At 40.1% G+C, this 72,089-nt stretch overlaps 1 protein-coding gene across 1 annotated transcript; it reads right to left on the bottom strand.

Moving 5' to 3' along the window:
* Window positions 1-58,435: 58,435 nt before the first annotated feature.
* Window positions 58,436-68,655, bottom strand: LOC139379225 (homeobox protein HMX1-like). Its single transcript, XM_071122030.1, has 3 exons — window positions 68,591-68,655; window positions 66,392-66,495; window positions 58,436-59,288 (listed from the first exon to the last, which is right to left on the bottom strand). Exons 1-3 carry the CDS (start codon window positions 68,653-68,655, stop codon window positions 58,678-58,680), a joined length of 780 nt encoding a protein of 259 aa, XP_070978131.1. The 3' UTR covers window positions 58,436-58,677.
* Between the last annotated feature and the right edge of the window lie 3,434 nt (window positions 68,656-72,089).

Below are 72,089 nucleotides of genomic sequence, written 5' to 3'. Positions count from 1 at the left end.
TGTGGACCAAGGTGCAGCGTGGTACGTGTTCATGATTTTTTATTAACTGAACACTGAAATAACGAACGAAACAGTTCTGTCTGGTGCAGACACAAAAACAGAAAACAACTCCCCACAAAACACAGGTGGGAAAAGGCTACCTAAGTATGGTTCTCAATCAGAGACAACGATAGACAGCTGCCTCTGATTGAGAACCACACCCGGCCAAACACACAGAAATAGAAAACATAGAACACAAAACATAGAATGCCCACCCCAACTCACGCCCTGACCAAACCAAAATAGAGACATAAAAATGATCTCTAAGGTCAGGGCGTGACACTCATCAATTTAGCCAGGGGTGTCTGGGGGTGATTACGGTCATCTATTGTATTTCATGAACATGTGTACACTTAGCAAGATGTAGCTGGGGGGTGGTTATATATATATATATATTTAAAAAAAAATAATAATATTTCACATGACTCATCTGGATAAGAATCATCTAATAATATTTATACAATATTTATCTGGACACTTTTTATTTTTGATATTGCTACTATGCAAATATGCAAGTAACCATTTTACTGTAGCGTTCACACCTTCAGTATCCTGTGCATGTGACAAATAAACTTTGATTTTATTTGATATAGTGTCTGTTTACCAGAGACAGTCATGTGAAGAACACGACGTGCACCAAAGTCAGACTAGGTTTCTTCCTAGGTTTTGGCCCTTCTAGGGAGTTTTTCCTAGCCAACGTGCTTCAACACCTGCATTGCTTGCCATTTGGGGTTTTAGGCTGGGTTTCTGTACAGCACTTTGAGATATCAGCTGATGTACGAAGGGCTATATAAATAAATTTGATGTAGATTAGGATATACACTATGTTTTCAAAAGTCTGTGGATACCCATTCAAATTAGTGTATTCTGCTATTTCAGCCATAAAATCGAGCACACAGCCATGCAATCAAATGTATTTATTTATTTTTTTGCGAATTGGATTTATCCCCTCTACCACATGGAACCCCACTAATCCTACCGACAGAAACGCACGAGGTGGCTAAAAACAGACCTCCATCCTATGCTAGCTTGCTACCGATGGCCCGGCTAGCGATCTGAATCGCCGTGACCCCAACCAACCTCACTACTCACTGGACCCTTATGATCACTCGACTAAACATGCCTCTCCTTAATGTCAATATGCCTTGTCCATTGCTGTTCTGGTTAGTGTTTATTGGCTTATTTCACTGTAGAGCATCTAGTCCTGCTCACTATACCTTATCCAACCTCTTAGTTCCACCACCCACACATGCGATGACATCTCCTGGTTTCAATGATGTTTCTAGAGACAATATCTCTTTCATCATCACTCAATACCTAGGTTTACCTCCACTGTATTCACATCCTACCATACCTTCGTCTGTACATTATACCTTGAAGCTATTTCATCGCCCCCAGAAACCTCCTTTTACTCTCTGTTCCAGACGTTCTAGACGACCAATTCTCATTGCTTTTAGCAGTACCCTTATCCTACTCCTCCTATTTTCCTTTGGTGATGTAGAGGTGAATCCAGGCCCTGCAATGCCTAGCTCCACTCCTATTCCCCAGACTATTCCACAGACATGTCATCTATAAGACCCTGCTAGGTAAAGTCCCCCCTTATCTCAGCTCGCTGGTCACCATAGCATCACCCACCTGTAGCACGCGCTCCAGCAGGTATATCTCTCTGGTCACCCCTAAAACCAATTATTTCTTTGGCCGCCTCTCCTTCCAGTTCTCTGCTGCCAATGACTGGAATGAACTACAAAAATCTCTGAAACTGGAAACACATCTCCCTCACTAGCTTTAAGCACCAGCTGTCAGAGCAGCTCACAGATTACTGCACCTGTACATACAGTGCCTTGCGAAAGTATTCGGCCCCCTTGAACTTTGCGACCTTTTGCCACATTTCAGGCTTCAAACATAAAGATATAAAACTGTATTTTTTTGTGAAGAATCAACAACAAGTGGGACACAATCATGAAGTGGAACGACATTTATTGGATATTTCAAACTTTTTTAACAAATCAAAAACTGAAAAATTGGGCGTGCAAAATTATTCAGCCCCTTTACTTTCAGTGCAGCAAACTCTCTCCAGAAGTTCAGTGAGGATCTCTGAATGATCCAATGTTGACCTAAATGACTAATGATGATAAATACAATCCACCTGTGTGTAATCAAGTCTCCGTATAAATGCACCTGCACTGTGATAGTCTCAGAGGTCCGTTAAAAGCGCAGAGAGCATCATGAAGAACAAGGAACACACCAGGCAGGTCCGAGATACTGTTGTGAAGAAGTTTAAAGCCGGATTTGGATACAAAAAGATTTCCCAAGCTTTAAACATCCCAAGGAGCACTGTGCAAGCGATAATATTGAAATGGAAGGAGTATCAGACCACTGCAAATCTACCAAGACCTGGCCGTCCCTCTAAACTTTCAGCTCATACAAGGAGAAGACTGATCAGAGATGCAGCCAAGAGGCCCATGATCACTCTGGATGAACTGCAGAGATCTACAGCTGAGGTGGGAGACTCTGTCCATAGGACAACAATCAGTCGTATATTGCACAAATCTGGCCTTTATGGAAGAGTGGCAAGAAGAAAGCCATTTCTTAAAGATATCCATAAAAAGTGTTGTTTAAAGTTTGCCACAAGCCACCTGGGAGACACACCAAACATGTGGAAGAATGTGCTCTGGTCAGATGAAACCAAAATTGAACTTTTTGGCAACAATGCAAAACCTTATGTTTGGCGTAAAAGCAACACAGCTGAACACACCATCCCCACTGTCAAACATGGTGGTGGCAGCATCATGGTTTGGGCCTGCTTTTCTTCAGCAGGGACAGGGAAGATGGTTAAAATTGATGGGAAGATGGATGGAGCCAAATACAGGACCATTCTGGAAGAAAACCTGATGTAGTCTGCAAAAGACCTGAGACTGGGACGGAGATTTGTCTTCCAACAAGACAATGATCCAAAACATAAAGCAAAATCTACAATGGAATGGTTCAAAAATAAACATATCCAGGTGTTAGAATGGCCAAGTCAAAGTCCAGACCTGAATCCAATCGAGAATCTGTGGAAAGAACTGAAAACAGCTGTTCACAAATGCTCTCCATCCAACCTCACTGAGCTCGAGCTGTTTTGCAAGGAGGAATGGGAAAAAATTTCAGTCTCTCGATGTGCAAAACTGATAGAGACATACCCCAAGCGACTTACAGCTGTAATCGCAGCAAAAGGTGGCGCTACAAAGTATTAACTTAAGGGGGCTGAATAATTTTGCACGCCCAATTTTTCAGTTTTTGATTTGTTAAAAAAGTTTGAAATATCCAATAAATGTCGTTCCACTTCATGATTGTGTCCCACTTGTTGTTGATTCTTCACAAAAAAAATACAGTTTTATATCTTTATGTTTGAAGCCTGAAATGTGGCAAAAGGTCGCAAAGTTCAAGGGGGCCGAATACTTTCGCAAGGCACTGTAGCCCATCTATAATTTAGCTCAAACAACTACTTCTTTCCCTACTGTATTTATTTGATTTATTTTGCTCCTTTGCACCCCATTATTTGTATTTCTACTTTGCACATTCTTCCACTGCAAATCTACCATTCCAGTGTTTTACTTGCTATATTGTATTTACTTTGCCACCATGGCCTTTTTTTGCCTTTACCTCCCTTTCCTCCCTTGTTTACTCCATTACCTTACTCTGTCCAGCACATGGCCTCACATGTGAATCCTTAAAGCGATGGGTGTGGATAAGGCTTCAGAGGGTATGAACGATGCTGAATGGGTGTAGACAAAGAAGAGCTCTCCAGTAGGTGTACCAAATATTCAAGAGCCATTTTCTCAAAAGTGGGGTTACAAGGGTATCAACTTTCAAAGCAGAATTACTTTCCCTATGTTCCTCAACTACAGTGTATGATATACAATTTTCTAGCTCAGAGTCTCTACTTTTAACCAATATATCGAAGAATTTAAAATTCATCATAGGAGCGGAAATGAGTGCTGACTGAATCTGTTTATCATGGAATAGTCCATTGGCCAGAAGTGCTGCTCGTGGATCAGATTCCTCTACCCATATTCAACCTTACCTGATTTACTTAACAAAAAAGGCACATCTCAATAGGTGGTCCAGGTGTCCTCTGATGTGGCACAAGTGGGGAGGGGCCTTTCCTGTTTTGTCCTTAATTGCTCCTTTATTGTTCCCGCAAACAAGGGAGGAGGCCAATGATATCAGAGTGTACCATCAGATCAGACCAACTCCCTGATTTGCCAACAGATTTTGGCAATGAGGCGCTTTATCTACTTCCCAAAAGAGTAAGATGAACTTGTCGATACCATTTTTGTCTTTTTGTCCAGTATGAAAGAAGTTAGACGTAGTTTCGCGAGCCAATCCTAACTAGCATTAGCTCAGTGACTAGAAGTCTACTGCTATTTGCTAGCAGCTAATGCTAGTTAGCAACTTCCTTCAAACTGCACACAGAGAAATAAAAAAAGGGTATCAACGAGTTCATCTGGCTCTGGCAAAGTAGATAAAGGGCCTCTGCCAAAATCCCAAACTATCCATTTAAGTGTGTGTATATTACGTAATGAATACTTTGGATATAGTTTTTCAAAATGAATAGTAAAAAAATAAAAATTGCTGGATACATCTTTAATATTAGGAACTGGACCAGCTCTTAGAGACAAAATACCTATGCCGATATTAAGGCAATAACTTTGAATATGCACCAATTGCAAAGCCTGGCATAAACTTCAATGTATTTGTCTAAGCATCAGTTTCTTTCAGATACACTCTTACTTCCTGTTTTCTGAAGTTTAAAACATTAACAAGATAATGATATTGATGAGGATATTTAGGTTGTGATGAGAGAAAAAAGTAGTACTAAGTCCTATTCCTTAAAAAACATTGACATGGTTGATGCAGTGTTAAGGACGGCACCTTTAAACCATTCCAAACACGATTCACTTTGACACATAATGGCTGTACATGTCCAAGTATCTCATCTTAACTGTTGCCCATGTTGCCCATGCCACCCTGTAGTTGTTATAAAGGCATAACATAACACACAAGCACTGAACCCAAACAATTTGTCATATAAATATTGTAAAAGTAAAAGAGCTGATGCTCGTCGTAGCGTGAACAAGCTAACAAGTTAATTAAGCGTAATCCTCTGCACATGAACTTTAAGCTCGTATTATTAGTCAAACGCAATCTGCCGTTAGGTGCAGTGAACTAATTATGTGATGATAAATCTTCTACGGCGTGAGGTCATTTCTCAATGCACTTTAAAGATAGCAGAGGATATGGCAGATAACTGCTTGAAGCCTTTGCGAGTCAGGCTGTGGCTAGGCTAAATGTGTCAGCCAGTGTCAGGCCAAATCAATATACGCTTCCCAGGGTTCCTTTGGTGCTGTAATCCAGGCCTTGGTGGGCACTGACCCCAGGGGATTCCTGAGCGCTTGTTTTCTTGACCCTTTTTTTCCAAGAGCAACTACACTTATGAATATGACTACAATGAGCAGAAGATAATTACTTTTAAAAAGCAGTTTGTCTGTGCGCTAAATCACTTAACTCATATCTGAGACACTATTAGGCCAAAGAGCCTAATTTGATGAAAATACACTTCAGTCAAGGAATTTGAAGGACTTAACAGAGCACATGAGGATAGTTATGGGAACATGGAGCCCCTCAATTGCATGCTATGTACTGCATTCACTTGTTGCTACTGAAGCAATTTTGTGTGTAAAATACCCCCTTCGGACATACATTACTGGTTAACCGCCTGCTCCCAACTCTTTGTACCAATGTCAGTGTGTAACAAGAGGGTTCGCCGTAGTCTTAATTTGAGCTATATAGATTTGAACTGCACGTTGCAAAGGCTTACCATCCCGGGCACATATTTATTTGAGAGAGCAACCCATTATCTTCCATCTGATTTCACAGATCCCATTAAGTTATAATCTTGTATTATCTGCCTTAAAATAACAATAGATGCATCATTTTGGTATAAACCCTATGAAACAAGAACACGCTTATAACAAATAGCCTATGGAAAAAAATGCATCCAGCAAACAGAAGTCAAACCTTAGCCAATTACACTCATTTAAATGTTGTATGCTAGAAAAAAATGTTTATTCTAAAAGTTGAAGTGCAAGTGTGAACAGATTATTCAAATCTGTCATTGCAACTGGAGTTCATCTGAATTTGTCCTCAACGGACAGCCAGAGTTTCATCCTTTATTTACCTAAATAAATAATTGGTCACACACTTTATTTGGGTAGATTCTCTACAGATCATACTATCAACAAACTCTCTGTTGATAAGCAACTGCTTGCTCTGGTTACGGTTAGGGTAAGGTTTAGAATAAGGGTTAGACTAAGGTTAGGGCTAGGGTTAAAGCAGGGTTTAGTGTTAGTAGATAGTTAGTTGCAGTGTTATTGATAGTCTGTAGAGCATCTACAGATGGACTATCCAAATAAAGTGTTACCAAATAAATGAATCCATCAGGAGGGATTGGAGGCAGGGAGAAAGAGTTTCCTAGAATGTTACAACCTCCCTTGTAAGTGCTACTCACCCACTTAAGCCATCAGCTGCGTCATAAAAAAATGTCAAATTAACGTTTTTAAAGTGGAACATGATTCTGTTCCGTGCTCTGGGGGCACTGAAGCGCATGCTTGCATACAGAATGCATTTGGTCATCTCCCTGGCAACAGGGAAGGAAAGGTGCACTAAGTGAAACAGGAGAAGATTGTTTTTATTCTTTATTTAGAGAGTTATTTTAGCCAGTGAGTCATACTGATGCCCTGCTGATGTAAATCTACCTTGCTCAATTGAGGCTTTTGTGGAGTGAATGTCTGAGGCATACAGCAAGGCTCTGTGGGAGAGTAGACCTCTTCATTCAGGGCTGCCCGTTTGTTTTCAGACAGGTTTGTATTATGGTGAGGATACTACAAAGCTACACTAATCACCATGACCATGCAGCTCTGGAAGTGTGATGATGTTATAATGAGGTTATAATCTCATAGGTTATGATTACCAGTGGCGTGTAAGGGAGTGCGTAACTGGCGGCAGGGAAGTCAGACGCAGGAGAGCAAAACTGGGTAATCAACGGAGCAGTTTTATTCATAAAACCACCAGAAACCAGAACAACAAACAAATGGGTACAAAACCCGTCGCGCACCAGAGAAAACGTGCACATGCACATGCACTTACAATAAACAATTCCGCACAAAGACATGAAGGGGAACAGAGGGTTAAATACACAACATGTAATGAGGGAATTGAGACCAGGTGTGTGGGAAGACAAGACAAAACAAAAGGAAAATGAAAGTGGATCGATGATGGCTAGAAGACCGGCGACGCCGACCGCTGCCCGAACAAGGAGAGGAACCGACTTCGGCGGAAGTCGTGACATGGCGACCTGTCATTCAGGGCAGGTGGGGCAGAACCCCACATTTTTTGGGGGCTTGCCTGTTTTGCATGTTATTTTGACATTAATACATTTCACATATCAGTTTGCAAACAATGTAAAAAAAATATATATATATCATTGAGTTAATAAAGCCGCGTACAAACATGGTCTCTTTTTTGTTTTCTTGAGTAATATAGCTCCAAAATGCAGGTGTTTCAGCCTAGCTCAGTGCTTTTTGTGGAGGTGGGACAAGCCAGCAGAAAATACGGAGCTTTGCGCCATGATTGGCTCAGTGTTTTGTCACTTATAGGGACATCATCGCCAAGTCTAAGGGTAGAGCTCTACAATTCTAGCCCCTTGAGTGCTGCCATAGAGTTACATTAGAAGTGCCCATCCAAGAAGGCTCAAGGTCATTGGCCACAGATAAAATTTACGTCAAATCACGTTATATCTACAGTAGCTTTGATTGGATTGATTATGTCAACATCATACTTTCAAACTCTTACCTAGCAGTCATCAATATGAATCAAGTCGACAATCTACTGGCAAATCCTATTTAATCATTGTCATATGAAGAGAAATAATGAAGAGAAGTTATAGATTAAACATACGGAGCTCATCGGCCATTGGACAGAAACATTGCACAACAATTTGGAAATTGCAAATTTAACAATGAGTGGTTTGGAAGGAATCAGTGGCTAACTGCAAGCATTGCAAATCATTCATTAGATTGCTATTCAGTGGAGTGGCTGTGTGGTCACAAGTCTAAGATTAAGGTTCTCTTTTCCTATTTTAAAATGATAAACATTTAACATTGGCCATGCTGTCAATGAAGCATGCGCTCAAAACAACTGTTAACACGGAACTGCAAAATCTGACTTTAGTGAGTTCAAGACAACTGGGAACTTGGGAAAATAAGTTTTGAACTTTCCTCCAACTTGGGCAACTCGGGTAAATAGGGCATCCCGGCCTCTTTCTAGAGCTATGGCCTAAAGATCACTGATGTCATCATGATTCAACCTTTTTTTCCCTGAGTTCCCAGTTGCCTTGAAAGCACCATAAATCCAGAGAATGCCAGACATTGATGACAAGGTTTGATGACAAAATGGTGGTGCACATGGTGGTGGTGCACATGTAGCCTATAACCTGTTTTTGAGAAATGTAATAATGTAATATTGTAAGAGCTTTCATTGTCTGCATATATGACCCCTTTATTTATCCTATGGTTCTGACTTGATGTACAAGGAGAACACTGTAAGAACGGCCCTGTCGCTGTACATTTCAAAAGTGCTGAACAAATAGTTATATTGACTACGTCCGTCCTAGTTTGCTCATTAATGTCTTAATCGAAATGACGGATTGCCTCTTATCCGCTTGTCTTCCCTTATGCCATAGTTTGTACATCTCAATTGTCAGTAGAAACCACAATTGTTTAAGCAAGTCAGCCATATCAGCTATCGGAATAAAAACAAGACTACAGCATCCATAAAGACTACAACATCCATAAAGTGACCATTAGACTTGTCACCTTTCAGAAAGAATTAGTTTGTAGGGGTAACAGTTTTGATTAAATATATAATTTATCGCTCTCACATGCTCATTCTGTCCGACGATGTGCTTCCTTTTGTACCATTCCTGACAACACTGACATATAGGTACAGTCGTGGCCAGAAATATTGGCACCCTTGCACTTTTTACAAAGAATGCACCAGAAAACGGTTGAAATGAAAACATATTTTGGTATCCACATCGATGTGCAGTTGAAAAAAACAAAAAACATTCTGAATAATTGACTAAATCTTAGCTAATTCCATAAAATAAATCCTAAAATGGCCCAGACGATATTATTGGCACCTTCTAGAAGTAGTTATAAATAATTAGATTTCAAGCAGGTGATTCTCATTTACTTTGGAATTGAACTCAGCTGTGGTGAGTTGAAGGTTCCTGCAGTATAACAATCATGCATTCAACCAGTTTGAATAGAGAAAAGGACTCATTCTATTTTGTGTCACTGTGTGTACTGCAATGAGCATGGACAAAAGAAAGAAACCCAGAGAACTATCTGAGGAGGCCAGACACAAGATTGTAGCCAAGCATGGACAATCTCAAGGCTACAAGTTCATCTCCAGAGACCTTGATGTTCCTGTTTCCACCGTACATAATGTTATCAAGAAGTTTAAGGCCCATGCTGTAGTCAACTTCACTGGACGTGACCACAAGAGAAAACTTGATGGAAGATTGCAGCGAAGGATTGTTCGAATGGTGAAGAAAGCACCTCGGTCAACTACCACAGATTCATGCTGACCTTCAGACACAAGGTATGACAGTTTCAACTCCACCATCCATCGCCAACTCAATGAAAGGGGGTTATACGGTAGGAGATCCAGGAGGACCCCACTGCTGAGTCAGAGACAAAAGAAAAGCCGACTGCAATTTGCCAAAACACACCTGAGCATGCCAAAATCCTTCTGGGAGAATGTCCTGTGGACAGATGAGACCAAATTATAGCTTTTTGGTAAAGCACACCATTTCTATGTTTACAGAAAACAAAATGAAACCTTCAACGAAAAGGACACCTTCCCTACAGTCAAACATGGAGGGTTTAGTTTTGGGGTTGCTTTGCTGCCTCTGGCACCGTGTGCATTGCATCATGAAATCAGGTGAATACCAAGGTATTTTGGAGCACAATGTCGGACCCAGTGTCAGAAATCTGGGTCTCCGTTGAAGATCATGGGTCTGGTTCAAGACAAAACACTGGACTGTTCTGAAGTAGCCATCAATGAGTCCAGATCTAAATCCCATTGAAAACTTGTGTTGAAATCTGAAAACGACTGTAGGTAGCTAGCTAACAGCCATGGAAGAGGGTGAAAGGATTAGCTAGCACTTCCAGCTGTCAGATAAGGAAAAGTAGGCTACTCTGGATTGGGCAGGTACCTTTCTGGATAAGGCCTTTGTGAGAGGACATTATGAAACTATTCCCCAGTTCCAATCCCTAGTGAGAAAAACTGAGGACAGAGAGATATAGAAACATAATATTCAGGGCTGTCTAACTAGAGTATAATGCAGCCTGCTTCTTTGTGATGTTTTTTCTGTCCTCATTTACAAAGAAACAAGGTCTGCAGATGAAGAGGTCCCAAAGAATGTCCCAAGATAGTAAATTAACATTGTTGTATGCCGTGGATTATATGTGTACCCATGTTAGCAAATTTTGTGAACAAAAAGACAATTTCAAATCAAATCAAATCTTATTTGTCACATACACATGGCTGGCAGATGTTAATGCGGGTGTAGCGAAATGCTTGTGCTTCTAGTTCCGACCATGCAGTAATATCTAACAAGTATCTAACAAGTAAAAGTCACACAATGTATAAACCGATTACAACTGGAGCATGCCAACCCCGCTGAGTGTGTACGCTTCTGTTCCAGCCCAGTACTAACACATCTGATTCAATGTATCAAAACAAATTAGTTAATAATCAAGTGTGCTATTGCTGGGCTGCAACAGAAGTCTGCTCACCAGTAGATCAGTGATCAGTGGAGCGAGATTGGACACCTCTGGTATTTTTTATTTTTTGTTCACGTGAAATTATGTTTTTATTAATAATAGCCTACTGTTGATTCTTTGAAGTTAAGTGTTTAAACTTTTTTATTGTTAACTTAACTATTATTCAAGATTAACTAGTGTTGATGTTTATTAATCACAGATCACAATCCTGCAATAAAGAGGGTAAGGGAATCTGTGTCTAATTTGTCTGTGTTGTATTCTCAAATGAACATTACCTTTTTGTTCATTCATAAGCTCTCCAATTAGTTTTATTTGATTGTCACTATTTTTATAGGATATCAGCCATGTAAACCCATTTTGCAGCTGATAATGGCATGCAACGCCAATGTAGCCATAGACCTACAGCAGTGGTTCCCAACTCCAGTACTCCAGTACCCCCAACAGCCCAACTCCAGTCCTCCAGTACCCCCAACAGCACACTTTTGTTGTAGCCCAGACAAACATACCTGATTCAAGTCATGGAGGGCCTCATGATTAGTTGACCATGTGAATCAGGTGTGTTTGTCCGGGGCTACAGTACAATTGTACTGTTGGGGGAACTCGAGGAACGAAATTGGGAATCACTGGCCTACATACAGTATGATGGCATCAGCCATAGAAGACCAGCGATGCCGAAAGTCTGAGCTGGACAGGTGGGGGAGCCAAAGCGAAGGCTGGTGTGACAGTGTTTAAATTGTAAAGAAAGAAAATAGTTGGCCATTTTTATTCAATGGGGCAAGGCAAAGCAGAGATGACAACATACTTTTCATTTCACCCATAAAACATTATAGCCTATTATTAAAGTACAGTATGCTTACAATATCATAAACAATACTCTTTAACACGTTCCAAATGACATTTTATATATTCATATGGTTTAAGGGGGCACTTTCTTCATGACGACTAGCTGAAGGTGCTCTACTCAAATGGCACAACATAATCATTCATAATACAGTGCATTCTGAAAGTATTCAGATCCCTTGACTTTTTTTTATGTTACAGCCTTATTCTAAAATGGATTAAATAGATTTTAAAAACTCAATCACACAATACCCCATAATGACAAAGCGAAAACAGGTTTTTAGAAAGTTTTGCAAATGTATAAAAAATTTAAAATACCTTATTTACGTAAGTATTTAGACCTTTTGCTATGAGACTCGAAATTGTGCTCAGGTGCATCCTTGAGATGTTTCTACAACTTGATTGGAGTCCACCTATGGTAAATTAAATTAGTTGGACATGATTTGGAAAGGCACACACCAGCATGTCAGAACAAAACTCAAGCCATGAGGTTGAAGGAATTGTCCTTAGCGCTCCAAAACAGGATTGTGTCAAGGCACAGATCTGAGGAAGGGTACCGAAACATTTCTGCAGCACTGAAGGTCCCCAAGAACACAGTGGCCTCCATCGTTCTTCAATTGAAGAAGTTTGGAACCATCAAGACTCTTTCTAGAGCTGGCCTTCCAGACAACCGGAGAAATCGGGGGAGAAGAACCGTGGTCAGGGAGGTGACCAATAACCTGATGGTCATTCTGACAGAGCTCCAGAGTTCTAATATGGAGATGGGAGAAACTTCCAGAAGAACAACGTTCTCTGCAGCACTCCCCCAACCAGGCCTTTATGGTAGAGTGGCCAGACGGAAGCCACTCCTCAGTAAAAGGCACATGACAGCCCGCTTGGAGTTTACCAAAAGGCACCAAAAGGATTCTCTGGTCTGATGAAACCAAGTTTGAACTCTTTGGCCTGAATGCTGAGCGTGAAGGGGAAAAGGTGAAGGGTTCTGAATACCTTCTGAATGCACTGTAAATATATAATTTGAATAGCAGGACACTGTAAAGTCCATCATTCCACTCAAGAGTATGAATAAGGCTGTTTGAGAATGTTTTAATCTTAAGCAACCTGTATACACATTGTTTGAAGTGCAATAGACCAACATAGTTACTCTAGTAAGTCAAAGCTGTGTGCTGGAATCTCTTGGTAGAGCATGGGTGGAGTAGGCATTGTGGTGCTCATGTGAATTTCCTTTCTTTTTCTGGCTTCAGACCAATGCCTACTTCTCACTTAAAACATTGTTTTTAATTGATATGGTTTTTACACAGTGAGGTGAATATGCAACATTATTATGCAACATAACACAGCAATATTTCAAAGTAAATGTACACAATAATGCAACAGTAATAATGTAGTTATTAGTATTTATTTCATGTTATAGCTGATTTCCAGAGGGAAGCGAAAAACCAGAAACCCATTTAAGCCAGTATGGCGTAAACTGGAAAATACTTCCCCGATTTATTTTAACAAGGCAATCGAGCAAGCTCCTGTAAAAAACACAAATCTTCAACATATACCCATTAACTATTTACGTGAAAATGTACTTTAAAGTTAACTGAAGAAAGGCATAGTACTAAATTAACTCTAAACAAAAGTGAATTAATACAACATATAACATCTACAACCAAACGTACATTCTTCAGACAGCACATTCTGTACCAAATATTCAGGGATGGCCACAATTTCTCTTGAAGAGCTACAGGGTTATGCAGTTTTTTTTGTTCATGCCCAGTTCTACCACACCTGATTCTACTACTCAAGATCTCGATGAACAGATGAGGTTTTGCTTAACAGCTGAGTAGTAGAATCAGATGGGGTATTGCTGGGCTTAAACAAAAACAAAACCTGCATAACTCCTGATAACAAATGCCAAATGCCTGTAACAAATGCCAAACTGCTGAGAAACATCTGTAAAATACAAAGTCATTAGACAAGTACAAAACCCTTTAAAAAAAATGATAAACATATTTACAAATCTGAAATTGGATAGGTGCTCTAAATCCCTGAAAACAAAACTTCAGCTACAAATGTCCTAAGTAATGCTGTACACAGCTGTCTAACTCCAGTAAAATAGCACACGTCCTCATTTACAAATGGCAGTATAAATATGAAAAAGGTGGGAGTACTGACAGATTTGGAAAACAACATACATTTTCAGTATTGATAGTGTGCAACGTACCATGTGTACTGCGTGCATTTTAAATCGGCATAAGCTGTTTGTTAGCTCCACATGGGCCAGCCTGACAAATTTCCTAGCTTCTCAAATGCTGGAAAGTGGTGCCAGAAAATAAGAAACGTGAAACTGATATGGAGAAACATTTGCAGCATGGTTTGCTGCAATCTAAGAGTCTGATTTTGTCCATTTAAAGTAAAACGGATCAAACATAATTTCTGACTGGATGACAGCTAACGTTGCCGTGATGTGTTAATAGCATAGACTAATGCTTTTGCTCATTATCAGTCGCTCACCACTGGTCTGTTTGCGTATTAGTTGGCTGTCTGGGCGGGTGAAACTGACATACTAGCCTACTACGGACTGTATTTAACTTACCTGTGAAAGGCTCAGCTAGGTCGTTGTATCTTCTTCAATAAGATGATTCTGGCCTGTAAAAAAATGTATCAGATAGACGTACTAGGCCTACATATACACCTAGACAGGTTAGCTGCTAGCTAGTAGCCTACGCCAAATCAATTTAGATCTACTAATTATTTCAACTGAACTATATCTGAGTAATCTGAAAATACAATGTTAAAAAAGTGTAAATATAACCAGAATTTTCTTGTATGGTGGAAATGAGAGATAAGAAGGGAGAGAGTGAAAGTCTGACAGGAGATCCTCTCAGAGCAAAGATAACACCGCACAACCAAGCACATGGAAATACAACAGGTAGAACAGATTAGACTTGGTTCTTCAATGGGAATGTTGTCTAGATTTTTTTTTTAAACATACAGAAACTTGTTTATTGTCCTTGCAAAAGTCTAAATTGTACATTTAATGCTGCCCTGGAACAGGAGGAAGAAAGTAATCTGTGTATGATATTTTTCAATTGGAATGCAGTTCTATTTATTCCACATCTATACTAACGTCAGCATGAAAACTGTGTGGCTTTTGGGGAATTCGTGGATCCAATGGTTGGAGAAGCATGCCAGGGCGGTCGGAAAGCATCACAACCTCTCCCTTGACTACTGTCACATTAGGTGGCTTGGAGAGCGAGGAATGAAGTGGGGCAAACTGCTCCATGTTCTGCGCCAGCAGAGTGCCTGTGCTGCTACTCCCCCTGACATCATAGTCCTCCACCTCGGTGAAAACGACTTGGCACACACAAAGGGGACAGCCCTGGTGAGTCAGATGCACACTGATTTGGAGGTAGTCATCCAAATGTTCCCCGGGACAACGGTGGTCTACTCTGACATTGTGCAGCAGAGGAGTTGGATGTTCCAGTGGGATGAGAACATCAACAAGCGCATAGAGATACCAGCTGGTTGACAGAGCGCCAGGCTGTTTGCATTTCTCCTTGACAGGCGCATGCCCACAATCCGCCACCATGCAGTGTGTCCCTGGGCAGTACCGTACAGATGGCGTGCATCTCACGGATGAGTGAAATGACCTCTTCCTTGAGTCTGAGAGCTGGTCTCTCCACCATCCTAGCAAGACGCAAGCAGTAGTACACAACACCACACTCACTGTCACTTGCCTGCCTCTCCACAAACCCAAAGGCTGTTCTAATAAATGTAAATAAATGTGTGTGTGACGGGAGGGAGGGGGCTGTCAAAACTATGAATTAAAGAATGGTCCAAATGTCTCCAATACATTATGAAACCTGTTCTTAACACATTGACTCCGACAGACCATTTAAATGGACAGTCTGGAAGCGTTCGTTCCAAAATGATTTTCAAAAATTCACTCAGTACTGATTACACATTTATTCCTCTTGCTTGGTAAAAATACAATTGTCTAAAACACTTGATTTGTTGAGAACAGACTAATTTCATCATGTAGCTAACCAAGTTAGCAAGCATTAAAAAAATGTGATTGCACATAGCAGGTCAAGCCAGCAATAAATGATTATAATATTGTAAAATACTTGAAAGTACTACTTAAATACTTTTTGGGGGTATCTGTACTTTACTTTACCATTTATATTTTAGATAGCTATTACTTATACATTCCTAAAGAAAATGATGTACTTTTTACTCAATACATTTCCCTGACACCCAAAACTAGTCATTACACTTTGAATGCTTAGCAGGACAGGAAAATGGTCTAATTCACAAATTTATCATGGGAACATCCCTGGTCATCCCTACTGCCTGTGATCTGGCGGCCTCACTAAACACATGCTTCGTTTGTAAATTATGTCTGAGTGTTTAAGCGTGCCCCTGGCTATCCGTTAAAAAAAAGAAAAGGAATTTGAAATTATAAATACTTTTACTTTCGATACTTAAGTATATTTTAGCAATTACATTTACTTTTGATATTTAAGTATATTTAAAACTAAATACTTTCAGACATTTACTATAGTAGGATTTACTGGGTAACTCACTTTTACTTGAGTAATTTTCTATTAAGGTATCTTTTACTCAAGTATGACAATTGGGTACTTTTTCCACAATTGGTTTTACATGGATGCACCATGTGCAGCATCTGCACCCCCTGACTACTTTTTATGTGTGGATGGCGACTTCAGATTTTCTGAAACACACTGAAAAGTAACTCGACACTGTGTTGATCAGTCAGCACAAATGTGGATTAAAATAACGACAAGGCAAGAGAGGGAGCCGGAAATTAATTTAAACATTTTTGAAAATGCGAAGCTGTCAGTCGAGTCTGGTAAATTGTCTGATGTTAGCATGCAACAACTGATGTTCTGTTTACATGTGTGTTTGGAGTTCAACCATTGACTATATGCAGTTCAACATAGCTAGTTTATGGTTTCTTAACAAAGTAATTTGTTTTCCCGGCTATAGTTTGTCTTGGGGCCTTGCTTGTTCTTAGTCGAGGAAATGTAGCATAGCTAACTGCTGTGTTTGTCCTGCCGGAAATATGTCTACCTCGTCTTACTTTAGCTTGGTCTGCAATACAAATGAATGTGAACAGTGTGGCAGTTTCCCAACGTTTAGTAATTTTAAACTTAGCGTAAATAACATTAGCACGCTGTGTTTTGTGTAAAAAAAAGTATGATAAATTGTGGTGCATGAACTGGCCATACGCGTTAGCTAACGTAAGTCTTACGCTGGCTAATGTCATCTAGCTAGCTAACGTTAACTGGCTATCATAGCAGCCAAGGAGGTTCGCTAGCTTATTCATGCATATTTGTTTGTTCTCTGATTACATGCAAGTGTCTATGTCAGCAGTTTAAACATGATCACCTGTCAAAATAGAGCTAGCAAGCTTTCCTCGCTTGTTGGTTAGCTAACTAGTCAACGTTAGCACTCATCTGACTGATATAACCTTATATTAGCTAGCTAGCTACCTAGCTAATCAAAACAAAACCACATTCATTGGCTAGCTACCTATATTTGCTTGTTCGTTAGCTAGCTTACCTTCAGCTTACTGGTCAAAGCTAGCTACAGAGGCTAGCTGCTGATCTTTGGACAAGAAAGCTAATGTTACCTAGGTAACGTTAGCTAGCTACCTAGCTAATCAAAATATATGTTTTTATTAATTGATTAACCTTAGCTTGAATACTACCATATAAAGGGCTTGCAGTTGATGTACGATGCCTTCTGGTGGCTATGTTGGAAGACCACCGCATTCATTCTTCCGACAACAACAGCCAAGTAGCTACCGCTACCCCAAACTGCATGATAACAGTGCCTAAAACGATTAGATTCCCCGCCAAGGTCATCTTCTGTCGAGTATTTGGCTGCTCTAACAAGACAGGAAAGACAACTGGAAAAAATATGTGCTTGCAGATTCCCTGCAATCATGAAACACCATTTGTGACACCAATGAGATGACTCAAGAACTGTCAGGAAAGCGAAGTAACCTTTTTGCCCGTTAAGACCTGAACCCAGAAAGCTGTCAGTAACGGGTCTGCTATGATCATTTCATCACTGGTAAGTCAAGTCGGTTCGATTTTGAGTTTAGCTGTTATGCTAACCAGGTGTTAAAAACAACACTAAGTTAGCCTAAATTAGCTAGCTAGATACTAGAGGTGGGACCAAGTCATTGTTTTCACAAGTCACAAGTAAGTCTCAAGTCTTAGCTCTCAAGTCAAGTCTCAAGTCCTAAACTTTGAGATTCGAGTCCTAAACAAGTCATAATGTGATCTTCACCAAATGTAATACCATTTCATATTTTTAACAAGAGTAATAGTATTACTCAAATCATGAATGCTTTTAAAAATATCTATATATTTATTACTTTCCAAATAAACGTTATATTTCCTGGGTAGCCCCCCCCCCCAGACAGGCCAGTACATCAGGAGACGTGGAGGAGGCCGTAGGAGGGCAACAACCCAGCAGCAGGACCGCTACCTCCGCCTTTGTGCAAGGAGGAGCACTGCCGGAGCCCTGCAAAATGACGTCCAGCAGGCCACAAATGTGCATGTGTCTGCTCAAACGGTCAGAAACCGACTCCATGAGGGTGGTATGAGGGCCCGACATCCACAGGTGGGGGTTGTGCTTACAGCCCAACACCGTGCAGGACGTTTAGCATTTGCCAGAGAACACCAAGAGAGGAAGGCATTAATGCTATGGACTGGCCTGCCCTTTCCCCAGACCTGAATCAAATTGAGCACATCTGGGACATCATGTCTCGCTCCATCCACCAACGCCACGTTGCACCACAGACTGTCCAGGAGTTGGCGGATGCTTTAGTCCAGGTCTGGGAGGAGATCCCTCAGGAGACCATCCGCCACATCATCAGGAGCATGCCCAGGCGTTGTAGGGATGTCATACAGGCACGTGGAGGCCACACACACTACTGAGCCTCATTTTGACTTGTTTTAAGGACATTACATCAAAGTTGGATCGGCCTGTTGTGTGGTTTTTCACTTTAATTTTGAGTGTGACTCCAAATCCAGACCTCCATGGGTTGATAAATTTGATTTCCATTGATCATTTTTGTGTGATTTTGTTGTCAGCACATTCAACTATGTAAAGAATAAAGTATTTAATAAGAATATTTCATTCATTCAGATCTAGGATGTGTTATTTTAGTGTTCCCTTTATTTTTTTGAGCAGTGTATATAGCTGTCGGCTATATTAGCCACAACTTACCGTTCTTTGCAGCTTCAAATGTCGAACAAAGTTGGAAATTGTTGCGCCTCCGTCTGTAATTTTCATCCCACATGTTTTGCAAGTTGCATTCCGTTTTTTGTTGATACAGTGTCGCCTTTGTAGCCGTAAATAATAATTTGGGGTGTAATCTTTCCAAGTGCTCCATCTGAATTCACCCGCCTATGTTCATCTGCACTGCCACGCACAACTTTTAATCAGCTGGCACAATTTGATTGGCTGCTCCCCGATTCAAACTGTAATCCGTTAAATGAAGAGTTGATGCGCTGCACACTTTTTAATAGCATAATTTTTAATTTTGGGGGGGGGGGGGTGTATCAAAGCAGGTCGAGTCACAAGGCTCAAGTCAAGTCACGAGTCATTGGTGTTAAAGTCAAAGGTGAGTTGCAAGTCATCATATTTGTGACTCGAGTCCAAGTCATGTGACTTGAGTCCACACCTCTGCTAGATACTTTTGTATATATAGTGTATGTGGAAGGAGGTTTTCACTCAAAATCTCACGATACATGGCCCCATTCATTCTTTCCTTTACACGGATCAGTCATCCTGGTCCCTTTGCAGAAAAACAGCCCCAAAGCATGATGTCTCCACCCCCATGCTTCACAGTACTCAGCATTCTTTGTCCTCCAAACACGACGAGTTGAGTTTTTACCAAAAAGTTTTGGTTTCATCTGACCATATGACATTCTCCCAATCTTCTTCTGGATCATCCAAATGCTCTCTAGCAAACTTCAGACGGGCCTGGACATGTACTGGCTTAAGCAGGGGGACACGTCTGGCACTGCAGGATTTGAGTCCCTGGCGGCGTAGTGTGTTACTGATGGTAGGCTTTGTTACTTTGGTCCCAGCTCTCTGCAGGTCATTTACTAGGTCCCCCCGTGTGGCTCTGGGATTTTTGCTCACCGTTCTTGTGATCATTTTGACCCCACGGGGTGAGATCTTGCGTGGAGCCCCAGATCGAGGGAGATTATCAGTGGTCTTGTATGTCTTCCATTTCCTAATAATTGCTCCCACAGTTGATTTATTCAAACCAAGCTGCTTACCTATTGCAGATTCAGTCTTCCCAGCCTGGTGCAGGCCTACAATTTTGTTTCTGGTGTCCTTTGACAGCTCTTTGGTCTTGGCCATAGTGGAGTTTGGAGTGTGACTGTTTGAGGTTGTGGACAGGTGTCTTTTATACTGATAACAAGTTCAAACAGGTGCCATTAATACAGGTAACGAGTGGAGGACAAAGGATCCCCTTAAAGAAGAAGTTACAGGTCTGTGAGAGCCAGAAGTCTTGCTTGTTTGTAGGTGACCAAATACTTATTTTCCACCATAATTTGCAAATAAATTCATTAAAAATCCTACAATGTGATTTTCTGGATTTTTTTTCTCTAATTTTGTCTGTCATAGTTGAAGTGATGATGATAAATTACAGGCCTCATCTTTTTAAGTGGGAGAACTTGCACAATTGGTGGCTGACTAAATACTTTTTTTGCCCCACTATATATATATATATATATATATATATATCTATATATAATTAAGCTGTATATATTTTTAGATATAGGCATATTGTAAACGTGTATTGTTGTAGCGTCACCATCGTTATTACAAAGGAAATACAAACATAACTTTAAGCTACATATCAATGGGAAGTTTATTACATCACAGCAACTGATTGAACAGGACCATTTTCACAAAACAAGTGTTTCTGAGCTTATGTCAATATTACACAGGTAAGCTAACATTTACAGAAATCAGGAATGCAAGCCAGGCTCTATAGACCTCTATATATGAGTGGCTGTGTCCAACACACCACAACCTGGTGTTATGTTGGGTACCCAGTGACCCATTTTTTTTTTTACCATCAATATGTATTGCTAAATAAAAATGTTTAAGGAAATATAGGCAGGCATCACATTATTGCAAGACTAAAAAGCTTATTCAATCAAGCATGATGGTGTTGTAAGTATAAAAGCAAAGCTTGCTTTCATATAATAAAAAACAAAGCTTGAAACAGTAGTGGAAGGGGATTAGCGTGGTGTGTGAAGAATCCAATACTTTAACTTGTATTCTGTACAAATCACATTTGTGGGAGCACCTCATCTAAAAGTATAAATTAGGTTGTTTGAGAATGTTTGAATCCTAAGCAACCTGCATACTGTACACATTGTTTGAAGTACAATAGACCAACTACTGTAGTAGGTCAAAGCTGTGTGCTGGAAAACCTTGATAGAGCATGGGTGGAGTAGGCATTCTGGTGCTCGTGAACTTCCTTTATTTTTCGGCTTCAGACCAAAGCCTACTTCTCACTTAAAATATAGTTAAAAATAATAATATATGAGGTCTGAGGAACCACTTTGAAATGTTATGATGCCTTGTAGCTATTTGATGTTCTCTATGAATAGAAAAATAAAATGCTAGTTTTGTTGGTTTGTTATAAGTTCTATGGAGGTTTGTTCTACTGTGCTACTTAGTGTGAGGAAGGACTTAAAAAAGTAAGGACTTAAAAAAAAATGTCATGACATTACTAATCATGTTTATAATTGACTCCTGAACACACCGGAGGTGAGGTGAACGTGGTCATTGTTGGGCGCCAGCCTGCTTGGCCACATGGTTTTGTTTTGCCTGCAGTTGTGGGATCTCTAGATGACTTGATTAATTATTCATGTATTCAAGTGCAATATTTATTTGTATCACACTAGTGTTACACTATACCGAACTGTAATGAATTTATATCCCAGCACTAGCTGCCCTTGGATTGTGTGGCAATTTATTGTCGTGTGTCATTATACCTACATTACATTTCCATTTCAAAATGAAGTTAAAACACTTTTTAGATGACTGTACTATGCTACTTACTGGTTTTACGTAACATATCATAATACATCATTATAATTCATTACATTCCAAAACAGATTATATGCTTTAAGGTTTCAAAATAAGAATACTTACTCACTGGGAATGTAATGGAACGAATCATTTCCCCTCTTGTCATCATCAATCATAATTACTTAACAATTTCATCACCTTGGATCAATTTGTGCTATTGAGATCAAACAGTAGTGTTAATGGGGTCCCAGGTCTCCCCAAAGGTAATGTATTTCATGTGGGGTGACCTGTTTCAGTAGCTGTGCAAACCTCTACCATTGCCTTCATCGTGCAAGCTAACTAGTTATTTCCCCTTTGGTTTGACACTGAAATACCAACAAATTGTTTACGAAATATTGTGTAAATACATAATTAAATCCTATACTGGACATTATTAGTCAGTCCTTTAGATGACAATGGCCATCGGCAATTTGCCTACAAGTCCACCTTATGTACATTAGCATTCATTATCTAAATCCATTTTTTACCACTACAAATAAGCCTTGGGGGTGTTTTCTAAAAACCCTAGTTAGCTATTTACCCTTTGTACTTAATGGAGGGATCTGCTTTCTAAGTAGGAATGTTATTGTTTATTGCTAATGACAAGTGAAAGGGGTCCTTAAAGTAATCAGTGCCAGAGAGTCTTAAAGGGCAATTCCACCACTTTTCAATGCCATTGTTTGCATATGTGAACAAGGGGCATTTTGACATTTTGTAGAAAATAAACTAAAGTAAAACAAGTTCTACCCGATGACATCATCAAATGTTAAAACATTGTAAAAACAGAGATTTTTTTTAAACAGTACAAGATTCGCTGTGACGTGGGGAGCCATAAAACAACCTACCTCTGGCTAGAAACTCTTCACAGGCTTTGAAAATCACTCTTTTTCTTGTTTGTTTTTTTATACACTGATGTCACAGAGAAGCATTTGTTCTTCTTATCCTTTTAAACACAGATCATAGAAATTAGCTGTTTTCCCACATTGTATGTAGACACTGGTATGGTGCTGGAGATAATGAGTATGAGGTTGAAAAGTGGCGGAATTGCCCTTTAAGATAAACTAGGTCTTCAAAGCTTTCCCCCACACTGTAATTATTACTAATTGTCACTGCAGGCAGAGTTCTGGGAAAGAGTGTCTTGCTGCTCTCTTAAAGGCTTGCAGAATAGCACTGATGGTGGTCAGTTCCCACAATCCAACAGCTCACATCAAAGAGAACACAAAAGGAAGTTGGTTCTTTGAGGACAGGAAATGGAAAAGTGGTGTAGGTATAGCCAACGGGGCTGATGATCAGTTTGAATTAAACACGAACTTGAGGCCTGTAACAATTCTTCATCTACACTGAACAAAAATATAAACGCAACATGTAAAGTGTTGGTCCCATGTTTCATGAGCTGAAATAAAAGATCCTAGAAATGTTCCATACACACAAAAAGCTTATTTCTCGAAAATGTTGAGCACAAATTTGTTTACATTCCAGTTAGTGGGCATTTATCCTTTGCCAAGATAATCCATCCAACTGATAGGTGTGGCATATCAAGAAGCTGATTAAATGGCATGATCATTACACAGGTGCACCTTGTGCTGGGGCACAACAAAAGGCCACTCTAAAATATGCAGTTTTGTCACACAACAGATGTCTCCACAGATGTCTCCAGTTTTGAGTGAGCGTGCAATTGGCATGCAGCAATGTCCACCATCTGTTTCCAGATAATTGTTTATTTCTCTACCATAAGCTGCCTCCAATGTCATTTACATTTATTTTTTAAAAATTTGACCCCTTTTTCTCCCCAATTTCATGGTATCCAATTGTTAGTAGCTACTATCTTGTCTCATCGCTACAACTCCCGTACGGGCTCGGGAGAGACGAAGGTTGAACATCACGCATCCTCCGATACACAACCCAACCAAGCCACACTGCTTCTTAACACAGCGCGCATCCACACCGGAAGCCAACCACACCAATGTGTCAGAGGAAACACCTTGGTTAGCGTGCACTGCGCCCGGCCCGCCACAGGAGTCGCTGGTGTGTGATGAGACAAGGATATCCCTACCGGCCAAACCCTCCCTAACCCGGACGACGCGAGGCCAATTGTGCGTCGCACCACGGACCTCCCGGTCACGGCCGGTTACGACCGGTTACGACAGAGCCTGGGCGCGAACCCAGAGTCTCTGGTGGCTACAGTATAGCGCCCTTAACCACTGCGCCACCCGGGAGGCCCTCAATGTCGTTTAAGAGAATTTGGCAGTACGTCCAACCAGCCTCACATGCGCAGAACCTCCTCATCCGGCTTCTTCATCTGCGGGATCGTCTGAGGATGGGGGTGGTGCTGAGGAATATTTCTGTCTGTAATAAAGCCCTTTTGTGGGGAAAAAACGAATTCTGTTGGCTGGACCTGGCTCCCTAGTGGGTGGGCCTGGCTGCCAAGTGGGTGGGCCTATGCCTTTCCAGGCTCACCCATGGCTACACCTCTGCCCAGTCATGTGAAATCCATAGATTAGGGCCTAATTAATTTTTGTTCAATTGACTGATTGTCTTATATGAACTGTAACTCATTCAAATCTTTGAAATTGTTGCATGTTGAGGTTATGTTTTTGTTCAGTATAGATTGCAAGCGATTACAACATTTGGAGGTACTGTACAATTACTTGTGTTTGAATAGGGGTATTCCGGGCCTTGAGTTTAAATTTGAGGATATTCAGCCAATCATTACACATTCAACTTCTTGTAAACTAACAAAAGTGGGATTATTAGAAAAGGATCAAATGGAATTACCATGTTCATGCCTAAGAGACGTAATGTTATAGTGTTGAGAAATATGAAAGAGATGAAAAAGGCATTGGCACCCATTCACTATGTCACATAATATGTTTGTGGTTAGCCTAGCGAGAGATGCTTGTTTCAGACCCCATATACTATAGTTTAAGCAGCATGTCAGTTTAAACTAATGTGAGTTGAAATTTTGCTGGGGGACTGCTGGGAAAGCTAATGCCTTTGGGAGTCGTATCCTGTGGCTATGTGGCTAAAATCAAACCCAGATAGCCATGAGGAAGACCAGAGCTGCAACAATGCCAGTAGAGGAAGAAGGGTGCCTCATAATGAAATCCTTTTGAAAGTCCAGCTTTGATCATAAGGCTTAGTAATTCGCCATTACGTTACCTACACATCGTTTGTTGTTGATATCGGTGCCCATGAGGATGTCTACCATAAATAATTGATCATATATCTTCTTCTGTAGGTGCTTTGTTAGGTTTATTATTACCGTACTCCTTTGAGTGTACTCCTCCTATGCCCCAAACCAAATCTTAATTGTGACAGTAATATTTAATAATTTATTCCCTGAAATTGTTTTTTTTCCCTCACTCAAATAGAGTGAGAATCAAACACCTATGGGCCATTTGAAGTGAAATGTCAGCACCAAATCAGTGTTAGCTAATGTTAACTTGCGATTGACATTTTTGAAGACAGTTACACATAGTGCCTCCGGCATGTCTTATGACAAAGGAGGTGATGCTGTGGAAACCATACGTTTCCAGCTGACCAGTCAGACTCTGAACTTATAGGATTCTTTAACTGGGAAATGTGTTTTGAAATGAAGTGAGATCAGGTAACTGATGCTTTTGACAGTATCGGTCTTAGTCTGCTGCTGGAAAAACATATGTGTTATGGCTTTACACCCCCTGATATATTGTGGATAAAGAGTTACTTGTCTAACAGAACACAGAGGGTGTTCTTTAATGGAATCCTCTCCAACATAATCCAGGTAGAATCAGGAATTCCCCAGGGTAGCTGTTTAGGCCTCTTACTTATTTAAATCTGTGTATGTATGCGGATGACTCACCACTTTACACGTCTGCTACTACATCAACTGAAATGACTGCAACACTTAACAAAGAGCTGCAGTTAGTTTCAGAATGGGTGTCAAGGAATAAGTTAGTCCTAAATATTTCCAAAACTAAAAGCATTGTATTTGGGACAAATCATTCACTAAACCCTAACCCTCAACTACATCTCGTAATGAATAATGTGGAAATTGAGCAAGTTGAGGTGACCTAAACTGCTTGGAGTAACTCTAGATTGTTAACTGTCATGGTCAAAACATATTTATACAACAGTAGCTAAGATAGTGAGAACTCTGTCCATAATAAAGCACTGCTCTGCCTTCTTAACAACTCTATCAACAAGGCAGGTCCTACAGGCCCTAGTTTTGTCGCACCTAGACTACAGTTCAGTAGTGTGGTCAGGTGCCACAAACAGGGAAAATTGCAGTTGGCTCAGAACAAGGCAGCACAGCTGGCCCTTAAAAGTACACAGAGAGCTAACATTAATTATATGCATGTCAATCTCTCATGGCTCAAAGTGAAAAAGAGATTGATGTCATCACTTTGTTTTTGTAAGAAGTGTTGACAATCTGAATGTACCGAGCTGTCTGTTTTAAACTACTAGCACACAGCTCGGACACCCATGCATACCCCATAAGACATGCCACCAGAGGTCTCTTCACAATTCCCAAGTCCAGAACAGACTGTGGGAGGCGCACAGTACTACATAGAGCCATGACTATATAGAACTCTATTCCACATCAGGTAACTGATGCAAGCAGTAGAATCATATTTAAAAACAGGTAAAAATGCACCTTATGAAACAGCAGGGACTATGAAGAGACACACACACACACACAGGTACAGACACACGCATATGTATACATTGTAATATTGTTGTATGGTGGTATTATACATTTTGTATTGTAGATACACTACCGTTCAAAGGTTTGGGGTCACTTAGAAATATCCTTGTTTTTGAAAAAAGAAATACACATTTTCCATTAAAATAACATCATATTGATCAGAAATACAGTGTAGACATTGTTAATGTTGTAAATGACTATTGTAACTGGAAATAGTTGATTTTCTTATGGAATATCTACATAGGCATACATAGGCCCATTATCAGAAACCGTCACTCCCGTGTTCCAATGGCACGTGTTAGCTGCTCCAAGTTTAACATTTTAAAAGGCTAATTGATCATTAGAAAATTATTTTGCAATTATGTTAGCACAGCTGAAAACTGTTGTCCTGATTAAAGAAGCAATACAACTGGCCTTCTTTAGACTAATTGAGTATCTGGAGCATCAGCATTTGTGGGTTCGATTACAGGTTCAAAATGGCCAGAAACAAAGAACTTTCTTCTGAAGCTCGTCAGTCTATTCTTGTTCTGAGAAGTGAAGGCTATTCCATGCGAGAAATTGCCACGAAACTGAAGATCTTGTACAACACTGTGTACTACTCCCTTCACAGAACAGTGCAAACTGGCTCTAAACAGAATAGAAAGAGGAGTGGGAGGCCCCAGTGCAAAACTGAGCAAGAGGACAAGTACATAAGAGTGTCTAGTTTGAGATGCCTCACAAGTCCTCAATTGTCAGCTTCATTAAATAGTACCCGCAAAACACCAGTCTCAACGTCAACAGTGAAGAGGCAACTCCGGGAAACTAGCCTTCTAGGCAGAGTTCCTCTCTCCAGTGTCTGTGTTCTTTTGCCCATCTTAATATTATCTTTTTATTGGCCAGTCTGAGATATTGCTTTTCCTTTGCAACTCTGCCTAGAAGGCCAGAATCTCGGAGTCACCTTTTCACTGTTGACGTTGAGATTGGTGTTTTGCGGGTACTATTTAATGAAGCTGCCAGTTGAGGACTTGTGAGGCTTCTGTTTCTCAATCTAGACACTAATGTACTTGTCCTCTTGCTCAGTTGTGCTTTTGAACGGTAGTGTATGTAGTGGTGTAATAATGTTACATGAAGTACTGTTTTATATTTGGTTTTATATATAATGTAAGTGCTTTAATGTGTTGGACCCCAGGAAGAGTAGCTCCTGCCTTGGCAGCAGCTAATGGGGATCCCTAATAAATACTAATACAAATGACACTTCAGTTATGTCTGTTAATACAGACATAACTGAATTAGTATTCTATATTCATTATGCAACAGGTAATGTTTGTTGTTTACTATAGGCTAACTAAACAATTTTTGGGATATTTCGCTGTAAAGGGATTACCGTTAATTTGATAGTAGCCAGGCAGCTTGTTGGCAAGTAAAGTTCTGTATTTCATAGGACAGTACACTTACACTGTAATATATATATAAGGTATCAAAGCAAGTACTGTGTAAAGACACAAAGTACTATACTAAAATGTACTGTATATACAGTAAAAAAGTTAATGCTACAGCAATCATAATGAATTAATGGTTCATTAAATTCATTGAAGAGAGGGGTTTGTGTTTCACAGTATTTTACTGCAATTAAAAGGGGTTGGTGCAAACAGGTTGGCAAATAGGTAAAGTGTTTACAAATTTACAGAATATTAATGAATATTTGGTGATTTGTATCACTTGCACTTCTAGAGACCTTAACAATGGCTTCTAAACAGGCAGCTTACTACAGGGCAAAACAGACCAAAAGGACATGGCAAAATGCTCAACCATTTAAGGTTTTAGACTTGCTGCCACTTCAATCAATCCCATAGGGTGGCAGGTAGCCTAGTGGCCAGAGTGTTGGTCTAGTAACTGAAAGGTTGCAAGATCAAATCCTGAGCTGTCAAGGTGGAAATATGTTGTTCTGCCCCTGAACAAGGCAGTTAACCCGCTGTCATTGAAAATAAGAATTTGTTCTTAATTGACTTGCCTAGTTAAATAAATGTTATATTGATGGGGCACTATAACGGAATACGAGTTAAATTGGGACAGTGTTCTCACTCATGGGTGCAACAAATATAGCCTTGTGCAAAGCATGACTCAAAATATGTTAATTCGAAATACAGCAATTCTTTCCCCGCCCACAACATTTTCCACAATGCACCATTTTTTACAGTATGCTGCAGTAAAACATTTCAGAGTATTTTACTGTTGATAATCCAAAACATTTGGGTATAAATGACTGTTTTCCGTTACAGTGTTTGATATACCAGTTTAGGCGACATGTTGACAATAAACATGAGTAGTCTTTCTGTGATATCTACTGTATGTGTTGACTATTATACAGGAGGAGACAAAAAAAGATGTACGACATTCCTCTGAAATCCTTAATGTTACATCACTCTCTGTTTTTACACCCATTTTCTTCCACTCCCATACCCGAATAACTGGTGCAAATTACCAGTGTGTAGGCAACTAATGAGGCCTGAGACATTTTATTTGCCTGCTACTGCTGTCTACAAAATATTTCTGTTGAGCGTAATCGTGCTACGCTATCTGGCACAGACACTCTCTGGCGGCAGCGAGGCAAAACCTGCAGCACAGAACTGCTCCACTTAATGCAGCGTGATGTGAGAGGAGCAGACAGGCGAGAGTGGAGGGCCCTCTAGTCATGCAAAATGCAAAAGAAATACAACTTTATTACAGCCCCCTAATGGTGACACAGCAATCTGTTAAAGCACTTCGGCAAATCTCAAAACATTCAATACGAAGAAAAATGTTGTCTTGAGGGTGGCATTGGGTTTGATGTGACCTTGAGTAACTACTGGTTTGATTGCCTGATTGAGAACAATTGCTCTTAGACAGCTACAGTATATTATGTGTTTGTTGTGCACAGTATGTATGTGTAAAAAATGACTGGGATAACCTACATAACCCTACATAATGTGAAAACCTCATATTCTCAACCTTACAATTTGAGGCAAATATTTGTGTATTTAACCTCTACTGACATCTGTATTATTCCAAATCCACAATGATGGAAATGGTAGTGCGTCTGACGTTTTAACGCTTTTTACTAACCAAGGGGAAAAGTTATTGCTAGTGATACTTTCACACACGTCCTCCAAAAGTAGGCAACCTACTTTCAAAGACTTCTTTGTGGGTTTATTAACATCTTACACTAAGTAATACATGTCAACCTGACAAAATCAAGTGCAGTATAAATGGATAATGGAGCGAAAAGATGAGAAACCACTCAACTTCAAAGATTTGTACTAAATGTACTCATTTGTAATGTACTTTGGGGAACGCTTGAAATATACATTAGACTCTCCATCTTGGGATTTACGTTAGTTCAGAGCTCCTCGTTTTAGCCCTGAAAGTACAAACATGAACTCATCAAACTGCTTGTGATCTCTTTTTTACTGACCCTGTTTCTCAAAGCTAAAGTTCTGGTGTAACGGCTTTCTTCGGTAGAAGGAGAGTCGGACCAAAATGCAGCGTGTAGATTGCGATCCATGTTTATTCAACAATGATAAAACATGAACTGTACGAAAACAATAAACGTAATGTGAAAACCGAAACAGCCTAAACTGGTGCAAACTAACACAAGACAGGGACAAGGACACTAAGGACAATCACCCACGAAACACCCAAAGAATATGGCTGCCTAAATATGGTTCCCAATCAGAGACAACGATAAACACCTGCCTCTGATTGAGAACCACTTCAGACAGCCATAGACTTCACTAAAACACCCCACTAAGCTACAAACCCAACACACCACATACAAAAACCCATGCCACACCCTGGCCTGACCAAATAAAGGAAAATAAACACAAAATACTTCGACCAGGGCGTGACATCTGGAAAGTCCGAGGATTGGTTTAATAATATTAACTACATATTTAATGGAGAAAGTTTCATAGGGTTCTATTCATGGAATTAAGAGATAAATAAAATAAACACAAATTTCATGTTCTCTATTATAGGCCCCTGAAATTATTGTGGGAAATAATGGATGGTTGAAAGCATCTTATGGTCCAGTTGCATCTGTTCACCAAGTGAACACTAAAAGTTGTGTTGTATATCATTGGAACAAAAGGATATTCTATCACTTAACCCTAGCCTTTGTAGAGAATAAAAAATTGCCAAAACTAAAGGGAAGTTTCCTTTGTCCCTGGTGGCCCTTTGTTTCACCCAGAAAATGTTTTTTCTCCAGTCTTATGATTCACAGAGCATAGAACAGAATGACATTTTGTAATTGACTGTTGGAATGAGAAAATTATATTGTAATATAGGCAGAAAGGGTGTATTAAACACACACATATATTTTTAAGGCAGTATATCAGAATACTGGGACATACATCAATTGAATTATGTAATATGTGAACTAAACAAGAGATATCAGTTGGTTGACATTTTCATTTGGTCTATTATATCTATACTGAACAGAAATATAAACACAACATGTCATTTTTTTGCAGTTCATTTTTAGGAAATCTGTCAATTGAAATAAATTCATTAGGCCCTAATCTATGGATTTCACAAGACTGGGCAGAGGCGCAGCCATGGGTGGGCCTGGGAGGACATAGGCCCACCCACTTGGGAGCCAGGTCCACAAACTGGGGAGTTGGAGGTGGCTTATGGTAGAGCATTGAACATTCAATTCTCTGCAACAGCTCTGGTGGACATTCCTGCAGTCAGCATGCCAATTGCACACTCTCTCAAAACATCTGTAGCATTGTGTTGAGTGACAAAACTGCACATCTCTGAGTGGCCTTTTATTGTCCCCCAGCACAAGGTGCACCTGAGTAATGATCATGCTGTTTAATCAGCTTCTTGATATGCCAACACCTGTCAGGTGGATGGATTATCTTGGCAAAAGAGAAATGCTCACTAACAGGGATGTAAACAAAACATTTGTACAAAACATTTGAGAAAAATATGTTTTTTTGTGCGTACGGAACATTTCTGGGATCTTTTATTTCAGCTCATGAAACATGGGACCAACACTTTACATGTTGCGTTTATATTTTTGTTCAGTATATATTTCTATATATCTATGGAGAAATAGTGTTCTCCCTTGTCTATATGACATACTACAGTGTTTGCCCCTGGCAGTGAAGGGAGTACAGATAATATTCAAGGCAAGCTCTTGTGAACAACCTATATTTAGCGTTCTGGTAAATTTTCTGTGTCGTTAAAATAATTATGTTCCTTTACATTTCTAAAATGGCTACTGGCCCAAAGCCTAATGTTCATGAACATTATGTTATTCCAACTCCTGTTTCTGGGTACTACTCTGAAAGTCTGGCCTCATTTCATGTCTCATTTATTGATAAAGCTGGGTCAAATTGAAAAGTTTCACCGAAAATATTAAATCATTCTATATATCTGTTGCTATCGTTATCCTGTGTTTTAACATGTACAAATGACTATCATTTGTTGATGGCCCATGTAACGGTGAACTTTGAGCTTTTTGTAACATCATTCAGCACTGTGTGTCGATGACTAACGTTGATAGTCATGTTAATAGTGGCATGACTAGGTGACGACAGATTGGATGATCGTCTCCCGAGCTTCTCTCCCCAGTGTTGATTATGATGATAGCCCAACCTCAGACTGCTGTCATGCTGTGTTTACTTCCGAGATTAAATGTAGTGTGAGGAGGTTATTGGTGCCTTCCTGCAGTGACTGACTACAGTTCTTTGGTAAGTTTGCCCCGAGCCAGAGATTTAAGTGTGTTTGGGAATAGGAAACGACAAGTGACATTATCACACTCAACCCTTACAAAAGGTGTACATAACATATCAATTATAATGCATAATACATTCAACATTTTGCTGATACATTCATGTTCACATTATATAATATAATGCCTGCATAGTGTGTAAAACGATAAAGTAATTGTAGGCACAGTAAGTCAATTAATTGAGTAATATCTAAGCCAGGGGTGTCAAACATACGGTCTCCGAGCAGGAACCAATATGGCCCACGAACCCAATATACTTTAGAATGACTAAAACCAAATGGAAACTGTGTAGTTATGATAATGGACCTACTGTACATTCATACCGTTTCTTGACTACTCAGCTTGCTAATAATCCGTTAAATTAAAGCTAGACAGTCAGGGAGCATCAACAATTCCCAAAGCGATGGATAGAGGACTATTTTTAGCAAATAACCAATTTCAGTACCGCCCTCCAGACCCCTGGGGCAAAATTAGTTTGACACCCCTGATCTAAGCATAGGTTACGGCCAGCTCATAGGACCCTTGTACAATGTGGCGTCTAGTTCTGTCGCACCATCTGCATGTGTGTATTAGTCGAAGCCATTGGATTTGTTTCAGATGAGTGGTTCCAACCGGAATAGCTGAAGTGTTACAAATTCTGTTTCCCTTGGATTCCAGCGAGGGCCAAAGGACTAGTGAACGGTTCACAGCCCTGGCACAGAGGCACCATTACGTTGATGGCGATTTGAGGAGGAGCACAGCTTTGTGAACGGTTATCGGTGGGCAGAGTGGAATGGCACATTGTTCATTAGTTAATTCATCATTGATGCAGATTCATACACAAAGTGTTCCAAAGGGTTCTTCGGCTGTCCCTATAGGAAAACCCTTTTTGGTTCCAGGTAGTTTTCCTATGGGGACAGCCGAATAAGCCTTTTAGGTTCTAGATAGTACCTTTTTTTCTACGAGTGTAGGAACAAGAGGTGCATATAGTGCCTTCGGGAAGTATTCAGACCCCTTGACTTTTTCCACATTGTTACGTTACAGCCTTATTCTAAAATTGATTTAACAGTGCTTTTTTCTTCATCAAGCTACACACAATACCCCGTAATGACTAGGCAAAAACTGTTTTTTAGAAATGTTTGCAAATAACTTAAATATAATTTATACATAAGTATTCAGACCTTTAACTTTGTTGAAGCACCTTTGGCAGCGATTACAGCCTTGATTCTTCTTGGGTATGACGCTACAAGCTTGGCACACCTGTATTTGGGGAGTTTCTCCCATTTTTTTATGCAGATCCTCTCAAGCTCTGTCAGGGTGTATGGGGAGTGAAGCTGCACAGCTATTTTCAGGTCTCTCCAGAGATGTTCGATTGGGTTCATGTCCAGACTCTGGCGGGGCCTCTCAAAAACTTTCAGAGACTTGTTCCAAAGCCACTCCTGTATTGTTTTGGCTGTGTGCTTAGGGTCATTGTCCTGTTGGAAGGTGAACCTTTGCCCCAGTCTGAAGTCCTGAGCGCTCTGGAGCAGGCTTTCATCAAGGAAAAATACCTTCTGGAGCGCGTGCTACGAGTGGGTGCTGCTATGGTGACCAGTGCGGCTTGGTTGGGTTGTGTTTCGGAGGACACATTGCTTTCGACCTTCGTCTCTCCCGAGCCCGTACGGGAGTTGTATAGCGATGAGACAAGATAGTAACTACTAACAATTGGATACCATGAAATACCATTGGGGAGAAAAGGGGGTAAAATTCAACAAAAAATAATAATAATTGTACCAAACTGACCAATTTGTAGCTGGATTCTTCACCGATCTTTTATACCTATGTTGTTCGGACATCAAGTTCTGTGAGGTGGAAAAAATTCCTTTGTTCTCTATCAGGAGGTGTCAATCAATTCACTTATCACCAAAAGCACTCACAAACTTTTACAGATGCACAATTGAGAGCATCCTGTCGGGCTGTATCACTGCCTGGTACGGCAACTGCTCCGCCCACAACCCTAAGGCTCTCCAGAGGGTAGTGAGGTCTGCACAACGCATCACCGGGGGCAAACTACCTGCCCTCCAGTACACCTACACCACCCGATGTCACAGGAAGGCCATAAAGATCATCAAGGACAACAACCACCCGAGCCACTGCCTGTTCACCCCGCTATCATCCAGAAGGTGAGGTCAGTACAGGTGCATCAAAGCAGGGACCAGGAGACTGAGAAACAGCTTCTATCTCAAGGCCATCAGACTGTTAAACAGCCACGACTAACATTGAGTGGCTGCTGCCATACATGTAAAAAATGTATCACTAGCCACTTTAAACAATGCCACTTAATATAATGTTTACATACCCTACATTACTCATCTCATATGTATATAATGTGTTCGATACCATCTACTGCATCTTGCCTGTGCCGTTCTGTGCCATCACTCATTCATATATCTTTATGTACATATTCTTCATCCCTTTACAGTTGTGTGTATAAGGTAGCTGTTGTGAAATTGTTAGGTTAGATTACTCGTTGGTTATTACTGCATTGTCGGAACTAGAAGCACAATTTCGCTACACTCACATTAACATCTTCTAACCATGTGTATGTGACAAATAAAATTTGATTTGATTTTTGATTTGATTTGATTTTAAATTCACGCTGTCTCTATACTGTGGCCATGAGGAGATAATCTCCTCCAGGAATTTACCAGAGCAGGCTGTGTGTAGGAGACAGGGAGAGGGGGATGGGGCTTGCTGTACCCAAAGAGGGCAATGTCATGACACCTGTGACTGGCGATGTACACTGAGTGTACAAAACATTAAGAACCCATGCTCTTTAGTCTGACCAAGTAAACGCTATGACCCTTTATTGATGTCGCTAGTTCGCTAATTCACTTCAATCAGAGGAAGGGGAGGAGACAGGTTAAAGAAGGATTTGTAATCCTTGAGATAATTGAGACATGGCTTGTGTATGTGTGCCATTCAGAGGGTGAATGGGTAAGACAAAATATTTAAGTGCCTTTGAATGGGGTATGGGAGTAGGTACCAGGCGCAGCAGTTTGTGTCAAGAACTGCTGCTGGGTTTTTCACGCTGAACAGTTTCCCGTGTGTATTAAGAATGGTCCACTGCCCAAAGGACATCCAGCCAACTTAACACAACTATGGGAAACATTGGAGTCAACATGGGCCAGCATCCCTGTGGAACGCTTTCGACACCTTGTAGAGTCCATGCCCTGACGAATTGAGGCTGTTTTGAGGGCAAGGGGGGGTGCCACTCAATATTAGAATGAGTTGCACCCAATGTTTTGTACACTTAGTGTATATTCCTCAATGTTGATGGATGAGTCCTGTGTGGATGAATCTTTGAACATATTCCAATCAGTATTCTCAAAACAATCCTGCAGCATTGAGTCTGCCTCCTCTGTCCAGTGCCTCACTATTCTCTGTGTTGGTGGCTTCCTCTTGAGTTGCTGCTTGTTGGCGGGGGGTAGGAACAGAGATACATGATCTGATTGGACGAAGTGGGGCGGTGGATGGCTTTGTACATGTCATGGATGTTTGTGTATACATGGTCAAGCATGCTGGATCCTCTTGTAGGGCAGGATACATGTTGGTGATATTTTGGTAAAATCGGCTTGGTTAGTCACCCGCGACAATAGAGACTGTTTTCAGGTGAGAGGAATCTTGCTGGCTAATAATCTTGTACAGTTCGCTGAGTGCCACCATGGTGTTTGCTTGTTTCAGTATGTACACAGCTGGGATAATAACACTTGTGAACTCCCTCTGTATATAGTGGGGTGGGTCATTTTGGAGCAGGAGCTCCAACAAGTACTAAAATAAAAGGGGGTTAAAGTAAGAAATGATCATTGATGTTCATTCATGCAGACAATAACAGTGTTCTACAGTATCACAATGTCATGGCATGTTATTCTAGTCTCATAGACGGTTGTGTTTGATGCTCAGATGTGTAGGTGGGATGCCAAGTGAATCCAATTAAGAGTTTAATTTGGCCAGTATTTGTGTTCACTGTGGCACCAAACAGCACCAGGGAATGCAGGGGAGGAGGCCAGTCCTATCCCCTAATTACTGTATTTTACTCAATACAGTATGTAGCTCGCAGGGCACAACTGTAGTCCCACTAAGATCACGTCAAACCCTCTATGTCAGCTAGCTAGCAGAGCTGAACCATACTTCAACTATGAACACATCACACCGCTGGCAACATTGTCCAGCACCATCAAACTCAGTGAGCCAAGTAACTGTAATCTTCCAATAGACGAGACGCACCAATTGATCTAAAAAGGAGTATAGAATGATGCATTTTCTTTAATGAAAGTGTTCTTATTTAATGAACCACTAACAGTCCCCTATTGATCAGAAAGAAAATAGAGGGGCTCACAAGAAAGATAAGAAACAGATATGTCTACAAACACACACATGTACACACACACACATACACATACACACACGCACACTCACACAGACACCCACAGTGCACACACACACACACACACACAAACAGTGCACACACACAGATACACAGACACACACACACACACGTGCACGCACACACACACAGTGCACACACAAACACACACACTGCACACACACAGACACACACACGTGTGCGCACACACACACACTGGACACACACACACGAGCGCGTGCACGAGCCCACACACACACACTGCACACACACAGACACACACGCAGACTTGGTGCCTCCTGGTGACATGCTATAGTCATAGTAGCCTCCTAGCAGCTCCAGTCGATAGACTTCCATTAGGAGGGGATAAGCTGTCAAAGCAACCCATGACCTCCTCTCGCCCCCTTGGAGGCCGCTGGCCTCTGCTGTCCGTATCAATATGAATTTTAGCCCTGCGCCTGTCACCCACAATTCCTTGTGGCCATTAGTCTCCAGTATCTGTTTCCCTCAACTTGTATTATGGATTTCTGTTGGTCTTTTGTCCAAAGTATGAACGATGATCTTAAAACAGGGACAATTTGATGTGTTGAATGGATTTATATCCGCTGGGGAATTGTAGTTCTTGTATATTCTACTCTTTTAATGATTTTTAGGGCTTTGTAACTCTGCATATTTGCATTATCGCCTTTTTGTAATTGCCTTAATAACAGCTATATATTAAAGCATGCTAAACAGATGTGTCCAATAGTTTGATGAGATGTGACAGACATGGCCAGATGACAGGGCTTTTTGGAAGTTGGTGTGAAGGGACCCTAAAGGTCAAGGTATTTCATCGCAGTGGACTAGATGAAGAGAGATGTTGTCATCGACATGGCAGAATGTCACTGCAAATCACAATGTGGTTGTTATCTCATGAGACGCTGGGAAATCCCCACATGGTATGGTATATATCTTTGTATTGAATAACAAAATAGCCTAAAAGCGTTGTGACAATGGACATATTGTAAAACAGTGTTTTTGTAAAACAGCGGGAACTGCCATATTCACTCTTTTCCAGTTCTATTTTAAAAATAATAATAATTTGAGGATACTAGAAAAAATTATGATGAGCGATATCTCATTACTTATGCATCTTTGAATCAAATATGGTGTTTTGCTGGCGCTCCTTGTCTTTCATTGACATAGTGGACCAGTGCCAGAGACAGGAAGGTTGAATGACCTTTGACTTTATGTTCATGTCCCAGGCACTCTGCAAGGCATTTTTTCTCAGATAGGGTCACTGTAATCCCTTAACCCCCATTGAATTTACAGAGGCACTGTGTCACCAGGCCACTAAAGTTGACTGAATGAATGGATCAATAAGCCATCTGAAAGCCTATGGGAGGACAAAGATTCCCCTAGTCGCTATCGGCTTACTGGTCATAATGAATGGGCTGTTGTTTATGTTGTAAAGTGCAATGCCACTAACTCCTTTGAAAAATAGCCCCTCTTCCGACCTTACCACTATGGAGACGCTCCTTGGGCCTTGAATATAGGAACATCGGCTAAAACAAATTGCCATCTTGAACACATACAGTGGGGCAAAAAAGTATTTAGTCAGCCACCAATTGTGCAAGTTCTCCCACTTAAAAAGATGAGAGAGGCCTGTAATTTTCATCATAGGTACACTTCAACTATGACAGACAAAATGAGGGGAAAAAATCCAGAAAATCACATTGTAGGATTTTTTATGAATTTATTTGCAAATTATGGTGGAAAATAAGTATTTGGTCACCTACAAACATGCAAGATTTCTGGCTCTCACAGACCTGTAACTTCTTCTTTAAGAAGCTCCTCTGTCCTCCACTCATTACCTGTATTAATGGCACCTGTTTGAACTTATTATCAGTATAAAAGACACCTGTCCACAACCTCAAACAGTCACACTCCAAACTCCACTATGGCCAAGACTAAAGAGCTGTCAAAAGACACCAGAAACAAAATTGTAGACCTGCACCAGGCTGGGAAGACTGCATCTGCAATAAGTAAGCAGCTTGGTTTGAAGAAATCAACTGTGGGAGCAATTATTAGGAAATGGAAGACATACAAGACCACTGATAATCTCCCTCGATCTGGGGCTCCACACAAGATCTCTCCCCATGGGGTCAAAATGATCACAAGAACGGTGAGCAAAAATCCCAGAACCACATGGGGGGACCTAGTGAATGACCTGCAGAGAGCTGGGACCAAAGTAACAAAGCCTACCATCAGCAAGGGCATTGAAGATGAAATGTGGCTGGGTCTGTCAGCATGACAATGATCCCAAACACACCGCCCAGGCAATGAAGGAGTGCCTTCATAAGAAGCATTTCAAGATCCCGGAGTGGCCTAGCCAGTCTCCAGATCTCAACCCCATAGAAAATCTTTGGAGGGAGTTGAAAGTCCATGTTGCCCAGCAACAGCCCCAAAACATCACTGCTCTAGAGGAGATCTGCATGGAGGAATGGGCCAAAATACCAGCAACAGTGTGTGAAAACCTTGTGAAGACTTACAGAAAACGTTTGACCTCTGTCATTGCCAACAAAGGTTATATAACAAAGTATTGAGATAAACTTTGTTATTGACCAAATAGTTATTTTCTACCATAATATGCAAATATATTCATTAATAATCCTACAATGTGATTTTCTGATATTTTTTCTAATTTTGTCTGTCATAGTTGAAGTGTATCTATGCTGAAAATTACAGGCCTCTCTCAGATTTTTAAGTGGGAGAACTTGCACAATTGGTGGCTGACTAAATGCTTTTTTGCCCCACTGTATATAGTCGTACAGAGACCCATTATCAGAAACCATCACTCCTGTGTTCCAATGGCATGTTGTGTTAGCTAATCCAAATGTATCATTTTAAAAGGCAAATGTATCATTAGAAAACTCTTGCAATTATGTTTGCACAGCTGAAAACTGTTGTCCTAATTAAAGAAGCAATACAACTGGCCTTCTTTAGACTAGTTGAGTATCTGGAGCATCAGCATTTGTGGGTTCGATTACAGGCTCAAAATGGCCAGAAACAAAGAACTTTCTTCTGAAACTCGTCAGTCTATTCTTGTTCTGAGAAATGAAGGCTATTCCATGTGAGAAATTGCCACAAATCTGAAGATCTCGTACAACGTTGTGAACTACTCCCTTCACAGACCAGCGCAAACTGGCTCTAACCAGAATAGAAAGAGGAGTGGGAGGCCCCAGTGCATAACTGAGCAAGAGTTGGACAACAACTGGACAACAAATCCTCAACTGGCAGCTTCATTAAATAGTACCCGTAAAACACCAGTTTGGACTTGGGAATTGTGAAGAGACCTCTGGTGGCATGTTTTGTAGGGTATGCATGGGTGTCTGAGCAGTGTCTACACTGTATTTCTGATACATTTTATGTGGTTTAAATGGACAAAAAAAAATGTTTTCTTTCAAAAACAAGGACATTTCTAAGTGACCCCAAACTTTTGATCTGTAGTGTAAATGTCTCTCTCCGCCGTCAAGAGGGGGGCCAGTAAAAAAAGGTTGCTGGCTTGATGGGGGCCCACAACCAAATCACTTAGGGCCCCGAAAAGACAAGAGCTTAACCCTTAATGGAACGGAGTAAAGCACATTGTTTTCATGTATCTGATGTGTTTGGTATCAGTCCATCTATTCCATTCCAGCCATTACAATGAGCCATTCCTCCTATATCTCTTTATACCTGACTCCTCTGCTGATCAGCTTGCAGTTACAGTAGACATGGCTTATCGGGTGAGGATTTGCCTTTTGAGTATAGGCCTATTGCTAAAGAAACTGATTGACAATATCTCAGTTCCAATGCACTTATAAACGTGACAAGCACAACTAGCCCTAATTGCTACTGGTTGATTTATCAATTTCACTATACCCAAAGGCTGCTCTGTGCATTACTAATTAGTGGCAATTATAGATCCCATAGTAGAATACACTGGTATGGCTTGAGAGTAGTGCATTCATCACTGAAGTGTGATTTTTTTGTTGTTGATTTACACATTATTAGGGTAATTGAGTGTATGTTAATAACTTGTTGTTGCCAGGCAGTGAGCATTTTAACAAAAAGCTCACTGCCTGTTGAACGAAATGGTGCTGGAATGGACAGCTGATGTTTTACGGGCTCTTGACCAATTCTGCTATTTTGTCTGTTTTTTGATGCTGATCTTTAAAAAATGTGTAATGTTTCCGAAAAGAGATTCTGGACATTAGAACAGCGATCACTAACCTTGATTTGGATGACAATTTGTACTTCAACGAGTCTGCCACGCAGGGCACACTGTTCACCCCGGACCAGGCTCTTATCCCTGAGACTCGAAAGAGAAAGGGAGAGAGGCCGACGTGTGGGAACCCTGACGAAACTACATCGGCGAGTAAATAAACTGCCTCCACCCTCCATTCTATTGGTGAACGAACAATCACTGGAGAACAAAATGGACGAGCTCCGGTTGAGACTATTCTATATTATGTTATGGCTTACGATCCTGTGTGGCTCAGTTGGTAAAGCATGGTGCTACAACACCAGAGTTGTGGGTTCAATTCCCATGGCAGTATGAAGAGCATATGATACATGTAAAATGTGAATGTTTCTTTCAGTTGTATCTGAACAAGGGCAATATACATCTAACTGTTTTTCTATGCAGGACAGAACGGCAGCTTCGCGTAAACTCAAGAGGGGAGGTGTGTATCTCTTTGTTAACAAGTCTTAAGGAAGACTCGAGGTTCTGCTCGCCTGAGTTAGAATACCTCTTGATAAGCTGTAGACCATACTATTTACCAAAAGAGTTTTCACCTATATTTTTAGTTGCTGCCTATTTATCACCACAAACTGATGCTGGCACTAAGACTGCACTCAATGAGCTGCATAGGGCCATAAGCAAACAAGAAAATGCTCATCCAGTAGCGGTGCTCCTAGTGGCCAGTGATTTTAATGCAGGGAAACTGAAATCCGTTTTACCAAATTTCTACCAGCATGTCACCTGTGCAACTAGAGGAAAAAAAACTCTAGATCACCTTTATTCCACACACAGAAACGCATACAAAGCTCTCCCATGCCCTCTTGGCAAATTTGACCATAACTGTATCCTTCTGATTCCTGCTTAAAAGCACAAACACAAAAAGTTAGTGGTCCAATGAAGAGGCTGCTAAGCTGCAGGACTGTTTCGCTAGCACAGACTGGAATATGTTCCGGGATTCATTGAGGAGTTTACCACATCAGTCATTGTAAGTGCATCGACGACAGTGACCGTACGTACGTACATATCCCAACCAGAAGCCATGGATCTACTAAGATAAAATATAAAGTTGTTTTAAGATGGTCATATCATGGATTATTTAGCTATTTGATTTAGAGTTTTAGGACCCCTGTAGGTATCATTATTTATTATTTGATAAAATACAGAATTTGGCTTTTACTACTATAGCCCATAGAAATGCATTGAATAACGCATTCATAAATGCCAAAACAGACCGTCCAAAAATGTATCATAACCAATACATTTTTTAAGTATCTTGCCAAAATCTAGGAATTTATTTTGGGGACATACATATTTAACCCCTTTTTTTTGTTGGAACAAAACTACCTCCATACTTCCATACATTTTTTTTTTACATTCAGACGAGTCCTGTGACACTTGTAGTGGCCTGTAGACCAAACGGTTTGGACAATACAGACAGAAGTTGGCAGATGGGCGGTACCTACCAGACAAGCAAAATGCCCTACTTCGAGGCAACACTGAACCATGCATGAGAGCACCAGCCTTTTCCACAACTGTGTGATCATGCTCTCCGTTGCCGATGTGAGTAAGATCTTTAAACAGGTTAACATTCACAAGGTCACAGGGCCAGATGTATTACCAGGAAGCGTACTCAGAGCATGCACTGACCAGCTAGCAATTGTCTTCACTGACATTTTCAATCTGTCCCTGACCCGGTCTATAATGCCTAGGTTTTAAGGAGACCCCATAGTCCCTGTGCCCAAGAATGACAAGGTAACCTGTCTTAATGACTATTGCCCCATAGCACTCACATCTGTATCCATTAAAGGCTTAGAATGGCTGGTCATGGCTCACATCAACACCATCATCCCAGACACCCTGGACCTACTCCAATTTGCATACCACACCAAATGATCCACACTGCCCTTTCACACCTCAACTAAAGGGACTGTAGTGGAGCGGGTCGAGAGCTTCAAGTTCCTTGGTGTCCACATCACTAAGGATCTATCATGGTCCACACACACACCAACACAGTCGTGAAGAGGGCACGACAACTCCTGGTCCCCCTCAGGAGGCTGAAAAGATTTGGCACGGGCCCTCAGATACTCAAAACGTTATACAGCTGCACTGCTGAGAGCATCTTGACTGACTGCATCACCGCTTGGTATGGCAAGTGCTTGGCATCCAACAGCAAGGCGCTACAGGTAGTGTGTACGTCCCAGTACATCACCGGGGCCGAGCTCCCTGCCAGCCAGGACCTCTATACCAAGCATGTCAGAGGAAGGCCCTAAAAATTGTCAAAGCCTTCAGCCACCCAAGTCATAGACTGTTCTCTCTTTAACCGCACAGCAAGCGGTAACGATGCACCAAGTCTGGAACCAACAGGACCCTGAACAGCTTCTACCCCCAAGCCATAAGACCGCTAAATAGTAAGTCCGGGTAGCTAGCTATTTGGTTCACTATCTACACTGACCCTTTTTGCACTAATCTTTTAATTTTTTTACTCATCACATATGCTGCTGCTACTGTTTATTATCTATCCTGTTGCCTAGTCCCTTATTCCTAGTCATATGTACATGTACCCCTTCACATCGACTCAGTACTGGAACCCTGTGTATATATCGTCACTCATTGTGTATTTATTATTACTTCTTTATTACGCGTTATTACTTTTCTATTATTTCTCTATTTTCTTTCTCTCTGCATTGTTGAGAAGAGCCCATAAGTACTTCACTGTTGGTCTACACCTGTTGTTTACGATGCATGTGGCAAACACAATTTTAATTGATTTGAAGGCAATTGACAAGGCTTGACATGGAACCCTCGATCCAAGTTGTCCCTCTTAGCTAATACAAATATGATTTAGCATGACAACATTGGCTCAGGACCTCTGATATAGAAATGAGACATTATGACACATTGGTTTCTGTAGAAACAACAAGTAATCTCAATGTCTATAATGTAGAGATGGACGCACGCACACACGCACGCACGCACACACACACACACACACACACACACACACACACACACACACACACACACACACACACACACACACACACACAGAGTTATCCTGTGTTTTAGATCAGTATAGTCATGTACACCCCTTGGCTACCCTGGCATTCATTGCCCTCTCAGTGTTTTCGACGTGATTCAACCTGACTTTTCCAATCTTCACAGGAATATGGGAGCATTGCAATGAGAAGCTGTGATACAACCAAAGCAGTTGAACGGTGCTGTGTGTTTCTATTTAAGCTATAACAGGGAAGCATTTTCATTTGAGTGGCATGAGAAAGACTCACGCCACAATGGTTCAACGTGACCGCATGATCACTCGCGATTCGGGATCAATGATCTCAGACAATGCAGTAAAAAAAGTTATATTTGAACACGGAATCAGAAACATGTGCTCTGTGGAGTACTCATGGTCAGATCTGAGAGAAGTACTGACAGTTCTGGACAGCCTAGAGCTGTAGTACAGCCCAGAATAACTCTAAACCAAACTCACTGTGTTATTTCTCGATAGAAAACCCCTCCTTTGTAAGCCACGTCTGGCAGGAAGTCAATAGCATGTATTAAACTACCCATAATGCACCCCAGTTACCGATAGCCCTAAATGAGTGCATATGGTGTCTTGGCATTGGATTCTTTTGATCAGGTTAAGATTTCATTGGATTTTTTGTCACCTCTCACTGACAAGTCCCGGCTCAAGCAGACTAAAGGGTCATCTGAACCTTGTGGTTTGGGCGCAGAGTGCTTAGATACAGAGAGTGAACACTGAGTTGGCAACCGTCAGACACTGGGAAAGTCAGGAAGTCTGGCGACTGTAAACCCCACCCCTTAAACACACAAACACTCTCAGACACACACATGCATGCACAGGCACGCATACACACACACACACGCACATACACAGAGACACACACACACACAATTTACACATAGTGGCTCACACACCCCCACCCCAAACGTGTGTGTGCTTCATTTCATCAATAGGGATCATATTACTATGTTTGTGCCCAAAACCTGAACTTTTTTTTGAGAATACATGTGCTGTGTCAATCTGTCATTGATTGATAGCATTTATCATATATATCCTGATTCATTGACCAAGAGACTAAAAAGCAGTCTACTGTATTTTTTCTTAGATTAAATTACAATATATTTCTGTAATCCACATGTAAAAACAATTGTCCATTACAGCACAACTACTCTGAGTGGAATTTAACTAAGTGAAGTACTACTAGTCAGAGTTTTACTAATACTTTTCTGAGTTGGATTAGTAGAATTAAACCATCACCTGCTGCCTGTTGGGTAAAGAGAGAGTATAATCTAATCGACCAGATTGGCTCCAACTGGATCAAGGAGATACAGTGTGGCAAAAAAGTATTTAGTCAGCCACCAATTGTGCAAGTTCTCCCACTTAAAAAGATGAGAGAGGCCTGTAATTTTCATCATAGGTACACTTCAACTATGACAGACAAAATGAGAAAAAAAATCCAGAAAGTCACATTGTAGGATTTTTAATGAATTTATTTGCAAATTATGGTGGAAAATAACTATTTGGTCACCTACAAACAAGCAAGATTTCTGGCTCTCACAGACCTGTAACTTCTTCTTTAAGAGGCTCCTCTGTCCTCCACTCATTACCTGTATTACAGTTTTTTTCGATTGTTAAACGACAGTGGGCACAACTGGAGTCACATGTGCAAAACTCTAACTACAGTCTGCACTACCAACAGTCACCTGAGCTAAACAGTTCACATCACCTGCAAAACTCATTCCAAGCAACACAACTCTTAACACATGGCTCAGAACACGCTCAGTGCAGCCAAACACTATGCACAACCCTCACTGAGATAACACACACTGTCACTCAGAACACACTGAGAGTAAAAACACTAGCATCAAACACCAATACAGAAAATACAAACTTTTCACCTTTACAGTTTGAACAATTTCAGTGACTTCATACAAAGTAATATTTTCTTCAAAGAAAAGAGTGACATTCTTTCACATGATTTATTAAAATTTTTAGAACATAACAATTCTTTAAGGTAAATGAAAATTAGCAGTTTGCTTCAATAGTCTGTAGTAATTTACAGAATTACAGTAATGAGAAAAAAAGGGTAGAAACTAAAAGTACATACTGTAATTCGAACAAATAATTGAGAGGCTAATCCTGCCTCTCTCTAGCATCAGGCCACAGGTTTTCTTCAACATCACATCTAATGTTTTCTCTTGCCATGCACCTGGGGAAGAACCTTCTGGAGTGCCTTATCCATCCCTGGCAGTCCTCTGGACTCGTGTCCTCACATCCGGCACGCATGGCTTCCAAAAGAGACATTTGGTCATGTGGGTGGTGACCAAACACCTCCAGCCTCCAGGCAGAGAACAAACAAAACTCCTCTATTGGGTTGAGGAAGGGTGAATATGCAAAACCATAAATCTGTGATGTGCTGCAAACCAATCTGTGACAGCTGCAGAGTGGTGAAAAGCAACGTTATCACAAACTATGACAAAAACTTGGGTGTTTCTTACTGGCTCCCCCTGTTCTGCTGGCACTAGCTGAGCATAGAGCTGTTCTAGGAAAGCTATAAGCCTTTCTGTGTTGTATGGGCCAATGAGTGGTGTGTTGAGAAGCAAAACATCATTGGCCATTGCAGCACACATGGTGATATTTCCCCCCCTTTGGCCTGGAACCTCCACAGTGGCCCTTTGACCTATAACATTCCTTCCTCTGCGCCGTGTTTTGGCAAGGTTAAATCCAGCTTCATCGATAAATACAAATGAATGTGGTCTTTCCAGTGCTTCCACCTCCATTACTCTCTGAAAAACAGTAAGTGCACAGTTTTACTGTAGAAATGCTAGTGTTTTTTTTTACTGTAAATATTTTGTATAGCTGTGTACGTAACCTCAGACGTCTTACCTGGACATATTGGTATCTTTGCTCTTTTACCCGTTCACTGTTTCTCTCGAACGGTACAGTGTATAACTGTTTCATTGTAACTTGGTGTTTCTTTAGGACTCGAGCAATAGTTGTTGTGCTGACAGAATTAACATTTTCAAATATATCATTATCAGCCAGCACTCTATCTTGAATCTCCCGCAGTTTTATTGCATTGTTGACAACAACCATGTCAACAATAGCATTTTCCTGCGCATCTGAAAATATTTTTCCTCTTCCCCCTGTTGGGGGCAGCCTTTAGGTCCTGTTGTAAAAATATATTTTACAGTCAAACTTACTGTAATATATATCTGTGTAAATATTCTATAATTGCAATACAAAATAGATTCCTGTAATGTTTTCATTTACTGTAAGGATGTAACTCTCACCTGTTTGCATGATGGAAAATTCGCATTACAGATGCCACTGTGGATCTTTGCAGATTGGGTTGCACCCTCAACCCTGCCTCTCTCAATGAGAGACCATGGTTCACGACATGGTCTATAAGTGTAGCCCTTATTTCATCTGAAATAACAGCTCTTTGTCTTCTTTGTCTTCCTCCACGCATCCGCCCTCTCCCTGCCACCCTTCTCCCTCCACGAACCTATCTTCCTTGTTCCATTTCCAAAATGAGTCTTTTTGAGCTCTACCTATATATACTGTAATATGTGTGTGTGTTCACTAACAAGTCTAAAACAAGACACCTGCTTAGCCTTTCAGCTGAAATTGCAATCAGCAGTGTTTGAAAGGCACAAGGCTGAAATCTATTCCGTTTTGAATGTGTGGTTCACAGTTTTGACAGCAGTGTGTTAGCATTTGAACAAAGTGCTGTAAATCCACAGTGTTGTGCAGGTTGTGGTTAAAGTCATGGGATAAGTGTGTAGAGTTTTGAAAACTGTGTTCAAGCAATGAAAAACGAACTAGAGTTTGGTCCACATGAACTGCTGCTGTGCAGACTGTAGTTAGAGTTTTGCACATGTGACTCCAGTTGTGTCCACTGTCGTTTAGCAATCGAAAAAAACTGTAATGGCACCTGTTTGAATTTGTTATCAGTATAAAAGACACCTGTCCACAACCTCAAACAGTCACACTCCAAACTCCACTATGGCCAAGACCAAAGAGCTGTCAAAGGACACCAGAAACAAAATTGTAGACCTGCACCAGGCTGGGAAGACTGAATCTGCAATAGGTAAGCAGCTTGGTTTGAAGAAATCAACTGTGGGAGCAATTATTAGGAAATGGAAGACATACAAGACCACAGATAATCTCCCTCGATCTGGGGCTCCACGCAAGATCTCACCCCGTGGGGTCAAAATGATCACAAGAACGGTGAGCAAAAATCCCAGAACCACACGGGGGGACCTAGTGAATGACCTGCAGAGAGCTGGGACCAAAGTAACAACGCCTACCATACCTTAAGGGAACATTTCGGCATTTCGTGTATGATCAGTGAAAAAGTCCATATTGCAAATGTACGGTCCCTTACTAGACGCCCGAAATCGTTTGTAAAATTCGCGGTCGGCGTCGGGCCGTGCGGTAGGGCCGGACCTACCGGGAAGTCATCAAATGAACTTTGTCGGACATTCGGTTTCCGTTTTATAAAATAAACAAGTTTTTGACCGTTTTTCCGCTATCCCGGAAATTCCCACAAGAGGGCATACGGAATCATATGGCAATTTGGCAAAACATCACGAATCACGACGGGGCCTTATTTCGAAAACGGAAAATATTTCGAAGCCGAAACTTGGTGAGCGTAGGTTTGGCATAATGGGCAGTTGGCCCCGAACAAGATGGCGTCTAGGCCTCGACGGTTTTTGAGTTATGGCCATTTTTCTGGGATTAAAGGTCCAAAATGGAAATAGAGAAATTATTTTTCCACTTCAGGTCAAAGTCAAGGAGCCTCCGGTGTCAATAAAAAAAGAACCAGCCATTTATCTATCGTCATTTAAGAGAAACGGAACAATGACAACTTGGTGATGGTCACAAATAGGCGTTTTTTTTTCAACGGTTACAGATCCAGTTGCAGGGTGTTCATACGAATCTTTTTAAAGTGTGCTGCGGAGCTCTGCGAGATTTCTGTGATTTTCTATGATTTTCTGAAATAACACACACATACTAAACCCTCCGTAAATAACTCAGTTCTTAACGTAAAGACTTAAAACTCAGGATTATGTAAAAGCATACCCCAATGAGGATATGTGGTGACTTATAGCTTCCTGTGCCAACCGGAAGTGCCATAATTGGTGTCTCAGGGGCTGTTTCAAAGGGTTAAAAAAGTCAGATCTGTCCAAAACTTCATATATGTGATTAGGCAACCCTGATGAACTGTAAATCAGTCATTTTTCCCCAAAAAATTCAAAGGAAAAACAAATCACACTAAAACACAACTTGGATGGAGGGACGTATTGGGGTGCGTAGAGACAGACAGTGGCTGCAATAGTTAGCTTTGTTCGAGCTAAAAAAGAACCGTCAGACCTAGAGTTCCGAAACTTTAGAAACCTGTTCTAGACCTCCGGTCGATGGTGCGTGGTGAGTTACGTGGCTCTAGACGGTTCTCGGACCGAGAAACAGCCTCGTACATTTGCAATATCTTCAATTCATTTTGACCATTACGAAAATGACGACGTTTAGAAAAGTCTCAGAGACGCAAGGCTAGGTGCATTGAAACCGGCTCGGCCCATAGAGACGGACCCCAACGTTTCTGTCCGATGGCTACTAAACGAGTTGGAAAAAGTGGGTTTGGTGTCAGTTTGTATCAGTTTGGTGTCAGAATGATATCTAATTGACTGATGGACTCTTGTCCACTTGACTCTTGTACATTTGCAATATGTTTAAACAGTGAGGTACCATCACCAAAAGCGACATTCTGAAATCAACCCAAACGAGCGATTGAGATGACCCAGAATCACTGCAAAGCCATCCCGAGTTCATCGGGCCAGTCAATTTCACATTCCTGCAGGATTTTTATAGCATGACCAATTCGTGATGGTACCTGCCCATTGAAACATATTGCAAATGCACAGTGACTTTGAAAAAGTAAGGAAACATAAACAAATGGACATAATGAAATCAACATTTTTTTTATTTTTGGGTGACCAGTTGCACGTGCATTTGCAATATGATTCTATAGTGAAAAAACATCACCAAAAGCGACATTCTGAAATCAACCCAAACGAGCGATTGAGATGACCCAGAATCAATGCAAAGCCATCCCGAGTTCATCGGGCCAGTCAATTTCACATTCCTGCAGGATTTTTATAGCATGACCAATTCGTGATGGTACCTGCCCATTGAAACATATTGCAAATGCACAGTGACTTTGAAAAAGTAAGGAAACATAAACAAATGGACATAATGAAATCAACATTTTTTTTATTTTTGGGTGACCAGTTGCACGTGCATTTGCAATATGATTCTATAGTGAAAAAACATCACCAAAAGCGACATTCTGAAATCAACCCAAACGAGCGATTGAGATGACCCAGAATCAATGCAAAGCCATCCCGAGTTCATCGGGCCAGTCAATTTCACATTCCTGCAGGATTTTTATAGCATGACCAATTCGTGATGGTACCTGCCCATTGAAACATATTGCAAATGCACAGTGACTTTGAAAAAGTAAGGAAACATAAACAAATGGACATAATGAAATCAACATTTTTTTTATTTTTGGGTGACCAGTTGCACGTGCATTTGCAATATGATTCTATAGTGAAAAAACATCACCAAAAGCGACATTCTGAAATCAACCCAAACGAGCGATTGAGATGACCCAGAATCACTGCAAAGCCATCCCGAGTTCATCGGGCCAGTCAATTTCACATTCCTGCAGGATTTTTATAGCATGACAAATTCGTGATGGTACCTGCCCATTAAAACATATTGCAAATGCACAGTGACTTTGAAAAAGTAAGGAAACATAAACAAAAAAAATCATTTTTTTGGGGGGGGTTACCAGTTGCACATTTCAGATCACCAGTTGCACATTTCAGATCACCAGTTGCACATTTCAGATCACCAGTTGCACGGAGGAAAATCGTTACTTTTGACTTTGACTTTTGACTTCCTATGACATCATATTGCAAATGGACAAAACATATGCCTTATGCACAAGTAAAACAAAAAAAAATTATGATAATACAAGTTGACAAAGGTATAGTTTGAGCAAAGTATAGTTTGAATTTTGAGCATGACAAATTCGTGATGGTACCTGCCCATTAAAACATATTGCAAATGCACAGTGACTTTGAAAAAGTAAGGAAACATAAACAAATGGACATAATGAAATCATAATTTTTTTTTTTTCGGTTACCAGTTGCACGCGCATTTGCAATATGATTCTATAGTGAAAAAACATCACCAAATGGACATGATGAAATCAACACAACGAGTGATGGAAATGAACAACTATCACTGCCCGGCCGTCCCGAGTTCATCAGTTCAGTCAATTTTGGCCCCCAAAAAATTGACTTTTGACTTTGACTTTTGACTTCCTATGAAATCATATTGCAAATGGACAAATCATATTCCTTATGCACAAGTAAAAAAAATAAAAATAAATTATGATAATAAAATACGAATAAAGTATGTTGATACAGTTCTTATACGTGTGTAATTGACACAAAATTAGAAAGAATTTTGAAAAACGGTCCAGAAAGCACTTTTTTAAGGGTGTGTGAAGTTTTTTATAAAATTTTGACATTTTGGACTTTTGACTTTTGACTTCCTATGAAATCATATTCCAAATGGAGAAAACATATGCCTTATGCACAAGTAAAAAAAAAAAAAATATGATAATAAAGTATGACTAAAGTATGTTGATAAAGTTCTTATACATGTGTAATTGACACAAAAATTGAAAGAATTTTGAAAAACGGTCCAGAAAGCACTTTTTTAAGGATGTGTGAAGTTTTTTACCAAATTTTGAAATTTTTGACTTTTGACTTTTGACTTCCTATGAAATCATATTGCAAATGGACGAAACATATGCCTTATGCGCATGTAATTAAAATGTAATTAAATTAAAAAAATATGATTAAAAATATAATTAAAAAAATAATAATTAAAAAATAATAATTAAAAAAAATATGATAAAAAAATTGGACAAAAGTATATTCATACAGCTCTTACACATGTGTAATTGACAAAAAAATAGAAAGAATTTCGAAAAAAGGCCCAGAAAGCACTTTTTTAAGGGGTGAAAAGTTTTTGAAAAAAAAATCCTTTTTTCAAAATTTTGCTTTTGGATGTTGACTTGGGTTGCATTTCCAATATGAAAAACCCAGGTGGAGCGCACTCGCCCCCTGTTGGATTTTTGAAGTGTTACAATTGGCAATTGCCATATGGCATTTGCCATATACTTTGCACGAATCAACGCCGCTTTGGGTGGTATTGGACATCGTGTATATGGTTTGTCCAATGCCAATATCTTGCCATTCATTTTTGTCCAATTCAGGGGGGTATTCCCTTACATCAGTAACACATAACGCCGCCAGGGACTCAAATCCTGCAGTGCCAGACGTGTCCCCCTGCTTAAGCCAGTACATGTCCAGGCCCGTCTGAAGTTTGCTAGAGAGCATTTGGATGATCCAGAAGAAGATTGGGAGAATGTCATATGGTCAGATGAAACCAAAATGTAACTTTTTGGTAAAAACTCGTCGTGTTTGGAGGACAAGGAATGCTGAGTTGCATCCAAAGAACACCATACCTACTGTGAAGCATGGGGGTGGAAACATCATGCTTTGGGGCTGTTTTTCTGCAAAGGGACCAGGACGACTGATCCGTGTAAAGGAAAGAATGAATGGGGCCATGTATCGTGAGATTTTGAGTGAAAACCTCCTTCCATCAGCAAGGGCATTGAAGATGAAATGTGGCTGTGTCTTTCAGCATAACAATGATCCCAAACACACCGCCCGTGCAACGAAGGAGTGGCTTCGTAAGAAGCATTTCAATGTCCTGGAGTGGCCTAGCCAGTCTCCTAATCTCAACCCCATAGAAAATCCTTGGAGGGAGTTGAAAGTCCGTGTTGTCCAGCAACAGCCCCAAAACATCACTGCTCTAGAGGAGATCTGCATGGAGGAATGGGCCAAAATACCAGCAACAGTGTGTGAAAACCTTGTGAAGACTTACAGAAAACGTTTGACATCTGTCATTGCCAACAAAGGGTATGTAACAAAGTATTGAGATAAACTTTTGTTATTGACCAAATAGTTATTTTCCACCATAATTTGCAAATAAATTCATTAAAAATCCTACAATGTGATTTTCTGGATTTTTTTTCTCATTTTGTCTGTCATAGTTGAAGTGTACCTATGATGAAAATTACAGGCCTCTCTCATCTTTTGAGTTGGGAGAACTTGCACAATTGGTGGCTGACTAAATACTTTTTTGCCCCACTGTATATGAAATGACTGACATGATATTTTGTTTCGATGAGAGACTGAATGTGGATGTGTCTCGGTCTGGATAGAGGACCTCTGACAAACTATTGAGCCTTACGTATTTACATAGGGACAGTTAATTTACGCATATAGAGGGTTCAACAGAGAGAGAGAGCCAGCTGGTGGATGAGATTAAGGAGCAGTAGACTATTTACATGGGGAACTCTGCACTCATAAGGAGATGTGTGTGTGTGTGTAAGAGAGAAATACATATAAATAAATATATAAATATATATATATATATATATAACTTGACCCGTGCAGTGATAATGCTTTCCAATTTCAAGGGTTGCAAATGTTGTATTATTTACTAATTAGTATTTACTTATTTGCTTATTATTTATACATATTTTCCAACTGCTTATAGACTGTTTATAACACTGTGAAAGTGGTATATTTAAATATGGTTAATTCTGTTGTGTTTGTGTTAGTATTTAATATATAAATGTCACTCATGTCAAAAATATTTAGCAGTTATTGCCATTTTTCCCGGTCATAGGTCTGCATATACAACCTTCATTCACAGTATTCCTTCGCTATTAATTAAAAGGCACCAATGAGCACTGGAGGTTCACCATGTGTATCCCACTGATAATCCCCCTTTCCAAAAAAGATTGGACATATTCTACTACATGTCTGTTCCATCTGTACACAATGGTAATAAACACCCTTGTCACGTTTTTATTTTCACTTCCCATTTCACTTGTTATTTCTTCATGTTTTGAAAGGGCCAATGTGCTGTTGGATTTCATATGTACAGTGTTCAATCTTTAACAAGGGATGAGAGGCTGGAATTTAGTAGAGAAAACAACTGATTTGAGTGCAGACTAAGTGGTTGAGTGAACAGGTTAACAGTGGCAGGCCTTTGAGCGGCTGTGACAGGGAGAAAGCAGCGCGAGGCTCTGCCACTGAAGGGGTTGGTGACCCGGAAACACTGTGGAAGTGCAGCCAGCGTGGCCCTTTAGGAAAAATCTCTCCACAAGCCGCTATTTCCCTTCTCTATGCAAATACCCATGAAGCACCATATCTCTTCTTCTTTCTCTTCTTCATTGTTTTCTTTCTTTCGCTGTTGCAAACACATAATGCACCATTACACATTACACACACACACACACGAATGCAAACACACACACACGAACACAAACACACAAAAGCAGAAAATAAGGAACATAGATCATCATAAAAGCACACACACACACACACACATAGAATAAACAGCAAACACACAAGGTTACACATGAATTAACCATCATTTGACTCTCCGGTTATGTCCTATATTGAAACAAGCAACCCCTGCATGGTTTTTGGGTAGTGCACAGAACTGAACGTCTGTCACTTCTCTTACATTTAAGTCCTACAAGTCCTACTTGCTTATAGTAGTAGTTATGTAAAATAATTTAGACCCTCAATTGAGGTTAAACTCTATTTACATGATAATTACATTGCAATAAAGTGCAACTTCAATGTAGATACATTGTTCCTCTTACAACTGTTACTGAAGATATCTGTGTAACCTTAAGTGGTAATGGTTGAGTAAAGGTGAACCGAATTCATTCCAGTTTGCTTGAAAATGTAATAAAGGTTTAAATGTGTAACTAGACAAACTGCAGACAGGCATCCATCCATATGTAACTTCAGAGAAAATACTTGAGAGAAAAAAACATAAAGCAATAACATGACTACTTATTGAAGCTTGCCACATGAATGTTGAATATCTGAAGTAATATACTGTATAACACTATTCTCTCGACTCCAAATGTAATTCAACAAGTTCAGAAATTGCAAACGTTACAACATTTTTATTGCATATTATCATCTTCATGATATATAAGTCAACAGCTTTATAATCTGTCATTTGAAATGCTTTTAGATAATAAGATGAAATAGTTTTAGACAAATACTGTATTTCAAATTAACATGGAACTGCAAAGGTAAGGCCATATAAATTAAACGCTAATTCGACTTCACAGAAAGAAAGATATGTCAACAATTCAAGACAGAGTATAGCTATAATAGTAAGAAAATCTTATATGGAACTATAGGAAGCAAGTAACTACTAACGGTGCTGATAATAACGTTGGTCTAATCAAGTGAAGCAATGGTTCAAACATCAAATACCAAGCAAAACATAAACACACATTCATTCAAATGCCATTACTGTACAAAATAAAATGGATCAAAGTCCAATAATTCATGCATAGATCCTACTTTGGTATGGTGTGTATTCATAGACGAAATAACTGTGTGAAGAATATTAAAAATAATGATAATGCTTTATAATAATATAAAATAATACTAACGTGTAGGCTATCTCGACAATATAGGCTCCCCTTGTGCCAAATTCTTTAATTCAACTCGAAACCATAACGTTGTACTAAATAAATGTTTCGCAATTGTGAAGGACTGAACTTGGCACATGCACGTCGTGCTTTGGTCAATGACGCAAATGTCACGAGAGCTACCATAAACTGAATGGTCTATTAATATGTGTGTACACTGAAGAAAGTGGGCATATTCAGTGATGCTTAATTTATATTAACATCCTTGAAAATGAAGTTAAAAAAAATAAAAACATTACTAACGCGTGTCAGTTGGCGCTCTAATTCCAAACGTTTTTGACTGGCATGGATGTCGACTGGGTAGCGCTACGCCAGAGTTGGCCACGTCCCTAAAAGTCAACCGTCTGCATCGAAAATGCTAAAATATTTACCAGCGTTTGAGAAATAAATGTAAGGCGCGCTGTTTCCTGGATACATAACAGGGAAAGGCATTGGTAGTAAACATCCACCCAATATGTTGCGATCTTTGTAAATAGTTGGTAATTGCACATTTTTCCCGGATTCTGAAAAGTGGTCGACTGGAACTGGTCCTTCGATGTCGGTGGATAGCTGTCGCTTCAATTTATTCCGGCGATTCTGGAACCAAATTTTCACTTGAGTCTCGGTAAGTTGTAAGGAATTCGCCAGGCATGCCCGTTCTGCACTGCTCAGGTATCTTTTCATGTCAAAGGTAGATTCCAGCTGAAAAATCTGTCTCTTGGAGAATATCGTGCGTGTTTTCTTCTTTGCAATTGCTTTGGTTTTCGAGTTTCCTTCATGTTGCTCAGATACGTCGTCGCAGCTGCTCGTACTCTCTGTCCTTGGACAAGTGTCAATCATCTTCGTTGCGTCGACGTCCTCCGCACAGACTGAACGCACACAAGCTGCATCGTGGTGGGCGCTGTTTGTTTGCGCTGTGAAATGAAGCGATAAAACTTGTTTTGATGCAATGCTGACACCAACTCGTATATAATCTGTGAAACCCACTGGATCACAGTAAGTGGAATATGAAAAATTACATAACTCAGACTTTGAAGTAGCCTGGGCTAGATAGTGTTTTAATTGCTCAGCTGTTATTGTTTACCATGAATGAACAAATGCAAAACATTAAAGGGCTATTTAAACAACCAGATATGGGCTCACCTGTTTCGTGGGTTGTGTAGTCTGACTCATGACTTCTCTGAACATCGTAGTCCTCATATCGGGGCGTAAAATAATTTGTACACCTGGTGTCGCTCTGCCCTTTTGCATCATATGCGTCTAAATTGCTCTTGTTGTTTTGCTTCAGATTAAGAATATTGTCAATAGTGAATTTCAATGAAGCAGTCCGACAGGGAATAGCCTCCTTGTTCATATTCCCCGAAATGTATAATTTTCCTTGTGTTCTAAATGGTGAATTGAGTTCCCAAAAACATCGAAGCCTAGATATACTCCAAGCACCATTGCTCCTCGATTGCAACTACACCAGGGCGTAGGATAGCGTTATTCAATGAACCAGAAGACTGTGGTTTAGCAGTTTTTGATTGGTGAGATTGCGAGGCAGCGTGACGCCAAATATCAGATGATGGCGGGAAGCATCCTTAGGCAAGACTAGAGTTAACCTCCTGAATTGTTTCCTTGTGTTTTCGGGGGAATATTCACGATACAGTTAAATAGTGTCCAAACGATTTTTCTTTAGATGTTTACCAATGGTTTTCAGAATTACATGAAGAGTTGGCATATATGCTAGCTAAAATATATATTCTAGGCCTATATGGAGTGGATAACAATATGTGTTTTGTATTGTTAGGTATTACTGCACGGTTGGAGCTAGAAACAAAACATTTCGCTGCATCTGCGATAACATCTGCAAAATATGTGTAAGTGACCAATAACATTTGATTTGATTTGAAGTGGTCACATTCATACAATTGAGACTGTTATGAACCAGTCAGCTATGTAGGCCTATACTTTATCACTTTTGCTCCCATTAATCATATGCATTGAAACGTTAATGCGTTATGCGGGCACTGATATTACCTCTCCAAAAGATGAATCATAATTACGTCTTGTAGTTTCATTTTATTTTGAGCATACACATCAGAAAGCTATAGGGAGATTGATGTTTGAGAAATGTAATAGGTTAATTTATTATGTTAGGATATGAGGCCTATTAGCCTATATTCTAAATGTTTTATTACAATTTCCTAATTTGACGAAAATATATTTCCATTATCTCTACTGTGGTTAATTTAATCTATTTAATTTAATGAATCATTTTACACAACTTTATTGACAATTTTAGTCTGATGATAAGTACCCTCCCTATACATTCAATTCGAAGTGTCAAAAACTGTGAAACGTTCCATTACACTGATCATCTATATGAAAGGTATTTTCAGTCGTCACTTTAGAAATCTGTGTCTACTCAACATTGGTGTGGAATTTCGCAAATTAGGCCTAAATGCAGGGGCATAGACAATTTGGCCTTGAAAATATCCTGGTGAATGTTTATGTATTATGAAAGGGAAAATGCATATTACTGCGGTTGGATTAGGTTTTCAGTGTATTTTCAATGGACATAGGCCTAGCCACTGGTTAGACAGAATCTCAATGAGACTAATTATCAACTTAATATACCCTCGTGCTAATTATGAGAATACAAAGCAGGCCTTTTCGTCAACACAATAAACATGAAACATGGTGTGCACTTCATCTATTTTATTTACATTGATCAGACAACTCTTGTGTACAAAATGTCAACTGAAACCCAGTTTAAATAAGAAATATGAAATAATACAGTTCCAGTAACCCCATGCTCATAACTTGCATATTAAAATAAAGTAGTTGAGGCTATATGCTACACAGGTTGCTCAATGAGTGTCATCCCCTTATGAATGTGGCTGTGATCTTGGTGATTTGCAATAAAGTCACCCTCAGCAATAAACTCTTGAAGGGATTATCTCTACTGTGTCCAATACTTAAATTGTTAGTTTAATATAATACACCAATAATGTGTGCCTCACACTAGGCCTGTCATTTGTGATCTTATAAAAGACATGGGGTGTGTGAACTGGGAGATGGGAAAATTCACAGTACTCGAAAAACCCACTAAGGGTGGCGACACCTGTGCCAGGTTTGCGTTCAGTGTCCCAGGTGAAGCGTTCTCGTGGTAAATAATAGGAACCCTGACAATCCTTTGGGCCGAAAAGGAGATGCTCGTGGACGCCATGTCGGCAGCTAGCTGTCTCTTCCACTTGTTCCTGCGGTTCTGGAACCAAATCTTAACCTGAGTCTCGGTAAGTTGTAGAGAAGTGGCCAGCCCCGCCCGCTCAGTGCTGCTCAGGTAGCGTTTCATGTCGAAGGTGGACTCCAGCTGGAACACCTGACTCCGGCTGAACACGGTGCGGGTCTTCTTCTTGCGAGCTGCTTTCGTATCAGGTGTGACACTGTCGTCTCGCGCGAAGCAGGAGGATCCTGTTTCGTCATCCTTGTCGTCTGTCTGACTGCCCTCTGTCCTCTCGTTCCGTTCGTCGTGGTATTCCACCGGCTCCGGTAGAGCCGGGGAATCCCGGTCGCTGGTTGGTAGGGAGTATCCGGGGTCATCTGAGTTGCTGGAGTGGCACTGCGGACCTGAAATAAACGGGGAGTATCGTGAAGAATGCCATTGGTAAACTGTTTCTGCCACATTTTACGCACCGGCCAATAGAGATCAATAAGTGCATGATCATCTCTCAATCATGATATCAACCCTGATACGTTATTGCATTTTTCGATGGTAGTCCAGGCCACATATCGACTTGAAAAACGATGACCTCTAGCTTGTAATGAAACACAGTAGCCTTGCAAATGTATAAACACCATAATTCTGGTTTATAAACTTAATTTCCAAATCAGTGTTACGTTTGAAATCTATTTGAGTGGCGTGCCATACCCCGCGTAAAGAGGAACCGCATGGAGATGTTTTACGCACCGGGTAAGAGCGAATACACTAGTGCTGTTGTGGTTTGTTGCATGATATAAGGGCTATGCATGACAAAAAAATGCTATGTAATGTTGTCTATTTTTACTACCATGTCACCATTTATTGTGTATTGCCATTGAAAATTATGGCAAACATTACGCACAGAAACCTCCAAGCATTGTAGATCACAGCTCGTTCACGTTGTTTTTACCATCATTATTTGAGGAAATGCGTAGGCTATCCTCACATGCTCCTTGTTGAGCGGATCAGCCTGAACAGTGTAGGCTATTAGCTAGCAGTAAGCAAGCTACAGTTTGGTGTGGGTTTAGGCTATGTCGCTTTCATACAGGCATAAACATAAGGGCCAATTAACAAAAGTGACACTTACTCTGTAAATCGCTGCAAGCTTTATTGGGCGATGTCCCACACCAGTCCGAGATGCAACCGGCTTCAGCAAGGCGTTGGGCGTTTAACCCAAAGTAGGACACTTGACGCTCCACTTGGCCCCAGCGGCTCTCAAGGACAGCGACTTGGTTGAAAGACAGTCCCGTTTCTTTAAAAAAAAACTCATCTTCGGTCGTAGACCGCCTGTCTGTAGTCCTAGTAGAGCGAAGTAAATTCTCAATTGAAAATGATGAGCTTCTTGACGTTGGACCATGATGTTGAGACTCCGGTTCCTTATCAAGCATATTTAGACGTTTTCAAACCACCTAGTCACCGATAAATAAATTACTTTTAAATACTTACGTGCTGTTTAGACATTACTGGATGTATCTTTTGCTTTTTTCAGTTATGCCTACTATTTCTTTCGAAGTCTGTCGAGCTATCCATGAGAGCTCGAGTGAAGAGTGTGAGACCGTGAGAATCCGCAGATAAACTACTGTAAATTCAACCGCGCGAGATCCAAGCGTAGCAAAGAAATTGCGTCTTGCGATTGGACAGTGGGGGAAGCGAGCAAGATTACTATAGAAAATAAGATAATTACTCGCATTGAGCTACTACACTGTGTTCTAGTCTGCCTTGAGGGGTTGGAGGGACCCTGTCTCTCATATACTGTATTTAGGTCAATTAGGGAGCAAATCAAAGCAGAGATACGGCTGTGTCCCCGGGCTGGGATGCATGGTAGAAGAAGAGCCCACTTCTTGGAGAATGACACAGTACCTCCTATTGGCTACTTCTGTCTATGCAAGCTCTAGCTTTATTGTCCATCCATATTTGCATGCATGCATTCGTTCTCGTGCAATAATGATTCAATTGATAGGAGGGTGGACACGTGCATTTCATTGAATATCAATAGAATATCAACAGCATTTCACAATCAATTCAGTTTAGCTAAGCATTTTTTAAACCCATTCTCTAAAAGGTAATAGGAAATACAGGTATATGATTTCGATATTGCAGGAATTAATTTAGCATTATTTGTCATTATGGCCAATGATAACTTGGCATTATTTAGCAGGAAATGGAAGCAATTGATCTGGGACTAGTTTTCCTCTATTTGAAAAGGCTTATTATGTTGTAATGTTTAGTCAACATGTTTTAGTTTTTTATTTGGCCTACGTTTAACAGTTAGGCTACGTTGGTTTCCAATATGTGTCCCAAGTTATCTCAGTCAAATAATGATATCGCAGTTATTGTAGGGCTATCAACTTTCAAGTTGTGCAGTTATTGTAGGGCTATCAACTTTCAAGTTGTTTAGCCAAACTAATAGTAAATGCAGGGTTATTATGACAGGGTAGCCTACATTCAAGTGGTTTCCTGCGTAGTCGTTTTTTAATATAATAAACGAACAGAAATAATGCAAATCTGCATGTGAAGTATCATTTCTTATTGGGCCTAAAATTCAAAAAAGTTGTGTATTGTATAGTATGTTTTATTGTATGTTGTATTAATATCGGGGCGGCAGGTAGCCTAGTGGTTAGACCGTTGGGGCCAGTAACCGAAAGGTTGCTAGATCGAATCCCCGAGCTGACAAGATAAAAATCTCTCGTTCTGCCCCTGAACAAGGCACTGTTTCTAGGCCGTCATTGTAAATAGGAATTTGTTCTTAACTGACTTGCATAGTTAAATAAAAAGTATGTGTTAATGTTTAATTGAAGTCTTTAGGAAAACAATGAAATTCAGTTTAGGAAAGTTGTGTATAGTATTATTATTATCATAAACATTGCATAAACTCTGCTATTGCTTATAACTTTTAATTTTTATTTACAATTCCACATTATGCTCTAAACTTGGCCAGTAAAACACCAAACAATGTTGCAAACACAATTTAGTAAAACTAACCCACCATTAATGTTCGAAATGTTTATTGAATGTTATAACCTTTAATGAAGTGCATTACTAATCAATATTTTGTTTTAATCATCTCTTTATTATGGTTAAAATGCAGGTTAACATCACATTTGCCTCGTAGAGAATGGGGTGTTATCATATGGCCAGATATGTGTTTAAAAATAATAATAATTAAGCAGTAAGGCAGGAGGGTGTGTGGTATATGGCCAATATACCACCGCTAAGGACTGTTCTTTTCAAACGCAAGGCTAGATACATCCCTTAGCCCTGGTATATTGTTCATATACCACAAAACCCCGAGGTGCCTTATTGCTATTATAAACTGGTTACAAACGTAATTAGAACAGTACAAATACATGTTTTGTCATACCCCTGGTATATGGTCTGATATACCACGGCTTTCAGCCAATCAGCATTCAGGGCTTGAACCACTCAGTTTATAATTTCATTTTGGACACCATACAATGCATAGATTAAATATTTTCCCAATTTGTTATTTTAGATTGACTTGATATGTATTTTTGTTTTATTGGGTACTTTCTTACTAAGTGTCAGTCATTTTTTTGGTTGAATTTAGGATTGTTGATGGTCCACCAAGTTCTGTCCACCTAATTCTGAAAACAGAATCTTCTTTATTTCCTGTGCTTTGTAGGATTAACATCTATTAGGTCAGTTGACACATTCTTTTTGTTTTGTTTTTAAGTGTGATATGATCTGTGATAACCCTACAGGCGTCACGCATCACCAATTTTTTCATAATTGTCTCAAGATAAACATATGATGTGACTAATTGTGCAATTCACCCGTGCTGGACTTGAGAACATATGACTCATTTCTAAGAGGGGCTCTTATGGCATATATACTATGTCAGGGTCTGCAGCTCTTTGCGTGACGTCTTGTGTTGGTCATCCTAGAGACTGTGTGACTAGGGCGGCATAGCCTTTCAGCGGAATCTATCATCATACAGCGTGAAAATACCTCAACTATAACTTTATACAGTGTCTTCGCTGTATATATTACTGAGAGAAAAACACAGGTGAAAAATACATTGGCACTTTACATTAAAGTAACTATCCAGTGAAAATCTCACTTTTAAAAGTGAATATTCTGTTAACTCATCCCAAAATAATGTTGTTGACTCATCCTACACTGGTATTTGTGGTTAAAGCATACATTGGTGAAAAAAACCACTTAAAAACCCCCACCTCAGACCGTTTAAGAAATACTTGCTATTTCCTCATAGAACATGATGTCATGTTAGCTCATTGGCTGAGCTGACCAATCAGCAGTCTACTCTCATAAATATTTTTAATGACCGGTATACACCATTCTGTTGTTAGGGTACGCAGTTGTCTCCCATTCCAAAACAGAAAAGCTGCATTTCAACTTCATTAAAACCTATTTTTGGAAGGAAAACTATTGAACTCATTATTGTAATTAATTATAGGTCATATTTAAACGAAATCTGGAAACACTGGACAGTTACTTTAACTGGGTCTAAAACCTAGTAGGCAGGCATGTACGCACACTTTTCTACTTAGAACAGTGATGCTCATTTGCAGTTTGTGTAATAACACATTGTACAATTTATATACATTAGATTTGTAGTCTAATAATTGTGGTTAAATCTAACCTCACTCTATAATAATAACTTTATTTGTATAGTGCTTTTCATTACAGCTAACAAAGTGCTTCACTTAAAAAAAGAAAAGGAGAGCCACACACTCTAGGAGCTCAGATGCAATAATTTAATAACAATGTTTCGACAGCCAATAAAATCCAATAAAAAATAAAAACATGTAATAAAATAAAAGTACTAACAAATAAACAAAGACAGGAGGATACATTGAAATCATACATTAAAAGCATCTTTATAAAAGTGTGTCTTCAGCAGGGATTTAAAAAGAGCCACTGAATCTTCAAGCGTGATTTCCTCTGGCAGACCATGATCTCCTCTGGCAGACCATGATCTCCTCTGGCAGACCATGATCACCTCATTCCAAAGTCTAGCTGCCCTAATGGCAAATGCCTGGTCTCCTTTCATTTTCAACCTAGACTTTGGAATGGTCAACAGTGCCTTGCCAGAGGATCTCAGGCTGCATCCTGGCTCGTAGGGAGATAAAATATCAGAGATATAGAATGGGGCTAAACCAAGACTAGCCTTAAACATGATTAATAACATTTTAAAATATATTCTAAAAGTGACTGGTAGCCAGTGTAGAGAAGCTAAAATAGTTGTAATATGGTTACATTTTATGGTGCCTGTTAAAAGCTGAGCTGCAGCATTTCAAACTAACTGTAGTTGATGGAGTGATTTCTGACTGAAACAGGTATACAAAGAGTTACAGTTATCTAGGCGTGAGGAAATAAAAGCATGTATAACTTTCTCCAGCTCAGTGACTGAAATAAAATGATTGATTTTAGCTATATTTCTTAGCTGATAAAGGTCTTTACAATCTTCTTTACATGCAGCGCAAGGTTTGGGTCAAGGTCAAAGAAGACACCAAGGTTTCTGGCCATAGGCTTTACATTTGTGGACAAATGACCAAGGTTACCTACAATCTGGGTTCTAGCAAGGTGGGGGCCAAATAAAACAACCTCTGATTTCGTATCATTGAGTTGGAGAAAATAGTCAGACATCCAACATTTAATGTTAGCAAGGTACATTTGAAGGGAAGCTATGCTAGCTTGGTCACTGGGTCTGATTAGTAAATAAGGCTTTGTCATTCACATGGCAATTGTCATGACTGTCCACGAGAATCCAAAAAGGTTAGATCAGGTTTACAATTAATAACTTCACTCAGACCCCTTCTCACCCGCAGAGGGGGGAGGAACGTACTAGATGGGATTACCAACTCACATCCTGTCATAAATCAAGAGGGAAGATACAAGTCTCCATCTCCAATATTCACCATAGGAATGTCCTTTGTTTCAAGATACGTTTTCCCGCCGTTAACTCTAATACATTCAAAAGCAACTACTGGAACAATATTTCTAACATAGAACGTGGAGAATGGTAAGAGGCAATCTATAGAACACTAATGTAATTTTGTTTGTTATTTTGTGATGTCATTAAAAATGTTATGAAGGAAATACTGTAACTTGGAAAGTATACCCACTACATGTATGAAGTTTCCATACTTTGCTTTGTGCATGTAATATGAAAAAGGATGAAAGTATTTTAGTTGAGAGAGGGATGTGATTTGAGAAACTATAAGAGATAATTGTTTTACATAACTTTGTACTAGTGACAAGTCACACCCCCGAGTGAGGTCAGTGAGCATGTCAGCCTGACAGAACCAGCCTTTTTGAACAAACTGTACAAATGATGTATTAAAAAATTAACATAGCAGACCAGAAAGACGTCAAGCTGCTGCTGCACGTTTAACTTCTTAGGCGCACCCATCCCGTTAGCGGGATCATTTTCGTCAACATCCGCTGAATTGCAGAGCGCCAAATTCAAAATAAATTACTGAAAATATTAAATTTTCATGAAATCACAAGTGCAATATAGCAAAACACAGCGTAGCTTGTTGTTAATCCAACTGGCGTGTCAGATTTAAAAAAAGCTTTACAGCAAAAACTATCCAAGCGTTTATGTTAGGACATCTCTCTCAGCAGACAAAACATTACAAACAGCTAGCAGCAAAGTAGATTGGTCATGAAAGTCAGAAAAGCAATAAAATGAATCACTTACCTTTGATGATCTTCGGATGTTTGCACTCACGAGACTCCCACTTACACAATAAATGTTCCTTTTGATCGATAAAGATTCTTTTTATATCCAAAAACCTCCATTTGGTTGGCACGTTTTGTTCAGAAATCCACAGGCTCGTGCAGGTCATGACGGGCAGACGAAAACTCCAAATAGTATCCGTAAAGTCCGTAGAAACATGTCAAACGTTTTTTTATAATCAATCCTCAGGTTGTTTTTACAATAAATAATCAATAATATTTCAACCGGACCGTAGCTTTTTCAATAAGAGAGAGAGAGAAAATGTCTTCTCCAAGCTGTTGCGCATGCAAAACTCTGTTGGCACCCAGCCATCCACTGACGCGATGTGATCGTTCTCGCTCATTTTTCAGAATAAAAGCCTGAAACTATGTCTAAAGACTGTTCACAACATGTGGAAGCCATAGGGAAATGAATCTGGTTGATATCCCTTTAAAAGGAGGGAAGGCATGCAATGCAACAGGGAGATTTGTTTATCTTAGGCACTTCCTGGTTGGATTTTTCTCAGGTTTTCGCTTGCAATATCAGTTCTGATATACTCAAAGACAATATTTTGACAGTTTTGTTGTCTCGATTGAGAACCATACTTAGGCAGCCTGTTTTTCCCACTTGAGTTGTGGGTGATTGTTTTCTGTGTCTGTGTTTCCTCCATACAGAACTGTTTTGTTTTTTCGTTTTCTGTCTTTCACGTTGTTATTTAGTATTTTCGTGTTCAGTGACTTTTCATTATAAATGACGAACACTTACCACGCTGCACATTGGTCCGATCTTTCATACTCCTCATCAGAGGAAGACGAATCTTGTTACACCATCGACCCGGCTGGCTATCTTCAAAGAAGCATCTTCGAGAGCTAATGGAAGGAAAATAAACTCTGTAATTCTGTTCAGGACTACACAGCAAGTCACTGGATACCGGACAACCACAGAGGAGAACAACAGTAGAAGACTTGTTGGATCCCTTTTTGGACAATCTGAGCCTTACAAAGCGTGCAAACCCAGTATTTCATGTATATACATTCATGATTTCTTACTCAAAGAGAGCAGCGGTTCGTGTGCAAAGTATATGATTACAGTAAGTGAAAGTAGTTTCTAAATGTATCAATGTTAGGTGTCTCTGTCCCTCTCTGCCCCCCCTCTACATCTCTTTTGTTACAAGCAGCTATGTTGTGGCATTCCGCTAGGGACCTGTTTTTAATGTATTAAGTATGTATGTTTATCCTGTGTTACCTTTTAATTAGCTTGTAAATAAATAATTAAACCAATTTGTGTAGTCCTGAATCATAAGTAAGGCTCAGGTTTCTGCAGATGCAAGGAGGTTATGACTGTTCAGAATTATGAAATGATACGAGGTTGTGATTAATAAATTGACTGTTTATCAATGTGATAGGTAAAGACCTTTTAGAGTTTAATTCAGGAGATGGTAACTCTTTAAAACTTCTTTGGGATAGGGGGCAGCATTTTCACTTTTGGATGAATAGCGTGCCCAGAGTACACTGCCTCCTACTCTGTCCCAGATGATAATATATGCATATTATTATTAGTATTGGATAGAAAATACTCTAAAACTTTTTTCTAAAACTGTTTGAATGATGTCTGTGAGTATAACATAACTCATATGGCAGGCAAAAATCTGAGAAAAAATCCAAACAGGAAGTGGGAAATCTGAGGTTTGTAGTTTTTGAACTCAGTCCCTATCGAATTCACAGTGGGATATGGGTTACTTTGCACATCCTAAGGCTTCCACTAGATGTCAACCGTCTTTAGAACATTGTTTCAGGCTTCTACTGTGAAGAGGGGCTGGATGAGAGGGGATTGAGTCAGAGGTCTGGCAGCGGCCTCGTTCTCAGTCACACGCATTTCACATGAGAGGTATCTCTCGTTCCATTGCTTTTCTACAGACAATGGAATTCTCCGGTTGTAACATTATTGAGCATTTATGATAAAAACATCCTAAAGATTGATTCTATACTTAGTTTGACAAGTTTCTTCAACCTGTAATATAACTTTTTGATTTTTTCGTCCGACTGGACCTGAACGCGCTTTTGGATTTGTTTACCAAACGCCCTAACAAAAGAAGCTATTTGGACATAAATGGACATAAATTATCGAACAAAATAAATATTTATTGTGGAACTACAATTCCTGGGAGTGCATTCTGATGAAGATCATCAAAGGTAAGTGAATATTTATAATGCTATTTTTGACTAATGTTGACTGAGCAACATGGCAGATATTTCTTTTGGCTGGTTTGGGCTCTGAGCGCCGTACTCAGATGATCCTTTTTCCGAAAAGTTTTTTTGAAATCATTAACCCTTCTAGCGCAGGGGTTCCGCTAGCGGAACAGCTCGACAACATTCCGAAATTCAACTTTCACACATTAACAAGTCCAATACAGGAAATTAAAGATAAACATCTTGTTAATCTACCCATCATATCTGATTTAAAAAATGCTTTACAGCTAAAGCATAACATATGATTATGTTAGATCACCACCAAGTCGAAAAAACACACAGCAATTTTTCCAGCCAAAGATAGGAGTCACAAAAAGCAGAAATATATATAAAACTAATCACTAACCTTTGATGATCTTCATCAGATGACACTCATAGGACATCATGTTACACAATACATGTATGTTTTGTTCGATAATATGCATATTTATATCCAAAAATCTCAGTTTACATTGGCGCCTTACGTGCAGTAATGTGCAGTAAAATCCGATGATTTTGCAGAAATACTAATAATAAACATTGATAAAAGATACTAGTGTTATTCACAGAATTAAAGATAGACTTCCCCTTAATGCAACCGCTGTGTCAGATTTAAAAAAAACTTTACGGAAAAAGCATAATATGAGAACGGCGCTCAGAACCCAAAACAGCCAGGGGAATATCCGGCATTTTGGAATCAACAAAGTTAGAAACAACACCATAAATATTCACTTACCTTTGATGATCTTCATCAGAAGGCACTTTCAGGAATCCCAGGTTGCACTTCCTAGGAAGAATCATCATGTACATTTGCAATTAACAAAAATTACAAAGAAGGGAATCATATTGATCGTGTTACTTTTCTGAACGTTAAGGCATTAACACACAAAATAACCGTGACTTCCTAGGAAGTGCAACCTCATCCATATCTCAATGTGTACTCGGTAGGCCAAGCTTTGAAAAACTACAAACCTTAGAAGTCCCACTTCCTGGTTGGATTTTTCTCAGTTTTGTGCCTGCCAAATGAGTTCTGTTATACTCACAGACATCATTCAAACAGTTTTAGAAACTTTAGAGTGTTTTCTATCCAATACTACTAATAATATGTATATATTAGCATCTGGGACAGAGTAGGAGGCAGTTCACTCTGGGCACGCTATTCATCCAAAAGTGAAAATGCTGCCCCCTATCCCAAAAAGGTGTATCTAAAGAATTCCATGCAATAATGGCTCTATATAATACTGTACACGTTCTTGAATTTGTTCTGGATTTTGGGACTGGGAAAAGACCCCTGTTGGCATGTCTGGTGGTGTAACACGGAACCCAAACCGGCTGCGCGCATGCGCCATCGTGTGCTATCGTGCATACATTTATTTTGCCCCCCCACACCAAACGCGATCACGACACGCAGGTTCAAATATCAAAACAAACTCTGAACCAATGACATTCATTTGTGTACAGGTCGAAAATAATTAAACATGTATGGCAATTTAGCGAGTTAGCTTGCACTTGCTAGCTAACGTTAATTTGTCCGATTTAGCTAGCTTGCTGTTGCTAGCTAATTTGTCCTGGGATATTTTACCTGAAATGCTCAAGGACCTCTACTCCGACCATTAATCCACACATAAAACGGCCAACCGAATCGTTTCTAGTCATCTCTCCTCCTTCCAGGCTTTTTCATGTTTAACTTATATGGTGATCGCATCTAAACTTTCATTGTATTGCCACGACTACTGGCAAAGCAGTTCGTCTTTCAGTCACCCACGTGGGTATAACCGAACAAACTAACAAAATACCAAACGAAATATGAAGCTATACACTATAGCGCTGACAGGCAACTACACATAGTCAAGATCCCATACCAGAAAGTGGGAAAAAGGCATGCCTAAATATGATCCCCAATCAGAGACAACAATAAACAGCTGTCTCTGATTGGGAACCATATCAGGCCAACATAGATATACAAAAACCCCATGACCTACAAAACCCCTAGACCTACAAAAAACCCTAGACATACAAAAAACCCTAGAGTACACACCCTAGTCCCACCCTGACCTAACCAAAATATATAGAAAACAGAGATATCTAAGGTCAGGGTGACAGGTTGCTAATACAGTACATATATGGTTGAATCACCAGCATTCATGGACACACATGCTTTGTTTAATGCCAGTGGCAGGTCATTGGTAAAAATAGAAAAGAGTAGAGGGCCTAGAGAGCTGCCCTGCAGTACACCACACTTTACATGTTTAACATTAGAGAAGCTTCCATTAAAGAAAACCCTCTGAGTTATATTAGATAGATAGCTCTGAATCCACAATATGGCAGAGGTTGAAAAGCCATAATGGTTAATAATGCCAAAGGCTGCACTGAAATCTAACAGTACGGCACCCATAATCATCTTATTATCAATATCTTTCAACCAGTCATCAGACATTTGTGTCAGTGCAGTACATGTTGAGAGCCCTTCTCTATAAGAATTTGTTCTTAATTGACTCGCCTAGTTAAATAAAGGTTAAATTAAAAAATACAATAAAAATATAAAAATAAGCATGCTGAAAGTCTGGGTAGCTATTTGGTTAACTATTTAAATAACTATTTAACAGTCATATGGCTTAGGGTCCTGTTGGCTCCAGATGTGGCGCATCGGTACTGCTTGGGTGACACTGGTATAGAGGCTGGTATAGAGGTCCTGGATGGCAGGGAGCTCGGCCCCAGTGATGTACTGGGCCATACGCACTACCCTCTGTAGCGCCTTGCGGTCGGATGCCAAGCAGTTGCCATACCAAGTGATGATGCAGCCAGTCAAGCTGCTCTCAATGGTGCAGCTGTGTAACTTTTTGAGGATCTGAAGGCCCATGCCAAATCTTTTTAGCCTCTTAAGGGGAAAGGTGCATTTTTGTGCCCTCTTCACGACTGTATTGGTGTGTGTGGGCCATGATAGATTGTTAGTGAGGAGGACACAGAGGAACTTAAAGCTCCCGACCCACTCCACTACAGCCCTGTCAATGTGAATGGTGGCGTGCTCGGCCCTCCGTTTACTGTAGTCCAAAATCGGCTCCTTTGTGTTGCTGACGTTGAGGGAGAGGTTGTTATACTGCCACCACACTTGCTAGGTCTCTGACCTCTTCCCTATAGGCTGTCTCATTGACGTCGATGATCAGGGCTACCACCATCGTGTCGTCTGCAAACGTAATGATGGTATCAAAAAAAAATCAAATCAAATTTTATTTGTCACATACACATGGTTAGCAGATGTTAATGCGAGTGTAGCAAAATGCTTGTGCTTCTAGTTCCGACAATGCAGTAATAACAAGTAATCTAACTAACAATTCCAAAACTACTGTCTTGTACACAGTGTAAGGGGATAAAGAATATGTACATAAGGATATATGAATGAGTGATGGTACAGAGCAGCATAGGCAAGATACAGTAGATGGTATCGAGTACAGTATGTACAAATGAGATGAGTATGTAAACAAAGTGGCATAGTTTAAAGTGGCTAGTGATACATGTATTACATAAGGATACAGTCGATGATATAGAGTACAGTATATACGTATGCATATGAGATGAATAATGTAGGGTAAGTAACATTATATAAGGTAGCATTGTTTAAAGTGGCTAGTGATATATTTACATCATTTCCCATCAATTCCCATTATTAAAGTGGCTGGAGTTGAGTCAGTGTCAGTGTGTTGGCAGCAGCCACTCAGTGTTAGTGGTGGCTGTTTAACAGTCTGATGGCCTTGAGATAGAAGCTGTTTTTCAGTCTCTCGGTCCCAGCTTTGATGCACCTGTACTGACCTCGCCTTCTGGATGATAGCGGGGTGAACAGGCAGTGGCTCTGGTGGTTGATGTCCTTGATGATCTTTATGGCCTTCCTGTGACATCGGGTGGTGTAGGTGTCCTGGAGGGCAGGTAGTTTGCCCCCGGTGATGCGTTGTGCAGACCTCACTACCCTCTGGAGAGCCTTACGGTTGAGGGCGGTGCAGTTGCCATACCAGGCGGTGATACAGCCCGCCAGGATGCTCTCGATTGTGCATCTGTAGAAGTTTGTGAGTGCTTTTGGTGACAAGATGAATTTCTTCAGCCTCCTGAGGTTGAAGAGGCGCTGCTGCGCCTTCTTCACGATGCTGTCTGTGTGAGTGGACCAATTCAGTTTGTCTGTGATGTGTATGCCGAGGAGCTTAAAACTTGCTACTTGCTAAAACTTGCTACCCTCTCCACTACTG

Source organism: Oncorhynchus clarkii, chromosome 21 (genome assembly GCF_045791955.1).
Source record: "Oncorhynchus clarkii lewisi isolate Uvic-CL-2024 chromosome 21, UVic_Ocla_1.0, whole genome shotgun sequence".
Taxonomy (NCBI): Eukaryota; Metazoa; Chordata; class Actinopteri; order Salmoniformes; family Salmonidae; genus Oncorhynchus; species Oncorhynchus clarkii.
The sequence above is the reverse complement of the archived record's forward strand: the minus strand, read 5'-3'. Positions and strand labels throughout refer to the sequence as shown.

Excerpts from the sequence above, each read along its gene's own strand:
- LOC139379225 (XM_071122030.1), bottom strand. The coding sequence starts at position 68,655 with ATGATTCTTCCTAGGAAGTGCAACCTGGGATTCCTGAAAGTGCCTTCT. Across the intron at positions 66,496-68,590 it reads TCTGATGAAGATCATCAAAG|CTCTCGAAGATGCTTCTTTG; the intron begins GTAAGTGAATAT and ends TCCTTCCATTAG. Across the intron at positions 59,289-66,391 it reads TCGGACCAATGTGCAGCGTG|GTCCGCAGTGCCACTCCAGC; the intron begins GTAAGTGTTCGT and ends CGTTTATTTCAG.